We start from the raw sequence: 72,089 nt of genomic DNA on the forward strand, positions 1-72,089 counted from the left end.
TTTTGAATGAAGGAACAAAATCCTGTGCATAATCAACCTGAAGGATAATGATACTGTCCTGTTGTTTACAGACCTCCATGAATGAAATACAATGGAGACCCGAGATTTTGTAACACTCCACATGAAGTCCACCTTAGTTCTTTAAGTCATTACTAAGGCCATCATAAGCAAAGTTTAAGCAAAAAACTGCCATTTTTTAAAAAACTCTAAACCAAAAATGAAATAAAAAACTTGGACCCTGATAGAGCATAGAGTTGCTTTTTCTTTTAACAACTCATAGAATCACCACTTTGATTTCTTCCTCTCCCATATGCAGACAGTGGTGGCCGGGTCAGGGTGCCTGGGGCTCAGACTTTCTTTCCCAACACACCAGATTTCTGCTTCCCTGCCTCTGCTTGTCTGCCTTTAGCAGCTCCTCTGCCCAGTTCCAGCCCTACAACACCATTCTTTGACTCTGTCTCTGCTTCTGTCAATGGAGCTATCACACACCTCTCAGCTCCAACTCTGCATCCTTATCTTTGGCTCAGTATGCTGGTCATCTGGATCAATCTCTTTGTTCAAATTCAGTGCAGCATTCTTCACAGCACTTTGAGGAATCCCAATCACTGTGTTTAATTCCTCTGAAAGGAACTCCAAATCCAATCCACCTTTAGCATGTTCACCAAGTTCCACATATAAAGATACTTCAATTTGGCTCTCATTCATTCCTTCATGGACTTCATACCAACTGTTCAGTGTTTGGCTTTTGAGTTACAATTTCCAAAAAGAGTTGATAAGGAATCTGTATGAAAAGCTGTTGAAACACTCACGATTTTGAAGAACAGTGAAGGAAATAACTATACCCTGTTTGAGCAATTGAACTCACCTGGTTACTACTGACATTGCCAATGGCCAGTCGGTAAAAAAAAAACTTTTGCTATGAGATAAATAACATATTACCTTTCAGAGATGTGTTAGTGTTAGTGTATTAAACTGAGAGTTACGTTTTCAAGCTAACTGGTGGCACTGAAGAGGTGTAATCATTATGAGGGGACAAACTCCTTTAACACAAGAATCCCTTTTGTGCAGAATGAAGGTAAACTTCAAACCAAGAACACACACACAAAAAGATCAGCACCTTGATCACTGATATCACAGCAAACCTGCAGGTACTGAGGAAGACCTAGAAATCTCTCTCTGCTGTTGTAGGCACACGTGCTTGTAAAAAATCATGGCTACGGCAAACTCCAGAGCATTGGTTCCAACACTAGGGATTTTGCAAGGAGTGGAGAAAATTGCTCTCTTACTTTGTTTTTAAATTTTGAAAAAATTAAGTTAAATACAACAGCAAAATTAAGTATGATTAAAAGAAACTGAACCCCACTGTCCTGTTGATGACACAACAAGTCTAAAAATATGAATTATACACAGTTTATTGAAAGGAAGAACCAAAGAGTCGAGCTTCTTCTCCATCTGTTCACCCAGCTGTTCCCGTATATGAAGAACCCAACTCTTCATCCACTTTACACCCACTACTTCTAATAATACAAGTGTGGATGCACATTTCAACACAATGCTCCTCCCACTTGTTCAGGTTCAGCCAATTACAGATCTGTTTGTTGACATGCAAACCTGAAGCAAGGGAAGAGCAACCAAATAAAAAACCAAACCAACAAAAACTCAAATTTCTGATCAGCATATTACAAATAAAACAGAATATGGAAGGGGATTACGCTCATGGAAGAAATAGATGTGGGTCAGTTCTTGTCATGTCTGGTGCCAATTGTGTTCCTCCTACTTTATCAACACTCTTCATCTGCCAGTGATGTTTAATCATGTGATCACAACATGTGATGTGGGATTTAGGTGAGTACATGTTTGTGTGCGTCTTGTTTTGTTTGCACACTCTCAGTGACTGTTGTCCCAGCCACATATTGACTGAATAGCTTTTATCACAGGAAAAGCTGTATATGTAAAAGAACATAAATTCAAGATCTCACGGTTATTACAATAATACTAATTACTTTGATAATCTACCACAGTACCAAATCCAATCTGAAATACCAACCTGCATGCAGAATAGAAGGGCTTGCATTTATACACCTTTGATACTGGTGCTTACTTTTCTTTTTTAAATATTAATTCATTTTTATCACCAACAGTATTTTTATTTAGAAAATACAGTTTCAATATTACCTTATAAATCCAGGTATTTCTGAAATGTAGTAACTTCTTAAAGTTTGGGCAATTCTGTTTGTGTGTCCTGTGTTTATCTGGCACAGAGATAGAGCACTATATCACTCACTGATTTTATCCTCAAATCAAATAATCCACATTGCATATTGAAATCCTAATTTTGTCATAATTACTAGTTCCAGCAAAAATGCAATTATGAAATTAGGACGCAACTACAATCCTGTGCTTTGTATATCAGGATCCCAAATGTATTTTCGCAGAATTAAATGAAATTGCCGTTTAAAAAAATCATGAGAGAGTAAGCTCTTGTAACAATGAAGATCAATTGATCAGCAGAAAGAGAAACTTGAGGGGTAAAAAATGCACGAGTCCTTAGAATAGCTTAGTAAAGTTTTTTAGTGCAATGAGAGATGTTCACCCTGCAGGCATGGAACCAGGCCATTGTGCATTTCCATTAGATACATACATGCTCAGTGTGCACGCCACTGATGTTGGCCTATTTATGAAAGCCTGTTGAAAGAGGTTTCAGAGTTAATTGAAAAGAGATGTTTCTGAAGTAAAGTAGCTTCAAAAACTACCCTAGAAATGTGTTTTAATGGACTGTAAACCAGTTTCTTTAGTGTGCCGCTTATATAAATAGAAGGGAGTTGAACACATGAGCTAGGAGCATTAAAGCTGCTTTCCAGTATATCACTTGAGAGATGCATGCGTTGCACAACTTGTAGGTCTGTTCTTTCTTGAAAACATGATGAATCAGTATGTGAAATCCTTGTAGTATCACAAACATGCAAAGTTTATAATTATGTAGATTGTATGAAATGGCATTTGTCTAGATGTTCACTTTTGTCAACAGTGAACTTAACATAATGTTTTTTTTTTCTGTTATTTGGCCCCTTTTTCTTGCCCAGGCTAATTTTACTATGAATTCTCAAGAAAAATTACAAAAAAATTTTTTGGCACATACTAGATTTTCATTTACTGTTTATAATGCTTTTCTTTTGTTTCAATTAAATTAGAAAGATGAATGAAGAAAGGTGTCTTATTTTGGTCTATATCACATTATGTGATTAATACAATTCCTAAATTTCTATGAGAAGAAGTTGGGAGACTGGGACAAAAATAATTTGTACATTCTGTGCCCTTTTTGTATATTGCCCCATTGTAATAAACATACACGTGTTATTTTTTAACTTCCCTTGTTCATTAATATATAAAGGGAACTTTCCCGTAAATGTACAGTTGTATGTCTTTGTGTTTAAAGTAACATTTGGGTTTCTGATGTTATGATATTGCAGCAGTTCAATTCAGCTATATTACACACAGAGGATTTTATAGGAAGACTCAGGAACACATTTCAATGTGAGCACAATACAAGGAGCTTCACAAGCTACATTTCAATCTGGGTATGTACAGTATATTCCATTTTAAGGTATGCTTTTTTACAATTTTGTCAAATTATACTGACTGTCAGTCTCTTCATCCGTGTAGATGGTATCTGGTGCTTTTTTCATTTCAGATATCTGTATAATCATGTTCACTGTCATTTCAACACATGGAGGCTGCAAGCCAAGTTTTCAAGTTTGAAATAAAGGTCGTCAAGAATCTAGTCTACATAACAGTTCTCTTTGCAAGTAAAATAAAGAATAGCTTTGCGCCTTTCAACAACAGCAACACCAATAATAATAATTGGTGTCCTTCTGATTTTGTACAGTAAAGAAACACTACAGTATTAACTTTTGGGTCAATGATAATTAAGAACCTGTAACATTAAAGTCAAAGACGCAGAGTACTTTACACCGTGCAACTGCACACACTCCGCGCAGAAGGCATACTGACAATTACAGGAAAGACATGACCAATTTATTTAACAACAGTGTAGTGGGTAAACATTTACAGAATGTGTCCTTTGAAATGTTGCTCATCTGGAATGCGGTAATGAATTAATACACGCATTGAGAGAGGGCAGAGAGGAAATTGTCTGAAACAGTGGTATCCTGTAAGGATACTGCTAATTAGGAACCATTTCCTGCTGTTTGACCACTTCCAAATATTTTACTACCAGGAGGTCTAGTTCCCAGCCTATTTTGCTTAATCAGGACCTCTTGGACCCAAACTCTAGTGCACTGACAAAGTCTCCAGCTTGTATTTGGATGACAAAATGCATTGTTTTTGGTATTTTTTTCTATTTAATGTATACTATATTTTATTTAGTTCATTGCTATTTTTTTAAAACAGACTTAAATGTACTTGTGAAGTAAAAAAGCATGTATGTTTATACTGTTTTTAATTAACTTCTGTTTTAATTCATTAAAAATTATTAACTTTGTTATGCCCTTGCAAAATATGATAAAAATAACTGTTATGCAAGTATTTTATGTATATTTAACACTTACAGTATACTAGTACATTCAGCTTAATGGACTTAAGTCTTAATTACATCTGTCACATAAGGAAACTGAAAACCATCCAACTCTTGTGTTCCCATGATCTTCTTTGAAGGCAAAAATGCTTTATTGAGATTTTCTGGGTGTGATTTTGAATTGTGGATTTCCTAATCACCTAATAAGACCAACATAAAAAAAATATTGCAATTCAAGATATGTTAGGACTTGTTTGTGATCTTTGGAAATAGAAAAAAAAATATCAGGCACAGTTTTCAATAACACAGTACTCAAGGTAAAATTAAATGATGTTGTGGCCACAAAAAATGTGTTATAAAAACAAAAAGCTTTGGAATACTTTAAAGCAGCACCTTTAAAATTGTTCCTTTCTTTTTCTCACTATATTTTTCTGCATTTGTCTATATTTCTTAATAAGTGGTCTTGCTGCCTTTAGTTATGCCACAGAGTTTTTGTTGCCTTTTCTTATTTAAAAGCTTAATTAAAGCTCTGCAGAACTTGCAAGTGTAGATGAAACATTTTTCAGCTCTGTCTCTATGAACATTATTCCGATTCATGGGAGCAAAGGGAAATAAAGTGTTCAATCTGATGGAGAATGTGAACAGCAACAAAATGTATTGTTTCACCCATGAAACACAGATGGATTACACTCTTATAGCTACTTTACCTTTTATTATTGGCTATTTTACTTTTGTCTTACAGCGTCAGGTAATCATTAATCACATGCAATATAGCTTTTGCTGTACACACTGGACTACTTCATGCTTAGCAATAAAACCATGACCTGACAGCACAAGTGGAAAGTGATTTGAGGAATGAAATTAGGAGGAAATGTTATACATAAAGAGTGGCAAGTGTCTGAGATAAGCCACTTTACAATATTGTTGTGGATGAGATTTTCAGAATAGACAAGTTGTACCCTGTGTCCTCTACTAGTTTTTTAAACTTTCAGTATCTAAGGTACATATGTTCCAAGAAAAACTAGTTTTGTAAACTCATGGTGCTGTCTCAATTTCCACATGAAGCCAAAACTACTTAAACCAACTACTAACTGGATGCTGAATTAGTTAAACATTACATATTATTCACTTCCATGATACTTTTCTTTATACTTAAACCTAGTGCTTTTGTTTTGTAGATTGCAAATGTAGTTCTACATTCACATTGTCCAGGATGTTTCTCAAGCTTTGAGAAAGGAAAAAAAATAATTTCTTACACCTTTTATGACATTAGAGATATATACTGTACTCTGATTACAGAAAACAGCAATAGGTGGTTCAGCAGGAAACGATTATAAAGGCTGATGACGTAGAATTTAAAAAGGTCTCAGACTCAGATAATATGTGTTAGAGGAAAGTGCTCCCACTTGCACAGCAAATCAGAAAATACATGTAATTAAACTTTGTTTACTCCTTTCACAGTACAGGATCATTGGTCCTAATTAAAGATGATTCATTGCATGAATTAAAGTTAAGATATTTTAATACACACAAGAGTGAAAAATATTGGCCACTTTATCCTTTAATTTAATCTGTTTTGGGAATTCTAACCGGTCATTAATTTGTGCTGTGTATTCCTAACTACAGTAATTTGAGGCTTTTCAAGGTTATACTGTTGGTGATGGACCTGTCATTTCTTCCAAAGAAAAAATGTATACTAATTATTCAAAATTTAAAATTAAAAAAATGCAGATGCTCTGCCAATACTAATTTATTTTTCACTTTGAATCTTTGAAAAACTGTATCTTCTATTAAGTGTAAAGCCTTAATGAATTCTGGTCGGTTTTGCCCTAGAACTGGCTTCTGAGAAGAATTTGAAGCATTTTATGATATATTACAAGCGACTTCATAGTCATGTGTTCTGACCCTGGAAAACTTACTCACTCAAGGAAAAATATGACCCATGAATTCAATGAGATCTTCTGAGCTGGATATGCTTTAGTTGCTAATCCTCTGAGTAGTGGATTTGAAAAAGGGATATGTGTTTTCTGCTCTTGAGAAAGAAAAGATTAAAAAGCTGTATAAAATGTATGTAAAATGTATACAAATGTGCTGTTTATCTGTTACTACTACACCCAAAAGTACACTGTAAGCTAAAAATGTCAACTGGATGTAAATTAAATGTGAAGGATCCAAGCAGACGATCCACAAACGATATGATTGCTTGTGACTGTTTTGTAGTTGGCTGTGATGCATATAGTATGTGAAGTTCCCATCTGCACTGGTGTCTGCCCACCAGTCACCCTGCCACGTCGGCGAAAGTAGCCTCAGCGCCAACCTGAATATGAACAGAGGTCCAGATGCCTTCCTTTTGCCCAGATTTCTTTTGACAATGTTCACATTCAGTTAAGGCCTACAGTGCTTGTAGTTGTCACTTAACATAAACAATATGAACCCATCTCTCCAAAGAGAAAAATAAATGCCATAGGATAAAAAAAAAATCCTTTGTCCCCCCTGTTTGGAAGTATTGTTGCTGAATGGCAGCCTGGAGGAAACTAGGCCTCATTACCTCCATGCTATAAAAGAAAAGCTGGAAAAAGCCTCTTGCAAATATGAAACCAAGACGTAATTGGATATAAATGTATAAGAAATAATGATGATTAGCGGTAATATAGTAGAGGCAGTAGGTATTGCTATCCTGGGCCTAATCCTGAGGCTAAACTTCAGTGTAAGGTTTCAAACCTCAATTTTTAAATAAAATGTTGTATTGTAACTATAATATTTGTGTCTCCTAGTTGAATTTTCCTTGATAATAAAAACTGTCAGAAAGGTTGAAATGAAATGAAAGTGAAAATGTACAAACCTGACATTCACAATATGCAAATTCTGATCCATTAATTAAATTTGCTTTCATCATAAGCACTTTGAGTTCATAAGCAACCACAAACTCCCTATTTTCTGTCATATATATCACAATTCTTTTTATTTCAGGCTAAGGCTGGGACAAACCTGTGTTTTGTTTTAAATTACTCAACCCAGATTTGAGGAAAATCAGGTAAGACAAATATAGATGAGTTTTCAATGAGACGTAAAGTAGCAGATTAGGCTGCGAATTCTGGCTCTTTAGACCTCAGTGGTCACTAAGAAAGTACTTGGGTAAAAATGACATCTACTGTATTGTTTCATAGAATGATAAAAGTCCATAAATGTTTTAAGGGTAGTGTAATCTCCAGTTTTGTTTCATTTACCACAGTTTGACTCCATTCAAAGTATTTCTTCTGAACAAAAGATTTAAATTAATCTAAATTATTAATTATAAATAAATGCTAATAGGAAATTCTCTTCTTGAATATAGTATGTGTGTAGCGCAAGCATTTCTGTGAAGATAAATTGAATCCTGTATATTTGTCTTTAGAAATGACCTTTCAAGTGTTTCAAACCACAAAAAATTAGGGGAATCTGCACCTGATTATTCACTTAAATAAGTGTCTTAATATAGGGTTTTGTGTTTTTAGTATTTTTCATTTTTTGTTACATTTCTGCTGTTTAAAAGAAAGGTTTGTTTATTACAGTTCCCAGCATTGTGTAACTGGTTTCCTTTGATACATTCTAGACGTACTTATCTAGCTCTAATCCGAAAGGCTTTTAGTAATTAGATTTTTAGTTAGATTAAATACATAAAGGGCTTTAGTCCTTAATAAAATATGTCTAAGCTTCACATAAAATTATTTAGATGTTTCAGTTAATATTCCACCTTGTGAGCAGCTGGGGTTTACACAGGAAATCCTTATCTTCCAGTGGCGCTTTTAATAAGAACTTTTTCTATTTCCTGACAATTTCCTATGGAATGAGGTTTAAATAACATTTGAAGTCCCTGTTGTTTTTTTTTATCTGCGCTTTGGGTCATAAGACGGTTGTTCACAGTAGTCACTCAGTTGTTCAGTCTACTTTTATCTTTTGGTTAAGTCAGGAAGAAGGTACCAATTCAGTTATGCAAATATGGTTTAATGTATGGGAACATTTTTTAAATAAGCATTCTAATCTTATGCTTTTGCCCTTTCTTGTAACAGCATTAACAATGAATATATTGGTCACTGAAGATGTGAGTGAAACTATATGTCTTGTGGCTCTGATATAAAGTGTGATTTATTTTTAACTTACCCTAAAGTTTCAACACAAAGGCAGTTGTGAGCTTTCAGTCATTTAAGAAAATATCTTAGTATCATGGCTTTAGAATCTGTATTCATTCACCTGTTACTTTTGTGTCAAAAATGTATTTTCCTGCTTTGTCCATGGACAGGACTTAAAAACATTTTCATTCTGGCTGTGCATGTAAACTTCCTTTTTTTTGGGTGTTACCTCTTACCAACAGAGGGTCCTGGTACTGTATGTTTGATTTGTTTTGCATTTAGGCATACTGTAAAAGTGGCACACTAACTTCTGCCTTTTGTGCAGCTGCATACTGAAATAAGGTTATTTTAAACAAACATCTCATATGATCTGATGATCTCATATGGTTTTCAACTGAGTGTAATGAAAACACTAGAAACAATAAAGCGACACACTGGTTCTTTATGCTTAGAGTTTCCTTATGGACTCTGCACAAAATCTGGATTTTTTAAAAACAAAATGATAAAAAGGCAGTGAACATATTGGAAATGTGGATTAAGAGGAGCTGTTGTATCCTCATGCAGCCCTCATGGCTATAGATGGCTCCAAGCCTTTTATTTTCCACTTTCACTCGCTTTAAGCAGGATTGCATATTTTTATTTGCAATAAAATGCACAATGAGACACTGCTACTGGAGTCTCCCCACCTTAAACTCTCTTTGTAGTGAGAAGCAGGTGAAAGAGCAAGAAAATATTACTAAAGGCTGCCAGTTGGTATACAAAGACATTCCACTGCACTCCACACACAACTCCATTTCCTCTACACCAATGGCAGGGGACATCAACAAAACCTTTTCCAATTATTGGTTCATTCACCAGGTTTGAAACCTGCTTACTTCATTTTTTTTTCCTTTAATGTCCGGAAAGAAACAGATTTTATAATGTTCCTTTTATTCTGGAGGTTGTCAAATACATAGTTGCTTTAAAGCACATTCCATTTTTTAAAATGTGAATAAAGTTCTAGAATATATTTATACATCACCAAAGAAGTTAAAATGTTTGATATACACAAAAATCAAGACAGTTGTTTGTGAACTTTTTACTGCAAATGTATTTGATTTTAAGACAAACAAAAAGAAAAAATGTGGTGAGTTAAAGGTTTGACATTGAATTCTTCTAGGCATAATAATACTTATGACTAAAACGTCTTGCTGTGAAGGACATTTGGTGGACCATTTCACCATACTGTTACTTGTCTAAATATAATGGTAAAATAATATTAATAGACTTGCTTTTTTGCTCTTTTTCTCTGTGATACAAAATAAACAAATTACATATAGTACATCCAATGATAAACATGCTCCTATACTTTATAAATTAATACATACTGTATATTATAAACATTTTTACTGGATTTTTAAAATATATTTTCAAATAATAAAGTATCCACCAAAGAGCACTCAGAATATTTATGTTTAATTCTTAAACATTCAATTTTATGGCATTATTAATGGATGAATTCAGTGGTTTAGGAAATAAGGTACTGTATATTTAATGCAATTAAGCAAAACTTAATTACTTTAAATACACTTTATATACACCTTACAAAAGAGAAATGTATTTTTTTTCCATATGTCACTAGAAACAAAAGCAGGCTAGTGCAGAATTCAGAAATATTATACTTTGGACATGTGAACCTCAAAGTATTATTAATAAAACAAAATAAAAAGGGCATATCATCAACATTGATTTATATCATAAGAAGAGAAAGAAAATACTAAACATGTGAGATCTACATTAATTTAACCATAACATATTTAACCGTAAATAAACCATAAATGAAATAAATGAAAATAAACAATTTAATGTCTTCTGTTTTTAATACTGGCATCTTACATGCTTACTTTACAGTCATAAAATAAGAGGTATTTGAAATAAAAGTTAGATAGTTTTTAAATAGTTAAAACCCCACAATTTAAGTCATGTAAGTAAATTTTACCAAGTCTTCTAACCCTGTTATTAAAATCTAATGATTCAAAGAGAAGCATGGATTTGACATTTTGAACTATAAATAAAATTGTTCTTCTTTTAGAACAGAGAGTACATGTGCCTTTGAAAGTAAATTATAACTTCATGTCCTAATTTGCTGATGATAAGTCTCACAGGCAGTTTTGGTTAAAAAAAAATCTCAAGCTCACAAACCTGCATCTACAAGTACAAAGGAATGTAAAAACTAGCCTTAGGGGGAAATAGATGCAACTGTCACTTACTTAAAAAGAGAAAAGAAGAGTTGCGCCATCAAATGGCAGATCCAGATTGAGTGGCATGTCGCTGACCTTAATGCACAAATCGTTCTAAATTTACCCTTGAGAATAATAAAAAAACATATTTAAGAAGACTTAGACATATCTTTATGGAGTAATTAGAAAGGTAAACACGAGACGTTGTTTTGTTCTTAGTTTTTGTTACAAAGACAGTACTTTTGCATTTGAATGTTGGAATAATGAGGTTTGTACTGTAATTTACTAATGTGTTTCCTGTCTTTCACAGAGCTACAAGGTGCTGTACAGCACACATAACATATACATATACATACACATACACATATACAGTACATATGCATATACATATAACCCCTGTGAACTCAATACTTGGTGGAAGCACTTTTGGCAGCATTTTCAGTGGTAAAAGTTTCTTGGGTAAATCTTTACCAACTTCACAAATTTGTTCAGGTTTTCTCAAGTTGCTTGGGGATTGCATATACAGTAGACAACAGTTTTCAAAATTTTCCGTACACTTTCAAAAGGATTCAAGTCAGGATTTTGACTGGGACCTTCAAAGATGATCAGTTTCTTATTCTCAAGCCACTTTGGTATGTCCTTGTGCTTTGGAGCATTCTCCTGCTGGAAGATGAATTTGTTTTTCCTAGTGTTAGGTCCGAAGCAGGTTTTCCATTTAGATCTTCCAGTACATTGCTCTTTCTATGTTCCTATCATTCTTGATAAACTTCCCAGTTCCTGCTGAAGAGAAGCTGAACTATAACATAATGCTGCTGCCACCATGCTAGGCAGTAGGAGTGGTGTCGACCGAGAGTTGGATTTGCGTTAGATGCAAAGGGTTCACATTTACACCAAAAAGTTCCAATTTTGTCTCATCTCATGTGTTTCATCATGCACAACATGACTTTGGGGCTTTTTTGAAAACCCCTTATGAGATTTGAGATGTTTTTTTCATTTTCGTACAAGCTTTTTTTTGTAGAGTTAACAATATATTTTTGACCTCTAGACATTTCCACCCACTTTAGCCACTGGACTCTGTAACTCTTTCAAAGTTACAGTTGAACTCTCAGTGGCTTCCTTCTATTCCTCCTTGCCCATCTGCTCAGTTTAGAGAGACAGCCTAATCTTGTCACGATCGTAATCCCTCCTCTTAAGGGCGCTCTGGCAATCCTGCCCCTCCTTATTTAAACCAGGCGCTCTCGTTATTCTGGGCTAAGTGTGGGAGATAGATGCCCGGTAGCCCGCCTACCAGCGGGTCCAGGAGAGACCCGACTGCATAGGCTTCACCACGGTGTCCTGACCAGCTGAGTCCGGGGCTCGGAGCGCCTGGCCTGATCATCCTGTTTTTATTCCCCATCCCTGTACCGGATCCCGTTCTGGTTTTTAACTTTGTTTTGTTTTGTCTTTGATGGATCACCCGGTTTTGGACCTTGCCCCGGATTTCCCCCCTGGACTCCTTGGACTTGTCTGCCTATGCCACGCCCCCTGAGCACCAGTTCACTGTCGTCACGCCCCCTTGTTTGTCAACCTGCCCTTATCCTCGTCGTCTCCTCCCCGTTGTCCTACTCCACTTTTTTCTGGATTATACTGTCTGCACAGGGTCCTGAACTATGCTTCACGAGAGCCCGGACCGGCTCCCATTACAATTTAGATAGTGTCTTCCACTTCTTCCACTCTTAATGATTGACTTCACCATGCACAAAGAGATATCAAAGGTTTGTGAAATATGTATGTACCCTCATTCTAATCAGTGCTTTTATCAGTGCCTTTAACTTATCCCTGGGTTGTTTTGAAAGCTCCATTATGGCTGTAGTCAGGTTGTAAATTTCAAACAAAGATTCAGTCATGAAGCCAAAATGAACTTTCAAAACAACTCAGAGATAAAGTAGTAGAAAGTCACTGATCAAGAAAATGGTATTTCGAAGAGAATGTTACTTACAATTTTAATTGAAGCTGTATATCTCTGCACATGGTGAAGTTTATCATTAAGAACTGGAAGGTGTGTATGACCTAGCACTGCCTAGATCAGGCTGTCCCTCAAAACTGTGCAACTGGGCAAGGAGAAAATTAGTTAAGGGTGCCCCTGTGAGGAAAACAACAATATGTATAAGCTAGCATATCAAACATTTTTCTAATGTTAGGAAAAGACCATACATAAATTAAATTTATATATCCCATAATTTCTCATTTTCACTCTTCTTAAACACACATGTATAGATTAGTGATGATTATTACATGATTATTTAGTTGCTGCCTTTATCTACATTTACTTGCTGCACATTGCAAAACAACAATGAACTACAGTATAACAAAGTAGCAGTGTTATATATTTTTATAATGTATTGTGTATTTTTTAGAAGCAATAGTAGTCTGAAATCAATTGATAAATGATGCAATGTAAAGGAGTGTAAACAGGTAGAATTTTGTTCAATATTTTTAAATCATTAAAGTTGCAGAGTACTTGTGGAAGTGGAAATATTTAGCCTTTAGAGAATAAGCAGAAGTGTGGTCACATCAGTGAAACAAGGCAGGGAGAAATTTAATCTAGTAACAGAATTTTGAATGACTCCAACAGAGAGGGTTTCTGATACAAGGAAGCCAACAGGTAGAGAATCACTGTATTGCAGTCAAGAAAAACTAAGGGCTTGGACTGGGATCTGGGAGCAATACTTCGTAAAATAAGATGGATACTGAAAATAAGTAGAAAAATAATTACAAATGACAATGTTAGGAAAGGAGCTTGATGTGAATAGGAAAGGAATAGGAAAGGAAGGAATCAAGGCTATCAAAGCTGAGTATGGAGAGAGGGTATTAGAATCAGTAGAAGTAGAGTTAAAGATCAGAATAAAAAGATTTGTATGTGATATAGAGTAGTTCAGATTTTGGAAGATCGAGAGAGTTTGAGGGGATGCGATTATGTCTACAAGGAGATGGATAATAGGTTAACTTGATATTCAAAAATAAATTTCTGGATTATAAAATGAGAAGGACATAAAGATCTGAACATCAGCAGCACATAGGCATAAGATGTACTGTAAGAATGCAATACTAGTGGATTCTAGTATTGTACCTTGTGGAACGCCTGCTACAAGGAAGAGTGAAGTGAATAGGACCAAACAATAGTAGCTGCAAGAAGTGATTAGAGATCTCTTTGATATGAATGATAGTCAAAAGCTGCTGAAGGAGAAGGATGCAGAACAGAGAATCAGCTCAGGCAACAAGTGTAGAGCAGAATAATTTCCGAAGAGTGTGCATGAGTGTGCATGATGGAAATTAGACATTCCAAATGCACAGCAAAAAGTCAGATGCAAATGTTATTGAAGGGTTAAGTGCAGATGGAGATATATGTATGTTTTCATTGTTTTCATCTTTATTCTTTACAATCCAAGGGTTGGTTCAAGGCCTTCTCAAGATTCTTCTAATATTCTTCTGTCTGTGGCTTTTCTCATCCTACAAACCTCATCATATTATCTTTAAGGGTTTCTCCTTTCTGTTGTATTTTGTTTCTAGGGGTTCATTTTTATCTTTGGTCTGTCAATGTTCTGTTCTTCTTCCTTTCTCAAGACAATTTCCAATTTTGTCTTTTGAGCATGATGATAATATCAAAATGCTCTTGTCTTTTTTTCTACAAACCATACTTTTCATTTTGTTTCTCTTCATATTATTCCAAACCTATATGCTTTCATATGTTTCTTTGGGTTGCCTAGCAATACAGGCAACCTCTTTTGCTTTAATCTCTAGACTAGAAAACGGCACAACATTATTTTATAGAATTATCAAAAGCTTTTACCTGGATTTAAAATACAAAAAATGATTTTGCAAAATTGAAATACAGATTGATGTTGATTAATGCAGAGTAATATGACAGGTTCTTAGAACTAACAAATATTTAATTGTAACAGGAAATATATATTTTCATATATTTAGAGGGAGAGGAAAACTAAAAGAGGGGGTTAAAACTTAAGATAACTAAATCAGGGCATGTATGTCTCCTATGCTTCCAAGTTTCACACTTAATTAATTAACCACAGATATTTATAAGAATTGCACCTAAAAGACTGTAATTTTTCAGCATCTACATGTCAGGTAGCGTACTGTATGTAATTGAAAAAAACAAGTTCTGTTTTTCTCATTTAGACATCGAGAGTGAGTTTGAATTCAATGGGACTTGAATTCAATTCAGTGGACTTGAGTATTTGGGAAACTGGTTAACAGTTTGGGATACAATATGACAGAACAGCCTAAACATCAACATGCTTCAGCACCAGATAAGACCCACCTGTTTCCATTTATATCCACTTAAGGTTGCCCCGGCATTCCCAAATGTACATGTGAGTAAGATGAGAGCTATTTGCTTAACTTAAAATAACATTTTTGCATCTAATGCTCACTCAGAGAGTTGCTTTTACTTCTTCAAGTGTATCTCAACTTCAAAGTCTAGATACATATGTTGCATTGAGCAGCCAGTGTGACCCCTGAAAGGATTACGTTCATTTCTTAGCTGCCTGCTATGGGTTTTAATGTGAACATTTTAAAAACGTCACTTTTAAAATAATTTTTAAATCTTATTAAAAAAATTAGTTAATCACATCCATCACAAAAACTCTTGGCTTTGCACAGAGAGAAAAAGCAAATGATATTTTGTTCTGGGATTTGCTTCTATATTTTTGTAATCACAGTTATGTGTTATTATAATTATTCTACACTGGAGCAAGTTAAATACATGTAAAGGACATTTGATAATGCACAGTACTTGAGCTTTATTTATAAGCTTAATTACACAGTCTTATCTCTTTCACAGCTTACTGCAAAGCATTAACTGTAGCAAAACTTAAACGTTCTAAGAGCACTACATTTAACACACAGGCCTACTTCTAAGTTTGCATGAGTGTAGTGTTTGTAGTGTTAATCTCTACAAGATTATGACATGATCAAGAAATTCATTTGTATTTTCAAATACAATAAACAAAGCTTAAACTTTTCTTTTACCAACTATCTTCATGTTCTATGTAAATGTAATATTAAATATGTATTTTATCTTTAATGTATAATATTATCTTCTTTGTTTTAAAATTACTACATTTCTCAAATTTTAACATACAAAAGGGCCTATCTGTGTGATTTGCCTAAATGCTATATTGTCACATCAAAGTTTAAGTCCAAGAAAAATTAACTTTGCTGCCTTTGTTTTAATTAATTTAATGGACTTTATACAGTAGCTGCATATTACTCTTTTATGAAATTTTCATTTATTGAAGGAATTTAAACATCTTAGTCTTGAGAAGATTGCTGTGTCTTTACAAAAGGAGTGTTCCTAAAAGGCAGATTTAGAGAACATAATGAACTCTTGTTCAGTGGACCAGAATGTATTCAATTTGGTCACTGATGCTTACAAACATGCTTTTAAAGCAGAAAGCTGTTCCACATAAACTAAAGGGAAACTCATGAGGTTAGAGCCTGAGATACTGTAAAGTGACAGTGAGAGTCAGAGGAATCTGGATCATTATCACATGATCCTAAACAAAGAGATTCTTTATAATAGGCTTAAGTCGTAACTATTTGCCTATGGGTCAAAAAACAACATGTGACCAAGGGCTTTCATTTGGGAACCTGAAACAAATAATGGAAGATCTAGTAATTATACCTTATACAACCATTTTGTAACTATTCAGTTTTTTTTCTCAGCTTGTACATGGTAATAGGCAACACATACAGGATGCCAACATTAAATCAAAAGTTATATCACTGACAGCAATACTTTGGATTGGATGTCATGTTATGTTAACATTAATTCAATCAGCTTTATTGTCTCTACTAATGTCTTTCTCCTTCAGGTGTTTCGAATTGTTACTTGTTTGTCTGCCTCCACCCTCCCACTTCTAAATTGTCGATTGTTAAACAACATGATTCAGCACTATGACTCCAGTGAGGGCAGAACCACAGCTTTTTTCTTTCCTCACGAGCACAGGGACAGCAGGCGAGTGCCTGGGGTCTCTGTTGTGCTGTGAGCCAAGAGTGCCAAGGATTCCCTGGCCAAGCCCTACCAGCACAATTGCTGCTTCACGAAACCCAGTCACATCAGGCTAACGGCAAATCCCAGTTTCAGCTGGTGATGTCCGGACTGTAGAGCTCAGCCCATGTTCAAAATGAACACCTTTCCTGGTGGAGTCACTCTGCACTCTTGAGCTGTCAGTTTGAAGCTGAAATAATAAATCTCATTCATCCGTGTTTTATGACAGTCCTGCTTTTCTTGAGGTTATTTCTGGAATAATTGTCAGAGACACGCAACTGATAATCAGTCTTGGAGTTGAGAACAAGTCAAGTAAATAAGAATTCAAAAAGGATTACAAGTGAGAAGTGGCCATTGGGCCCATCTAGTTTGCTTGATTAAAATGTAATGACAGCCAATATGAAGATCAGAATATTTCAAATATATATGAAATGACTAAAGAAATGCTGAATATTTATCTTTCAAAAAAATATATATATATACAACTTACTGAATTTTGTTTTGTCAACTGGCTTCTTTTTTTTATTTTTTACTTATTCCTCCAAGAAATGAATCACCATAAACATACTTCAAGCTTTCTTTTTTCTTCCATCGGTGTTTCCACAACATCAACATTTATTTTTTGTCATAAGACAACAGCAAGTTGACAGTTTGTTAGAAAGCATAACATGCCTCATTGCCTGGAATGACATCACTGGTAACATGCAGATGTAATAGACATTGGCAGCACAAGAACAACAAAAATAATACCATTTTATTTATGCACACTTTTCAAGAAACTCAGATAAGTTGGCCTTCCATTGAGTTCTTTTTGTAGACACTATCCTGTGTGTGTCCTGTTTTGCCTTTGTCAGCTGAGTTAGGGTCCAGCTTACTGCAACCATTTATTGGACTAAGCAGTTATTGAAAATGGATGGAAATGCACTCACATGTAGTGAATTAAGTAAATACTGTACTCTTTTAGTGGTAAATGAACAAAATAAGAAATATGCCAAGACCCATTTATATTCTACTAGATATTATACTGTATAAATACAGATATGCTAGCTATATCTAAATTACATATTTAATATTCAATAGTTAAATAACATGTAGTGTTCATATTATTGAGTAATTCGAAATACTTAAATATCAAGACATATTCTTATATTTCTTGTTTTATATTTGGCAATAAAATGTTGTTTTAATCCTCCAAATATTCCATTTTAAATAAAGATCTTTAATGGCCGTTTTTAAAATGGCTTCCAGGAAAGTACATAAATGGGAAATAAATGAAAAAAAAAGGTTATGCCTATTATGTTATTGTTTCTGATTTGCAGCTCAACCAGATCATTGGAAGTTTTTCATTTTTTCATTGGAATAGTTCTCTTTGTTACTATTGAATTTCTACACGTAATAATGCCTGTCTCACATCTAAAGCATTTCATTCCACTATGTTAGTATAAAGTTCAATATAGTATTATAATATTTCACGTTACTCACATAAACACAAACACTATGCTTTATTAAAAATACAGCTGCACAGGATAAGCCTTTAATTAAACCTCTAGCAGTATAAAATATGCTATTGGTAATTTAAAGATTATTACATATGCAAAAATTTCTTAATAGCTGTTACTACATGGCAATGGCTCTGTTTGCTAATATTTTAAATTTGACGTGAAATTGGCACAGGCTGCATTAAACACGCACAAGTCTTGGAAGCAGTGTTCATGAAAGCTATAGCAAAAGCTTCTGGCTAATTACATTAACATGGCCAAAATTAATTACCAAGCACAGAAAATGGCAAATTTCCATATTTGTCATCATAACAGGTAAATTATAACTTTATACACAGACATTGACAGAATTCATAGCTCATAAGGTTAAAGTGCAGGGAGAAATAAACGAAAACACACAATGGAATCAGGAGACCTTAAAAATGCAAAACAAGCAAAAAAAAAAGAAAAAATGGAAAAAACCCTTTCAGCTGCAAGTCGCCAGACTTCATGTTAAGCTTGACTGACTAATTATTGCTTATAATTTGCGTTAGGATTAATTAACTAATTAGAGAGGAATGTCTGAAGGCAAAGTTATGGCTCTGCTTGTCAAGCTGAAGACTTTAATTATTCTGATATTTTTAATTATAATCAGCTACTGAATGAGTAGCACCCTGTCAGACACTGCAGCTGTAGCAAGAAGAGGCACAGGAATGAAGCAAATGTGGGTTGTGCTGCAACACTCCACCCACAATGCACTGCAGATCATCAGCAGAAATATCACTTGATATAGACAGTATGGCAGCTTTCTTAATCAACATGAATGGGGAATTCATGCATTCAGTCAGCAATGGGGAAAAAGTTTTCAAAAATGGAAGCTTTTCCACTTAAATTGTCTATCAACCTGTAAATGTAAGTACAGATAATGGACAGTGAACCATCGTTTGGTAACCCGCTAAAGAAAAATCTGTGGTGATTCTTTGGCTAAGGACACTGTTGTAAACAATTTGGCCAACTGAATTTTCCTATAATGGAGAATTTTGTATCATTTCAAAATACCATAATTATGGGATTGAACAGAGAGTCATTATAATTCCAGTTCAAATGTTTAATCCATGTTGACAATTAGAATTTTTTTTTCAGTCTTGATTTAAAGATTAGTCCTTTTGGTAATATACTGGGGATCACTCAGTGTATGTGTCTCATATTTTAAGATCTCTTTGTCAGTGATTATTGTGTTCTGATTGACATGAAACTCCTGTTTAAGGGACTTTTTCCATAATAATAGGTTTTTCACATATAGGAGTAATCAATGCATTCTATGTAGTAATTACTGAAAAGAACCAAATGTGTTTTATAGATCTGTGCACACTGCAATTTAAGATGGTTTCACAAATTGACAGTATAGATGATATTTTTTTGTTTTCCTACTATCCTTTCTACTATTACAGAGCCTCTGCATATCAAACTGAGTATCTCTGAAAGTAAGATTATATATATCGCATATACAACACAGCGCAAAACAAAGCAAATCTGACAGAAGGATACATGGCTCTGGTAAATTGGTCTTGTATGTCATGCATAACCTATGCTGACACTTATATTGGAGGCTGATAAAAACAGTGGAGACTGATAGTGATACTACAAGCACAGAGGGATTATGAAAAAACCCGGACAATTCCCAGAAAATTGGTCTTCTAAATTAGTGCAGCACAGACATTTATTACTTCCATGTTGAGAGCTACTGAACTACTGAAAACTGGAGCTACTTTTAAGAAGAACAACTTTAGATAGATTTTATACAATGTGGAAATATTTTATCAATATTTTTTTAAAAGTCGATTCAAGAATTCCTGTGCTGCCTTGTTTCTTTATGCAAAGTACGAATGAAGTAGAATGATTCCTTGATAATGAATTTGTTAAAATTGTAGTCATTGAAAAGATAAGTCTATTACGTTTCAGAGAGCTCAATCTGGGCCACAGATACATCCAATCCAATCACAGCAACCACATAGCTGAATCTATATCATTTAATAGATGATATTAAATTGTTGTATTCATAATGTGTGCCTCCAGCTACAGGTACATAAAGGTGTTGAAAATATTTTTTTTGTTTTGTAAATAATGGGGAAAAAAAACTGTAGCGCTGAAAGAAACCTGAAAGCCTTGGTGAGATGTATTGAGGAAAAAGGGCTTGGGAACGAGAAACTTTAAGCATTGAAGAGAACTGGTAAAGCAACAAGAGAGGCGTTTGACTATTTCCATCACAAGGGGCCAACTTAGTAAATAGGCAAAACTAATGAGTACACTTTTAGATCTTAGGAGAGTGTGGACAGCCTGAGGATAAACATGCCGTGCTGCACCTGATGGAAACTAGAAGACATCAAAGCTGGAAGGATTAGTGCTCTCACAGTGTTAAGAAATGGCCAGAAGGAGATTCACCAACTTATTATCCACATCCCAGTTAATCCTGTTATCTGCAAAATATAGCTGTGTTTAGGAGCTGCCACCACCTCAAACATACTTGCATCTAATTCCACATTTACATGGCCCAAGCACAGCTAATTTAGATCTTCTTAATCTATGAGTATTTATGAATAAAATTATATAAAAAAAACTTGTTTGATTTGCATATGACTCGGTGCTGCCAAACTTTCAACACCTCCCAAAAAGTTCCAGAATGACACCGCTGCTGTTTGTCATGCCCATTGGGGGGAATTCTGGCATATTAAAAATGTCTTTTCGAAATATCGGGGGGAAAACGAAACATTCTGAAAAAAAAGTAAATCTGTAGCTTTCAGATATGTGTCAGCTGTCTCTTGCCATCTGTGAGAGGAACAACAAAACAAACAGACGAGTTGGGATTCAGGTGTGGCAGGAATGGTCATAAGGTGAAAAACAAGCAGAAGAATTTATTTCAACAAACATTGGTTCTCTACACTGTCACTTTTAACTGTAAAACCTATATGATGCTTTAACATCATGGACTGAACTCTTTATACTTACAATATGATTTTGTACTGGCCAGTAATCCTCAATTGCACTGAACTTTAAGTTTTTTTCACTTTCTCACATTGTGGAACTGTAGTGAGAGTGATTTCTGAGTTTTCAAAAGTAATGTAGGAAGTTCACCAGCCAAGAAGGACAAGTTTAGGTCTAGGCATTTCAGAATTTCATCAGGCTAAGAACAACCTAGAAGGAAGAATATACATCAGAGGTCTGAAAGTTTAATGTTGAGAAGTTCCATGCTCATTCTTGTGTTTAATAAAATCTGTTACTTAAAAATGAATGTAAAATTCATTGCACTTTATTTTAAAGGTAGGGGTTTCATTAAAAGAGTCTATGTGCCATTCTAAACCACTGTTTTCCAATAAAAGGTATAGTAGTAAATGTAGCTTTATGGCATTGTAGGATTTATCCCTAAATGGGTGTTAATTGTGAAGTACAATAAAAAGCTTAAAAATGATTAACTCAAATGGAAAATTTATAGTCCAAATGAACTGAGAAGAGAATGATGGAGATTAGCTGTCAAAAAGGAACAAGTTTACGGAATAAGACTTTTTGCATTTTGCATTTAAGCATTTTGCAAATATGTAGTAGTCAATGTGAATGCACTACACATCACATCATCAGTCCAATAGTTTTACACTGAAAACACAACCTGATGTTATGTTTTTCCTTGATATTATTTAAGAAAGACAGAAAAGATTATATTGAAAGGGTAGGCATACATTTCGCTGCGCATGTACAGTATGCAAAGACAGATAGTGATAAAAGCAAAGATGTGCCAGGAGGCAAGAGCTAAGTCAAAGTGCTGAATTGCCAGCTGAGGGAGGTCTTGAATGATTTGTTTCAATAGACACAAGAGATCAGTCTCGGAAGGAGAGAGTGCCTTCTCATTGTGCGGTGAACTGTAGTAAAATTGTTCAGCGTAAAAAAAAGAAGATGGTAAGAATGTGAGATGAAGAGTCACTCTATGGGATGTCTTTGTTCTGCTTAGTTTTTGAAGATCCCATTTTTCCTTTAACTGTTTTTAATCTGACCCTCATTATTAACATACTTACCTATGTTTTGTGATAAAACCTAGTTTAAATGAATATGCACTGAAACATTGTTAAAACTCCCAATTATGTACCAGTTTCTATATATGATTTTACAATATACTCTATCCCATTTATTATGTTCAGGTAACACTAAACTGGTAAAACAACAAGAGAGGCATTTGACATATGAAGTATATGAAAATGCAGCCATAAAAAAAAATGTAGTTTCTTTTTAATGAGATAGCTGTTTGACTTTTAATAAGACCTTTGAATACTTTATGGAGGTGCTTATTGAGAATGTGCTGCCCTAGCATTTGAGTGTAACTCATACATCTGGTTAGCAAAATAATGACAATTAAAATGTTGCTGGATATTAAAGATCAGTGGAGTTCTGTGTGTAAACTGCTGTAAAACGTGTAAAATGTTGTAAACTGTGTGTAAAATGTCTTTCCTTACAAAAATAACCTATAGCTGTCCATTTCTTTCAACAAGTTCTTTGTTGAAGCCAATTTTGCAAAGGTATTCCTTCTTTCATAAAAAAAAAGCAATATTATGTGTTCACATCTATTGATGCGACTTCTTATGGATCTAAAATCATGTGTCCATGGTCTTAATCATGCATGATTTCACAGAACTAACACCACCTCCTAGAAATACCTTTAGGCTTTCTGAATACAAATCAACAGCTCTATACACACAGAGAGAACCCAGCCTTTCCTAAAGCACAAATAAAAGATATTTTATGAGTCAAAGTCAAACATTCAAAAAATTCTGTCACGACCCTAAATTTTACTTTAAAGGCTGTTGCCATACATCCGGCTAAGTACAAATAAAAAATAAAACTTTTCTTCTTTCAGACTAAAAGGTCAACAATTCGTTGCTATCAGATTTCACTGTTATTTTTTTCTATTGCTGTGTGATGATAATGTTGTTTTCAACAACATTGGTGCAGGTACAAAGGACTGAAAAAAAAGAGCACAGGAAGGTGTACTATACTTCCAAAATCATGGTTTCTACCTCACAATACTTTAAAAAATAAGTTTCTTACTTAAAAAAAAATAAATAAAATGCTGTTTGAATTTTTCTGATGTTTATATCTGGAAACCAATGCAGTTTGTATAAGACAAACTTTGACAGTCCATTTTTTTTTAATCTAGACTAGGGCAGAAATGTGTGCAGTGATTTCTTGGTGCTACATTCTTGCAGAATATAACATAACATAATAACATTAGTTTAATAGCCCTATACAATTTCTTGCATTAGGAATTTGTCTTTTCACATACCCCAGCTTGCTCTCCATGAGATACACAGACAGGGAGAGAAGCTTGGGGTCAGAGCACAGGGTCAGCCATCATACAGTGCCCCTAGAGCAGTTGGAGTTAAGGGACATGCTCAGGGGCCCAACAGAGTAGGATTCCTCTGCCAGCTGCAGGATTTGAACCAGCAACCTTCAAGCCACAGATCCTTAGCCACAGAGCCACTGCTCGGTCCCTGTCACCTCTGCTCTGTGCAACAGCAAGTAAAAATGAGTACCCATGCAGTGGACTCATTTTCAGCATGAAATTCAACAAGATACTGTCCTTTCAGAAAATCCAAAAGTAAGTCCAAGTAAGAAGCAAAACAAGTTACAGTGATACAGTCATTTGCACCATCTTGCCCCTACAGTTGCCAAGATTTCATTGGTCCAAGGACTGCATTGTTTCTGCTTGCATCTCAGGGAATCATCAGTAACAAAATGGCTCAGTAATTTTATACACACAGCTGGCTCTGTGGGATGGACATCTTGTTTCTTGTCTGGAATATACTTGCAGTAAATTTCCCTTGTGTCCACAGGTCCTCATTTCATTGCTTATCTTGAATAAGATTTTCTTCCACTCCTGGATTCAGGGATGAAGAGGTTCATGGACTTTTGTCTAAACCTAGTAAGAACACATTTAAAAAAAAAACTTAAAAACTACACATTGCCACAATACATTTGAATATATGCTGTTATATTCAGTACGTGATTGATTGGATAATGGCATGTTTTCCATTTCCACTAGGAATTAACGATTCATCCACTTCGCCTCTTATTGTCAGTGCACAGTCAGATTACTCATCAACAAACACCTGATCTCCTTGTAACTCTGAATAGTTTTACTTTGATGTAGACTAACAAAAGTCTGGAACATGTGGTCTTTGATATGAGAGGTATCCATGATCCCTTTTTGTCTTTAAAATTGAGTGTTTGTGCTAGCTTGTACTCTGTGATATCTGTTTACACTGTAGTGTCTGCTTTCCACCTGGAACAGAGACGATACTCTCACCAATTCTATTTATTATGTGCAGGTAAATCTACTCTTGTTCAACGTTTTCTTAAAACTAGAGGAAATCGTGTCACTAAAACAGCCCTAATATATAAAATAATATATAGAAAATCTATAAAATAATTGCCTTTTGTAACTATATCCACATAGCCCACTCTCGTATTTACATCTAAATAATTAGTGTAACAATATTAAATTAATTATTGACTTTGACCATTTTATCTTCTATTTAACATAGAAGAAACCATACAGTATGTAAAAAGATGAGCAGGTGTCATCCAAATTCCAAAGTATTTGAAATAAATTATTCTGCAGTACTAGAACTATTTTCTAGTTATTCCTTACCATCCATCCATTTTCTAACTCCAGCAACAAATCAAAAATAAAGTCAAAGAGTAAAAAGGAAGAAGCTAATAGAAAGTTAATTTATAACAAATTAATGTAACCAGAGACACAGGATTTGATTTCAGAGGGCAAAGAAAGGGCGTGTGATAAAAAATTAAGACATTTTCATGAGCAAAGCAATAATTGTGAAAAAAGCTGCAATGTTGCCTTGTCTAGTGACAACTGAAACTGCCAATCGGACATTAAGTTGATATATTTTGTTTCATGTACTGTATGTTATCTTCTTCCTGACACAGTGACAAAACAACTTTCAGTAGTTCGGCTGGATCCCATTGAATGTGATAGAGATAATGTCTAATAATATCTTAAGTAAGTAGATCTCCTAGCTGAACGAATGGCAAATCTGCCTAAACTTCTCTTCATTTTTGCAAGGAGTGAGAGAGAGAATTTGCTGCAGGGATGTTGATGGGGAGATGGGGGTAGGGGGTGATACTGGAGATATATACGCAAAAGGAAGTCCTGTGTATGAGATTTATATCCATAAATGAGCAGAAGTACACGTAATTAGGATCTGACCTTCCTCCTGAACTTCTGTTGTAAACTCAATTTAGGATCATTGGTTGCGGAAGGAGAAAAAATGGTTAATTCCAAGATTTATGAACATCTAAACAAATTCATACTTAATAAATGCCGAAATTAGATCGTCACTAATCTTGGATAAGAAGCACCAAATTGCCACCAGAGACACAGGTGAGAGTTTCTCATCTTCACATTCTTGGTATTTCTTCATCATTGGAGACAGAAGTCTTCGTTAATGGAGTTTTCCGAGATTGAAAATCATAAAGATGCAACTTTAAAAATGGATTGTATAGATGTTTTCCTACAGATTGAGCTTACAGTGAGGTTTCTTCAGTGAGTGACTCGCATTACTTTTTACGACTCCTTTTAGCACAAAGATATGCTTAATGAATTTCACAGTTTTAAGGGGAAAACGCAGAATATTATCCATTCAAATACTAAGCCCTGAGCCTGTAATTTGCCTGCCACTTAAAATCATTAACATCTCTTAATGCTTTGCATTTATATGTGCATGATTTTTCATGTTTGTGAGAGTAATAATTTTAGGAATGTTTCATTTACTGTTAAATTATTTATCTTCCAATTAACACGAAAGTAAATTAACTCCTTATCTACCAAAAATGTATTAAAATGCAGAACTTTTAATATTCGGGGAAAAAATGATATACAATTTATACAGTGGAAATCAGATTGATTTTTCTATCACAATAATTATGAAAATAGTGTATGATTTATTTAAACTGTTATTAGACTTTAAAAATCTTTTAAAAAATATGATATCCCATTACATTTACTTTACATCAGCTTGTTTGATTGCAATTAAAATTTGACCAAAATACTGAAATTTAACTTTGAGATGAAAACTCAAAACTTAGTTTCAATGAGATGGAAGAACTAAAGTCACAGTACCATAAATACAAATTCAACACTTAGAGAAAAAAGTTTAAACGATACATGTACCATTAATCTAAGACTTTGTTACAATGGAGTAATAGTTGCAAAATACAACATTGCATGCAAATTGGATACTTTATAAGCAGCAAACAAATAAAAAGCAAGGGAGGCCATAAATAATAAAGCCAAAGGGAAACTTCCATGTAGGGCTACTGCAGGACAGAGGAACCACAAGCACCATTGTTGTTAATAGAGAAGGAAACCAATGAAGAGGACAATAACTCTCCTGGGACAGTTAGAAAAAACTTGTCACTAAAGATCCTGATAGAAAGACTGCTTCAAACCAACATCAAGACTTCAAAATGCAAGTTACAATGAATGACGTTCACACAAAATCACAAAAATGATGCCAGTTTGCTTTTAGTCCTGGTGAACATCATCAGATTTTACCAAGTCGGAGTATATATCTGAGCCATCGCTCACCTCCACCTTGGAGATGATTTCCCTGGTTTATTTCTTGATTTTAATGGCTTGAATGAAATACTGCCTTAGGAAAAATGCCACAGCATGGTACTGAGAACATTAATACCATTATGCATACCTTTTTTCATTGTACATTGCATTTATTTGATTAACTCTTCAGATTGAAACGAATTATATTTCACCCTAAAAAAAACAACAAATGCATTCATAGTTTGGGTGGGCTCACCTGTTTGCTAAGCAAGACCACATTACTCATTGCAAGGAACAACAGAATGATTAAAGTCAAGTAATTTAAGATTTACATTGTAATATTCCTTAAATTATTTTATAGGTTTTGTAAGTTTCTTTTGCTGGGTCATTGTACGGTACTGTACATACCTGTATGGTGGGTCTTGATATTATAAAATATCAAGAAACGGACTGTAAGTACCAGAGAGTCAAGGAGGCAGACAAGGAATGAACAGAAGCATAATAAGATAAGCCTTTTTATTACTATCCTTATCTTTTGCACAAAGAAATGTTAAAAATACAACAGTAATACTGCATTTAATTGAAGCTACTGTCTAAATCAACACCAGGCTTCCTCCTCTATTTTTAATAATAAGAATAAGAATACTTGACATTGATTTAAAACCTTTCATCCAAAAGGATCCCAACGAGTTTGAGATTTAGGAATGTTTCCACTTCATCCAAAAGGTTCAGCACCTACTTGGATGATGTGCAGTAACTAGCATGTGCCAGCAACCCCACCAGTGGAGTCAGGTGGAGAACTGGGAAGTTGTTGAATGAAATGTAAGAAAGCAAAAGATTTTGGCTTAACTCCAGCACTTTCCCCAGTGGGTTTTATCTAAATCAAGGTAAAATGTATAGCATCTACAACCAAACGTAAAACACAGAGATAGCTAGTATGTCTCCAATTTGTGGGGTTCTAAAACGTATAGATGCCTGAGCCATCGCTCATTGCACAGTAGTGTAATGATACACAAAAGAAATGTACTCAAATACAGATATCAAACAGACCCAAAGACAACGTGAATGTGGATTAAAGAATCAAGATATATTTTCAATGCAATAGGTGACACCGACAAAATTTAAAAAAAGTGTAGAGAAACAGAGAAGAAAGGAATAAAAGATGGCCTAAACAAAATCATAGCCTTTTTTTTTCTTGAAGTCAAACCACTGTAAAACATGTTTTTCTGGTTGAAAATCAGTGCTTTTGAGTTAGCTTGCAGGGTAAATGCCCCTTTACTGGAAGATTGTTTATGTTGCAACCATGCATAAAAGGTCACTAAAATTAAATGAAGAAATGATAATCCAATAAATTGTATTTTTATTTAATTTCACATTACGGAAATTTTACAACATAGAAGATGGGCGGTGCCACCACTGATTCATAAAACAAGTGTTCCACATAAAACCAAAGGACCTGAGCATCCTAAGAAAATAGTGGCTCAGAGTTGGCTCTGACCTTTCTTGTACAGGGCATCAGTGTTAACAGTCCACTCCAGTTTATAATCCAGGTATATCCTTAGGTAATTGTAGGACTGCACCACCTCTATGTCCTCACCCTGAATTGAAACAGGGGTCAACATAGACTTTTCCCTCTGAAACTCCATGACAATTTCTTTAGTCTTGCTAATGCTGAGCTGGAGATGGTTAAGAATGGTGGTTGGTTTCACAAAGCTGGTAATCAGGCTCCTATATTCCTCCTCCCTCCCCTCGCTTATACACCCCAAAATTTCAGAGTTACCCGAAAAACTTCTGCAGATGACATGCTTCAGAGTTGTACTTGAAGTCAGAGGTGTAGAAGGTAAACAGAAATGGAGCGAGGACAGTCCCCTGTGGAGCCCCAGTACTGCTAACATCCTGTTCGGACACACAGCTCTGTAGCCATACATACTGTGGCCTGCAGGTCAGATAATCTTTAATCCAGGACACCATGGCGATCGTCCACCTGCGCTGCTCTTAGCTTATCTCTCAGTAATTGGGGATGGATGGTGTTAAAGGCACAGGAGAAATCAAAGAACATAACTTTCACAGTACTCACCGTCTTCTCCAGGTGAGAGTTAGCTCTGTGTAGCAGGTAGCAGGTAGCAGGTAGTCTGCGTCCTCCACACCCAAATGTGACCGATAGGCGACCTGCAAGGGGTCCAGTGCTGTACTCATCAGGGTTCTAAGGTGGTCCAGTTCAAGCCTTTCCAGAATTTTCATCAGGTGTGATGTCAGTGCCACTGGTCTATAGTCATTCAAGACTTTAGCGTGCCCCTTATGATAAAGTTCCACAATAAATGGTGTTAAGTAGTAGGTTTTTAATGTCTGGGAAGGCGGTGGCTCATAGTCATCAGCTGCCCTGGGAGACTGTGAGCCTCCCTTTTAATTTCCAAAAAACTTCCAAAGACGTACAAGCTCAAGCGCTTGGGTTCCTGCTGAAAACCCTCCACGGCTGTCTGCAGCACACAGCCACTTCATAACCCTGATTTCTGCATTCAGCCTGTACTCCTCCACTGTCTGCAGTGCCTTGCTGCTTCTTAACAGCCAGTAGGCATTTAAAGTAATACAAGTGTTTGGACTGTGAAATGGTAAATGAACAAGAAACAGGGCATAAAGCTATCAGGTGAATACTCAAATTGAGGGGGATGAAATTAGTGGAGTACCACAGGGATGCGTACTAGGTCCACTGTAATCTAGATTCTATTATCATTGATAAACTAATCATGTTAGTAGAGGCTACTAAAATAGGAATGTTAGAAAACACTAAAGAAGGAAGTTGCCAAGGAATTTTAAAAAAGGCAGATATAATTAAAGATCAGGAAAACAAGATCTGTCAGTTGACATTTGAAATTGATGCCCTGGCTTTTTTCAAGAAACGGAAAGTCCAAGTTCTGGTACATTCGCTTAAACTTTACATGGATCAGAAGGCTGGACAGAGAAAACCAACTTTTAAGATTTGGAATATGTCATTAGAGGGATGTTTTGGAGCAGACAATTATCAATTAAAATACAACACATTTCCAACTGCAGTCTAGTGTGGTTTATGTTCAATTCTTCCTTTGCACTGGATTTATCCTGTAATCAACATATTTTGGCATTTTGTAATTCATCTCAAATAACAAACATACTGTACAAACATTTTATGAAATACAAAAAATTGTAATATTTTTCCTTGTTATATGATTTCCTTGTTATATGTTATATTTTTCCTTGAAATATGTTCCCTGTTAACTCAAAAAACAAAACTCATATCATCTGAGAAACCTTCCTGCTCGCTATTTAATATGTACAGTATATAACATGAATGTGATCAATGAGCTATTGATACAAGACTTGGATATCTTGCAGGTGTCTCCAATATATATTGTATATAGAATATACAGGTACTACTTTATGAAAATGAAAAAAGGCTTTGGTATAATCTTTTTTTAATTTATCTTATACTAACTATTAAAAACAGACCTGAACAACATTTTTGTAATTATATTTTTAAAAATGTACACAAAATAACATTTGTACTTTTCAGAATATAAAATCAAATAACTTATCTGTGTATAATGGAATAGTTTTAGGCTTACATCTGCAAAATGTACAGCATATTCTATTTCAGGTTGAAGCAAAACAGCAGTCTCTTTGTTACATTATTATTTCTACCATATTAAAAACTAACGAGTCTCTGGAAAAACCCATACTGAGATAATTTAAAGTGCATCATGCCTTCTGTTTACCATGTAGCTGTCCAATAAGATCACAGGTGGTGTTGTTTATGACTTTGGCCATTACATAACATGATTATTTTGGGTCAGGTCATTTCTCTTAAGCCGCTTCCTCCTTGTTAAATCGATCCTTTCTTCACCAGTGCCTTGGGGTGCTTTTTGTCAATTATAGCTCTGAATCTGGGTGTGCTTTTCCTTTCCCCAAGAATTCTTTCCTGAATCTCATCCATATGGGTTCTCTTCTCATCTCTGTTTCATCCTTTTACAATGCCTTTGTTAAGACCTTAATCTAGGATAAAAACAAACATATTATTTACGTATGTCTTCAAGTAACTGTTAACATTTAACTATTTTTTTTTTGCTCATTTAATACTTTAAAGGAAGGATTTGAATTGTACTGGGTTAAAGAACTAGAAGAAACAATCTGTGAGTTTACTGACTCATATTCACATAACTGCTGTTATGCTATTCAAATGTTAACTTACATACTGTATGTCACATTTATGATATTTACATGAAAGTTGAAACATAATAGGAAGACATTTTAGTGACAATATTTAAATGTTGAAAATGGCAAACTTTGAAATTGGTAAACTTTGTTATTAATTGGCAACTGCGTTTTTGTTTTTGTTTGTGAAGCTAATGTATATGACTGAAATGATCAAATGTGTTTATGTAAAAAGCAACTTTTATGTAAAAATATTAAGCTTCTAGTATGGCATATTTAATTTTTTAGATAATATTCTGAACCAAGTAAAATTTACAATGAAAAAGGCAAATCAGCATTTTTGTTTTGTTTTTAAATGCTTTTCTTTGTGCTGTCAGGTATTATAACTGAGCTATAGTAGAACGATAAAATCTGGCATGTTTCTATAAACCCAGTATCACGATTAAGAAGCGTGACATGCTAATGCTATAAGGATTTATCATGTTTACTTTAATGAAATGGAATGCAGAATTTGTATGCCAAGCATAATTGTAATATAAAATGCATGTCTCTGACTTGATAGCAGTTTACAGTTGCATAACAGCAAAATGCCATGCAAAACCATCTTTGACTGCAAGCTGATTGAAGCTGTCAGAAGATATAATTGCAGGTTTAGATGCAGGTTGTCAGAACCTTTATATTTAGTTGACACCTACAGACCTACAGTATAAAGAAACAGATAGCAGAACAGGCACAGCTGCAGGTTTAAAGTCTTTTGCTAGGAAAAAAAATGTATGAAATAACATATTCCTGTATGTACAGCTCTTATGTCTTTTCCTGAGCAACCTCAGCTACACTACAAAGAGATAAAGAGCTACTACCATCTTCTTAAAGGTATATATGTTATCTCTTTCATAACCACCTTTCTGTTCCAGAGGTGGTAGCAGCTATTTCTTTGTGTTGGACACGTACATTGTCAAAAACATTTAGATCCTACATGTGAATTTGGAGGCTTGCGTAGTATTACATTTCCTTCATGTTAATTAAGTGACATTAATATGCATTAAGCATAGTAAATTGTTATCAATATCAATTGAAGATGTAAGACAAGGATAGTAAATTAGTTTCAAAGTCAACTGCAGACAAGTCAGAGTTGACATTCATTTATTTTCAGCTGCTCATACATGGGAGTCATTGTGGAGCAGTGGTTAGCATTGCTGACTCACAGCACTGGGGCCCTGGATTCAGTTGTATCTGTGCTATCTGTGTGTATGTTCTCCCTGTGTTCACGTGTGTTTTCACTGGGTGCTGCAGTTTTATCCTACAGTCCAAAGACATACTGGTAAAGTTGATTGGCTTCTGAGAAAAGTTGTGTTTGTGTCTGCATTTCCATCATGACCTTTTGCTTGCGATACTGTATTCCATTTGGCACAGGCCACCATTTGGGATTTTGCCATCTGGGTTGGTGGCTTACCTCCCCTCTCCTCTACCCTGCCATAACTTCCTTTCAGCCCCATCTCTCCTTCTTTCTGATAGAGATGCCCAAAGTTTCATGATCAGACCCATGAATTATCTCTCCCCCAGGGCAAAAGCTCCCAGGTTTCTGTTTTAACCCCTCACTACTCTCACACAAATATTTCAACACAAAAAGCTTTATGTTGTACTTCAATCCTTCTGACTGATTAATAACCTCATCCCTATTCCTGACATCTGTGTTACCACTGACCATGCTATTACTCTCACAACTCTCTCTGTTAGAGGTGTTTGTATTGAAAAGGCTATTCTTCCCAACGTCTTCAAAAACCTGCTGCTTGATCCTGGATTCTGCCATTTGTGTTACTGTTCATCCTACTATAGCTCATTCTGTTTCACTGTATGTCCTACATTTGGGTGTATGTATGTTACCCCTAACGTCATTAAGTCTTTTCTAAAGCACATTGCTGATTTCTTTTTAAAAAATACAGACTTAACTTCATGTAGCACCTTTTAGACAATTCTCTCACTGTAGGTTTCCTTTCTCCTCCCTGCAATATCTTCACTTTAACTTCTTGCTTTTCTTTATATGTTCCACTCTCCTTGTAGGGAACTGTAAGCCCAGTTCCCTCTACTTTGTGAATGATTCAGCCATATTTCAAACTTCTCTTAATTGTTCTTTTTTGTGAAATATAATTTTTCCACTAAGAAGGTGCTCCTTTCTCAGCTCAGTGACCTTAATTTGGCACCGCACATTGTTCTGCAGGCCCAGTTTCTTCTCCTGTTTGCTCAATTGCCTAATTTTTTCCCTCACACCACCAGGTCTGACTCGGTTCTGTATGCAGGCTAAGTTATAGCTTTGGTAGCTGTTTCTTCACTGCTTGGTTGAGATTGCTTTCTTTCATATAGTGTTTTTTCAGTCCTCTAGCTTTTTAAGGAGAACCCAGTTAAATTGGGGAAGTGATTTGCTCTTTTGCTAAGTCATCTTTGTTATTTTTCTCTTTCTATTTATTCATCTGAACTGTTTTGAAATTGAACTCATCTGAAATTGTAGTCTATTGTTGCCCTTGCAAGGATCTAGCTGGAGATGGAAATCACTTCTGCTCCATTCTTGCAACCTAGTGGATGTTTAGATTATTAATAAAGGTCATTCCTCAGGGTCGCAGGGTGGCAGCTGGTCATTTCTGCCACTGACCTCTTTTTTATTTATTTTTAGTTGTAATTCATGTTGGTTTTCTGGATTGTCATTTGCAGGAGTTAGGAATGGTAAGGGCATAAAAGAAACTGGACTTAATGCCCTCTCTGAGCAAAGAATTGACTTCCACAATTAAAAGGCTAAAATGGATGATGTTTTGGAGTGCCTTTTGAATGAGCAAACTCCTTTTTCAAGTGTGCAGATAGCATTAGGTGAAGTCTCAAATTGTTGCAATGGCAGAGCACATGCCCAGACAAAGTATTCAACATCTCATTTCTAAACTGGACCATGTCTCAGGTGAGTAACAGATAGATCTTAAACCCACTTATAGCTAATCTGGAAAACCTGAAGTGCAAAGTAATTAGGTTTTCTTACTGGATCATTTATTTGAGATTGCCAGAAACATTTGAATATAACAATTCACAGAACCAGAAATCATTCTGATTCTCCATCACACAGTTAACCATCTCTTTTTGAAGAAGCCAGGCAGTTTTGTCCTTCTTTATAAGGAGAGGGAGCCACGCAGGATCACATTTCTGCCAACTTGCATAGAATAAATACTAGGAAACCATGTTCTCTTTTTCTTTTCTTTTCACTTTTTAAGAGGACTGTGTTTAGGATTCATTTTTTTAATTGCATGTGGGGCATGGACTTTTAGATTACAATCACAAGATCTCTCCAAGATCTGTCTCCATAATAAAAAAATAATGTTTCTACTTACTTATAGACAGTAGACTGCAAAAACATCTAAATGTAAATGGAAAATAAAGCTAACATATGTTGAATGTTCCACTCATCAGAATGGAAGTTTTTAAAGAGGCCTAGCTTTTCAGAATTGCATTGTTTTTCACACATTTTGGGCATCTGTTGTCTTTTTGATTGAAGCCTTTATAGTTTAGTGTAAAAAAAAAGTCTGGTCTTGAAATATAGACATCTAAATCTGATTTACACTTGGGTACCTCTTAGGTATTATATAATGTATTTTAGTATTATAATTATACAATTAATTATAATTAATTAATTTTCCTTATGCAGACATGGGATACTCACTATTTGTTAAACTCCTTGGGACTGGTACAAAACTGAGGCCTTTGCTGAGAAGAGATTGCTCATCCTGTGAAAGGGAAAAGTCTCTGTCCTATTTATCAGTTCTTTACAGGCAACTCACCTTTCTTTTTCAAATTAGAGTAACAAATGAATTCACACTCTTAGTGGTACTCTTAATGAGGATAGCTGCTGTTTGTTCCATCATGTGGAATGTAAGCTGTCAGGTTCTTCTTTCCTTGTATGCTTACTTTTATATTCCTCAATGTGCACCTGGATAATTGTCTGTATATCCAGTGCATAATCTGTTTGATATCATGATTTGTACAAAGGGATTGGCATCTTCTATTCATGTCTTTCTATTATAAAGTTCATATGAGCCCTCAGCAGCAGTTATGTTAAATGTAACAGACCAAGCAATTTCTGGGCACAATATTTGATATAATATACATTTTACCTCCTGACTATTTAATGATCCTATTAATTTCTTCTTCAGAGTTCATCTGACCAATATTAGACAGTGAAGATCTATTAAAAAAAGATTCTACCTTTTCTGTTGACTTACAGTATATTGTAGCATGTTTAGGGAGTGTCTGGAAACAGGTCTTTTCCTGTTTGTCCACTGCTCTACAGGGGGTTAGAAAACTAACAAAAAGGTACGTCCTCCTCCTTTAAGTCATACAATTGAGTTATCACTTGGTCACCAATCTTCAACCAATTCAAAAACACAGGAGCTCACTTTCCACGTCAAATAACATTATTGCCTTTCTCATTTTGAGACCTCCACTTTTCTGAAACTCCATCCTCTATCAAAAGACTCACTCTCATGTTAGAAGTTCTCACTTGTTGTACTTCCAATCTTAAATCTGGTTTGTACTCTCCCTGTGTCAAAGGAACACAAATGTTTCATTTCTCGATTGTCTTGTTTGACTATCTGTGTTGCTCTGAATGCACTGCTTCCCCTCCCACTTGATCTTTTGTCTCCCCTCAACTTTGTGTCCAACACCAGGCTACCTTTCCACCCAAAGAAAACCTACAGGGACATGTTGCTACTAGACAAGTGTTTTCTTCCTGTCTCAGAACAGTAGTTCTTTAGGCACTGCCTTTGGATAAGAGTCGCTTCATCATCGACAAGGCATGGAATTCCTGATCAGATCCTGGATCTCTGAAGCCCTCCAGAGGCACATAAGGCATGGAAATGCCTTTACTAAGCTCTCCACCCTATTGTAAAGTTTTATGTCACACTCACTCAATTCAATTGTAATTTACCCTTGGTCTTAGCTTATTTTCAGGACAAAAGCATGCTCTCTGTATTACCTGTTATATTGATCAGTGTTACTGGAAAATTGTTATTGGACAATCTGTTATAAGAAATAAGGAATCTAATGATATTAAATGTGACAACCCTGTTGTATTCTTTTCTGGTCATAAATTGCGTCAATATGAAGTAAATCCATATTTTCCATAACGTCAAGACCCATCTTGGATAATATTTTTACATTTTTACCTGACTGTGACAACTAAAAATATTGCATCATCCTAGGAATTGATTTATCGACTATGTAATTGATTAATAACGGAAATCAGAAAATGTAACTATAAAAGGTCACAAAGTTCTTGTAAATGTCTCTTAATAGAATTCTAACATCTGGTGACTTTTCTATGAACAGAATGACTTTATACTAAAATACAGGAAACTTCTGAGGGCGACACAGATCAACTTGTCAAATCTGTAACCGATATCAATGAAACTAGCCAACAGTTTCTGAAGGTACTGGTTAGCTGTCTTCTAAATGCCATGTTAAATTGTAAGCTGAATATTCCCCATTGAAATAAAACAGCATGAGAAAAAGGAACTATGAAAAGTTTCGGTTTTATTCAACCTTTCATTATAGCCAAAGTTCCCAAAGAGTTTTTCAACAACGCCTCAACAAAATCAGCATTTATATTTTGAAGAACTGAAACCTTGGGGTAAAATTTGGCAGACATGTACTTCCTTATATCATGGAGCAGCAGAACCATAGGGACAGCTCAAAAGGTTTGGAAAAACAGGAATTCTATAAAAGTTATGAGAGAGTTCTTCAGGCAGCCTATATTCACATACAAACAACATCATAGAATCTTTAGACCCCAATGTGTAGACAAGACCTTAGATTAACCTCTCATCCAACAGACAATATCTGTCAGTTCTGCAACATATTTTGCAGTTTTGGCAGTGATGGTGTATTGTCTCAAACCTGACTTGAAATGCTGCACGCTATGGATTGGTTTTGGCTTACATTTGACATTGTGGCAGAGTTAATAAGGAGGATCATGTCATCTGTTTAGCTATGGTTTTATTTCTTGAATGAAAGCAAATTGCCATTAAGGTAGCCAGAATAAAAGTATGTGGTTTGGTTCGCTGGAAACCACAAAAGGAACATGAGTTAAAATGGAAACTGGATGAAGAAAGTTAGTTTTTTTTCCTTGTTACAAATATTCAGGGTTTTTCATTTTTTACCATTTTTTTAAAAAGGAATGTCTCTGGTTGGGCTTCTGTTTCAATCTTCTCCCTGTATAATTTATCAGAGAATCTACAGGGCTTATGTTTATGACTTAGTCAAGGGCGTCTGAATTTGGGAGATCCCTGAGGTAAGGGGTGTGGTGGCCTCTCCCCTTGTGTTTACCCATCGCTATTTCAGTCTTCAAGCTTGTTGTCTTAAACACACATGACTTGAATTGTAAGCCACACGAACAAACTGTCAAACTACAGCACACGTTAGATTTACTCATCCACCCTTAGGCCAGGGGTCCTGGTGTGTTCAAATGTTAAATTGCTCACTTATCATACATAATTGTAATTAATTATGCTTCAGACTGATGTGATACATAAAGGTATGGAGATTGATTAATGAGAGATGGAGAAAACAAAGAAGCCCACGATGCATTTGATTTGATCGAAGTAACTCAAACATTATGGTTACATTAAATCTAGGGGTTCTAATTGCTTTGCAATTAATGCGTTAATTAGAAAATAGCTGTGATTGACATTTCAGGCAACATGATTTAGTAAGTCAAGAGATGATGTCTTGGTGGCTTATTGTTTAAATCATTCTCAATGGATTGGCCTGCTTAAACTTTTGAGATTAAAGACTTAAAGACTAGTAAGTCATATAAGTCTGAACTATGCACTTATTTTTTATATGACCTTACAACTGTATAATGATTTGTATGCAAAGTTGATGAGATACAGAGACATACCCCAGGGCATGTTCAAAAATAGTTTTATAGTAATATAAATTTTGAGACACTAAGCCAAATTTCCTAAGAAATCGCCTTTGCACCAAGAATTTGGAAAGGATAATATCCTGAGAATAGGGTATGCATAGCAACAAGCACATAGTGTATTTCCAGTGCCATGAGACACAGCTGACAGTTGTCACATTGTCACATTTAAAAGCTAAAATATGCTGGAAACTCTTTGATCCTGAGATTGTCTGCAGCACCTTGAATTCCCCGACATCATGATTACGAATTGTTATCCAGACCCAGCACCACTGAGCTTCAAAGATCAAACAAGATTGAATTTCCTCAGCATTACATGGCCTTGGGTACCTACAATACAGGAGCTCCTTCTTTTAATTTTGAAGATTATATGGATGATTTCTGAGCAAAGACATAAAAGAAGGATTAATTGGCTCATTAAGGGACAACAGTAATATCTTAATTTATTCTTAAGTGGCAGATCTGAATTCATGGAGCAAGTGAGGGGATATTCAAGTGAGTTCAGAATAAAATACCTTCGTTTGATTGTCAAGTGCATTAGAGAAAATCTATTGAAACATCATATACAACAATTATCATGCTCTTAATTGTTTGCTAATAATGCCTAGTGGAATGAGGTGAATATTTTTTAAAGAGCAAGGAAGAGGACTGATTTCACAGAATTGTAAACTCTTCCATTGATTAGAACTAGCCATAGCAATTTTAACAGCCATGTGAATTGTGTTACTCAAAATGTAGTAAGAGTAAGTGAAAAGCATATTGGTATTGTGTTGTATACAAAGGAATTAAATAATATTTAACAAATTGCTGTTACCTGTAGTTGATAATTTAATTAAAAATGTTTAGTAACATATTTATTGTGATTTTTTTGCATAAAGTAAACTGTATTTTTTGTATTTTTATCTTGTTAAAGAATAATATTTTACCAGTTTTTGACAGTAAAATGGCGAATACTGTAAGTGTGCCAATTCTTGATTTAAATGATCTGAAAATAATTAAATAGAATCATGTTTTTGACACATTTATTTAAAATAATGATTTTAAGGAACAAAGTCCATGTTGTAAAACATTTTAAAAATGATATATTTACATACAACGGTAGAAACCTTTCCAAATTTTAGTGTGCTGAAAAACAGTAAACCAGAAATATTATTACTGCATACTGTCTATTACACAGGGCATACAACAAAGTGGAGAGAGAAATGCATTGGACTGACCCTATGGTCTGTCAGTTCGTGGTATTCATCTATATCGTAAGGGATAATGACACTTCCAACTAGTAAAATGGAATTGATTCGATATATTGTGATATATACATAAAACAGCTAAACAACTTGATTGCCTAATTTTCTGTCAGGAAAAAAAAACATGTACTTTGGCACAATTGAGTAAGTACACTTCAAAGCAAGAAAATATAAGTGTTAAGTGAATTTTATACAGGACACTGTGTTAGAAAAAGTTTTCTCGGGTTGAGTCAAAGGAAATGAATGTTTCATTTCCTTTAAATACCTACTGCAAATCAAACTGGAAGAAACAGTTTATCAAGTACCATATTAACACCTCTGCATTCCATTTGTTGTGTCTCTATCAGTGTAAATAATTAAAGCTGCACAAAAGGTATAATGTCATGCTGCACACACCACCGTCACTGATCCATTAGGAAGTGTTAAAATTTGTTATTGATATCTGTATTTACTTCTGGGTTAAAGCAACTATACATTATAGAGGACATTAGGGATCGATAGGTTTATAAGGGACCAGTCAACCAAGAAATTATACCATGAGATAAGAAATCCTTTGCTTGTGCATTGAGATCTCACTTGAGAATAAGTTTCTTCAGAAGAAGATGATTACAAGACGAGCATGGCTAGTCCAGTCATCTTATCTAATCCCACTAGAACACATGCAGCACAGGGCTGAAAGCAAGACTTAAGGCAAAGTCACCAGCAGTAAGCAAGTATGAATTGAAAACCAAGGGTGAGGAACCAGCTCTGCCTCATTACAGATGAAATCCATTATCTTGGCAGTCATAAAGCCGAAGTGGATGCCACAGAAATATGTAATATTATTCCTACATTAGAAAGTGGCCACTTTCTTATAATTGCTTGCGAGTGTCATGGCAGTCGTGACAGTCTCCCTCATACACACAATTTACAGACAACAGCTGGAGCACGTATGTTCAAATCCCATGAGAGTAACGTGCAAACTCCAAACAGAAATAGGATGAAATGGAAGCCACAACCCACAATGTGTCAGACTATAGTGCTATCAATCATGCCATGCCAAGAATAGCCAGCCATCCATTTTCTAACATCTTTACTCAATACAGAGTCACGGGGGAGCCAGAGCCTGTGCTGGCAAGCAACCGGCACATAGCAGGACACACCCTGGATGGGGGTCCAGTCCATCCCAGGGCACACACAAACAGACACGCACACACACATACCAGGTCTAGTTTTTCCAGAAGCTAATTAACTTACCCGTGGGACTGTGGGAGGAAACCAAAGCACCCAGAGAAAACCATGCAAACACAGGGAGAACATACAAATCCACGCAGATAGCAACCCAGGTTCATAACTTCTCTGCACTGCGAGGCAGCAATGCTAACCACTATGTCACTGTGCTGCCCAGAAATTATATCTTGTGTTATCAATAAATAACTAATGCAGTGTTTAATAAACATTATAAACATATTTTTGTGATGCACCTTTTGCTTTTCACTAAAAAAAGCCAATTGGACAATACAAATGTTGAAGACACTGCAGAGCTCTTGGAATTTCATTTGTTGTATAATGCAAATGAGGAAATGTCTGAAAGTCTATTAGAAACATATCAGGAAGTATCACCACTAACATACCAGCTGCCTCAGTACATTTAAAACCATTTTGTCCTTTTTTTCACAATGCTGAAGCTGTCTTCCAGATGTTCTTTGTTTGATATCTTCTAACATAGGCCCGGACCAAGCAAAGGCATTGATCTACTTTCAGAAATGGCAAACCTATTGGATTTACTCTGCGTGAAAAATTATATATTTTTTGCAAATAAAAGCACAACATTGGATATGAATTGTGGTTGGTGCCAAGCTCTCTGGTTCTAGTAAGCAATAGAATGAGTCTTCCCATCACAAAAACCTTGTTTGAATCACCTTCTTTTTAATTGACTGTAACTGATAAATATTTATTATACATCATTCTTTTTTAACATTGTATTATTTCATTTTTTCACTGTATAATTTTCATTGATTTAGAAAATAAATTTAATAAACAATCAGAAATATTGCTAAACAGAAGCTTTCTGTTTAGAGCAATGAAAGGTGCATGCAATGTCCCTACTTATGTTGCCAAATAAAACATCATAACAAAGTTGCAGTTTACTACAGAAATATTGTACCAATGCAAATTTGTAGACTCAAGGGATGTTTTTGAAACATTTCTTATAATGTTGTCACAACAAAAAACAACATTAATACTATTCTACTGTAATGCTCACTTGTCAGCTTGGGATTTTCTAACATTCTTTTTAATGTGTATAAAATATTCCCAAGCAATGTATTCTAACTATTTGTAAAGTGGCTTTGCCATTCTATCTGAAAGCATAACCAAATTGTAGTCTTCCAGTAATGTTATAAAAACCTCACTAAAATATTTTTCTAACATAACGAAACCTCATTCTTCAAGCAATATCTGGAAACGGTGTTTAGTATTTGCTGCACCTCCTTAGCAAATTGTTACACCCACAATTGATTTTGGAAGGGACTAATCAAAGTTGGGTCATTTTAACCATTACTAGTAAGTCCTTTGTGGGTACATTAACCTAAGTTGCAGACTTTTCCATAAAAAAATAGTTCCCTATTTTATCCATCAGTGTTTACACTTGTACTGTACATTCCTGCTAATGTCTTTGTAATCCCAATTAATAATGTTTTAATGAGGCTGTCAATCTTTTTAATTACGTTGTAAAGTCCTTTTCACCACCATATGACTTTTCTAAAATAACATTCTTTTACTTTCTTGCAAGTTACAATTTTTCAGCCTTTAATACGGTAATAGCTCAACTACGTTATGTCCATGTATATTGTAGGAGATGCCTGATATGCTACATAACACATAGAATCTCTGGACACTTACTTTCATAATTTTCTTTCTTTCTAATGCATTTGTACTGACCTTTTGTTGAGTTTATAAATGCATTCATTGCATTTTTGCTGTGTATTCAAACTCTTGTGCAGATTTTAAATCACAAAAAGTCCTAAAAATATATGTATGGCAAATTAAAAGACAATGACTCGGCAGTCTTTATCCCTTTCTGTAACTTTGTAATCGTTACACAGGGGTAAATAATCATTAATGATATGACACATATAATGATACATGTTTCTAGTTTATTAGTTTAAACAATATCGTGTGATGGGAAAAAAGTTATGCCAAGCATTGCCAAAGCTTGTTTAATATGTGAATTAGAACAAAATGGCTGACAACAAATAACAGCTTGGTGAAATCTTTGTTTTGAATGTGGTGATTTTTATATATTTTGAAACATGCCAGGAAATGTTACCAGTCTTGTGGAGGAATTGCTTGCTGACTTAGTCAATGAAGCATGAAGCATTAAATATAGATAACTCCTTGGTCAACATGTATAGCAAATTACTGGAGCACAAAAGAGTAAGGCTGTATAATGTTAGCATTTTGATAATCACTACAAAGCAACGTAAGCAATCAATGAAAAATGAAAAAGTGTAATCTACCAGAAGTATTTTTGTTTGACAAAAGAAACCATTTAAAAATCATTTTGTAAAAATTATTTCCAAGTATGTTTGAAGGTATACAATTGATGTAGACCAGAATGGCAAAATCATTAACAAGATGGTATCAGACAAACGCTTAAAAATGAATCTGAAGCTATAAAATGAGCTGTTCCTCTTGATACGCTAGAACTTGAGTCATGCATTGGTTGGACTTCCTCGGTAATTATTTCCTCGGTAATTGTGACCTGATAGGGAGGCTGTTTAGCTATTTGGATCAAAGCAAATTATTAGTAGTGGGACTGAAATGCAGAAAGCAGCATGGATTAGCAGAAACATTTTCCAAATTCCTCAGAATTTGTTTAAACTGAAAAAAGACACCCATTAAATCCTGTTTAATCTCTGAGATTGTCTGATTTTATTAGTCATTCATTGTGGTATTAACTTCAAAACTTAGTAATGTTGGTGTCTTCTATATTTTTGTGATAGCAAGAGGATCACTGCAGTATGTTCATGTGGTATTACTACATTTGTTGAGAACATAACAAAGCAGAATATGTGTCTGAGTTTGCATGAATTCATAAAGAAATGAGGCTTTATCCTTATTACGTGTAAAAAAGGAAGATGGAGCTTCTGTGTGTCAAGGGGATGAAATATTTTGGTTTTGTATGGAGAGTATTGCCAATCGTATCCACGTATCTTGTTTTTTTAACAATACTGTATATGCTGGCTGTGGCAGCAATTCAGAAGTTATGTAGTAAATTGTATTTCGTGAAATTCAGCATAACTGATATTCTTTTTTCAGTTACAACAATGGGATCCGGTATTCAAAACAGTTAAATGCTTAAATTACTATTGATCTCTACAGGGATTTAAACACCTAAGTGTTCTGAATAAAGGGCATATGGTCACTGATCAGACGATTTTATACATTCTATTAGTGAAGAGCATGATGAGGGATGTTTGAATGCAAATTAAATACAGTATGGTACAATAATATTCAGAAGTTTTTATTAAAAACTGAAATTACTTTAAAGCAACTATATAAATAGTGAAATAATGCAAAAAATAGAAATATAAAGGAAACATAGTTTAGAAAAAATTAATAATAGTGAAATAAGCATTGATAATTTTTCAAAATAAGCAATGGTTTCAACAAACTAAACATAAAATATTTTTAAAATAGACCACGAATTAAGCTTGTTGAATCTATGTGGTTTGCGATTCCGCTATCTTTTGTAAACTATGTGGTGGGAAAGAATACGTTTAGATTTAGTACACACATACGCTGTACAATCAAGACATATGTGTAACGAACAGTTCTTTCCGGACCCTATGCGGACGACACAGTCCGACGGAGTGGGGAAACACTAGGGAAACGTCATGCAGGAAAACGGGGCTGAAGACAGGGGGGCGTGTCCAAGGTGCGCTGGTGCACGGGGGAGGTGTGGCCGAGGCAAACAATCCGAGAGAGTAGTCCTTAGGGAATATCCAAAACACAAGGGTAAGTCCAAAACCAGAAGATCCATCAGAAGAAATAATTAAAACCACGAAGGCCGGGTCGGAACCGGCGGACGGGGAACAGGAACGGGAACAGAGGTTAAAACCTTAACGGGACCAGGCGCTTCCAGGTCCCGGACTCGCACGATATGGAAATCAGATGCAGAGCCCGGATGAGCGTCAGCGCCTGGCTTTTAAGGTGGGCTGGGAATGGGAAACAGGTGCAGAGAATAAAGTCTTGAGTGAAAGGGCTGGAGCACCCTTTAGGAGGGGGGACTATAATCGTGACAGTACGCCCCTCCTTTTCAGGGCGGCTCCGAAGCCCTAAGAAAAAAAAAAGGGGAGAAAAAAAAAACCCGATGGAATCCAGGCTGCCAGGGTGCCGTCCGCGGGGTCCAGGTGTTGGCTCTGCATTCTGTAACGAACAGTTCTTTCCGGACCCTATGCGGACGACACAGTCCGACGGAGTGGGGAAACACTAGGGAAACGTCATGCAGGAAAACGGGGCTGAAGACAGGGGGGCGTGTCCAAGGTGCGCTGGTGCACGGGGGAGGTGTGGCCGAGGCGAACAATCCGAGAGAGTAGTCCTTAGGGAATATCCAAAACACAAGGGTAAGTCCAAAACCAGAAGATCCATCAGAAGAAATAATTAAAACCACGAAGGCCGGGTCGGAACCGGCGGACGGGGAACAGGAACGGGAACAGAGGTTAAAACCTTAACGGGACCAGGCGCTTCCAGGTCCCGGACTCGCACGATATGGAAATCAGATGCAGAGCCCGGATGAGCGTCAGCGCCTGGCTTTTAAGGTGGGCTGGGAATGGGAAACAGGTGCAGAGAATAAAGTCTTGAGTGAAAGGGCTGGAGCACCCTTTAGGAGGGGGGACTATAATCGTGACAATATGGTTACCAAAAATGGACTCATCTCACCATTGCACTTAAATAGACTAATGGTGTTATCAGTGTCATTTCACAGACCACATTCTGTCTGGAAGCCTAACTGATCCAATCATCTACTAAACATGACAGATCCCTGTCCTTCAAGAACAAGTGGCAGACCTTCAAGGAAACAGAAGAAAAAAAGATTCCGATGAGATGTTTGTTTGTACTCACATTCTATCAGCACGTTTGACTACAATTAAATAAATACACTTGTATTTACTAAATGAGTATATGAATGAATATACTGCAATTCTTGTGTGCAGTATATGTTAAATCCCATGGCTCTTATATAGATCTGTGTAAATGTGATCAAAAATGGCACAGTCATCAGATTGGTGTGGCCTCAATACAAAGTTATTTCTTATTTATCATGTAAACCCCATAGCTGTTTTACATTTGTTTATTTTCCTAGTATTACTAGACAGATGTTAAGCAATACCAAATGTAGAGACAGCATCTTTTATGTACTGTTTGGTCCAATTATGTGCCTCATATTTATTGGCTTACTTCTCAATAATGAACAACTAGTTACATACAGTAAAAAGGGAACAGTATGAAACTCTTTGGAATATATAAAAGAAAAAAAACCCGAAAGTGAATGTGGTTTTAAATTGCAGATAACAGTCAGCTTTTTTCCATTTATCAGTTAATTGTCTTTCCACAAGCCTGAAAAGGCACATCACTGATGTTCTTACCTCAATTACAGTTTAATAAGGATTGCTCATGCACAGAAAATGATAAAATCAGGTTTAGAGGACAAACAAATCACACTAATCCCATTTTTGAAAGCATTGGTCTTTCCTGGGTATATTTCAAAATTTTAGTCTCAAAATATTCCTCCCTATCAATGTGCAATAGAAATTAAATGTAGTTAAAGTTTCCTTATTCAAATCTAAACTGAGATTATACATATAATTAAAACCCATTAAAACCCTTAAAGCCTATTAAAACAGATGTGTGCATATGTTTAAAATAAAAAAATGTTCAGATTTAGTTTGAATTGCAACGTAACCCTGCCTTGTAGTGCTGAAGCCTGGGGTGAATTCCTGACCTGGGGTACTATAATAGTGGAGTTTGTACAGTATGTTCTCCTTGTGTTCACATGGGTTTCCTCCAGGTGCTCTGGTTTCCTCCCATAATCCAAAGACATGGTGGTAGGTGAGTTGAATTCTGGGAAAAGGCTTTCCTGCGCCCCAGTATTGGACACAAATGGATGGATGGATGTAATGTAACCCCTTAGACTTAGTGAATATGAAATTGAATATGAGGGAGACCCAGGTAGAATAAATCAAAATAGAAATGGTGTTGCCTTGTTTGAGAGCTCAATGAGAGCAGTTTCCTCAGGAATGTAGAACATAGTGCTTGGTTAAACAGTGGGAGAATTGTTATAGATTTACCTATGGACCTTTTGAGCCTGTAAATGTGTAATTCATACATACTGTAAGTAAATCAAAACAACCTTTCAGTTTTGTTACAGTGAGTGATATCCCTTATTAAATATTTCTTAGTCAGGAAAGTGGAGTAGTATGAACACATTTCTCTAGTTTTTGAAGCAAAGAAGGATAAAACAAACCATCTGTCTCTTTTGTAAGTATTTATCAGAGAAGCCAAGGTCACTGGTCACATTTTCAATGACTGTGAAAGATGCAGGCTGTGTCTGCAGTTCCACTCTGAACATCTAAGAAAAAAGATCATGGTAACACATCATGTTTGCAGTGTTGTTAAGTCAGTGATTTTGGTGTAAAAGTAGTGGAGAGTGAAATATACCTTATAAAGTTTGGATTTGGAAGGGCAGGGTAAGTGCCAGGCTAAGTGAAAGTGAACCCTCTAGGAGAATGTGAATATCCTTCACCACAGGAAGTAATTACTTGGCATGCTGTGTAAATGTGGCACAAAGCTTGTTTTTGTGCTTTCGTGGGTCACGTATTAGACCATGTAACCCCACAACAGTGATTGTACAGTTACAGAGAGAGAAACACTGCTCCCTTCAGCAATTAATCTGACACTAACATAAGTAACACTGAGACTATTTCTGATTTACTTCTGCTATTTGCCTCTAGTATGGTTTCCTCAGATGAAAGGAATTGGCTTATTTACTGTCTTTTGTTGTTCATTATTGGTATGTGTTAAGAAGGTGATTCAGTGTACTGTATTTTCTGTATAGAGCCACCGAATGTTGTTACTGATTTTCTCTCATTCAAAAATTGTTTGCAAGATTGCTTTTTCCAAGCAAGAGTCAGCAAAGACAATATTTATAATATTTATTTAATAATACATATTTTTTATTATTTATTAATTTCTTAATAATTTCATGTGAAGTCTATGATGACAAAGAGAAAAAGAAAAGGCTGAGTTATTTTTTTCGTAATTGACAGTAGGCTCACTATATAAAAGTATTTGTATGCTAAGTGGCTAAAAATGACAGCGCTGAGCACCAACAATGTGTTATAATGCTCTGTGGGCAGATCTGAAAAATGTTTTTTTTCCTAAATTATGTAATAACCAACAAAGGACATAGCAACTTTTGATTTGGGATGATATATATGTGCCACAGTACATCTATAGTATAAAAGTAACTGTCTTCCAACACAATTCTTTTTTTATCAATACTGATTTGGGGGGCATGTAGGTTTTTTGACCACCTTGGCTATCCTTGTTTGCCCATGATTTTCAAAGTGAAAGGTCGACTGGGAATATTTGTAAAACGTGTAGTGCAGATACACCAGGGCTCTAATGGGTACTTTTGCTAGAATAAAGCTGTATTAAACCATGATATTAAAACTGTTAAAGGCTGGAAAATACATAAATATCAGCTGTGAATACAGAAAATTAAAATATCTAAGTAAAACATATTTATAAAATATTGATAAGATTACAAATATGCGTTTCTTAAAACAACAAAAACTAAATGTCCACATTATTATACTCAAGTAAGTAAGAAAAAGTAAGAATTTTGGTAAGGAAAAAATAACAGAATATTTCCATACACTATAGTCTATAACAGATGCCAGTGAGAATTAGCATTACTTCAGTTATTTATGATACAGACCCGCAGTGCATGTACATGCACATACAATACTATTTGGACATAAATCATAGACTAAAGTTAATAAGCGGTTGCTTTGTTACAAAATTATATTAAAGCATTTTTAAGTGATAAACTCATCTGTTACGATGTTGCTGAATTCTTTTCTACCTGATTTATTGATTAAACGAGTTCTAGTATTTCAACACTATCAAAAGGTGAACACCTTGCCAGCCAGCTGCACACCCACCTCTCATATCCTCTTGTCAATTTTTAGAGAAACTCTTGATTTAACATGTAAGCAATCTGAATAAAGAGCTAACATTTTGGGCATTACAAAGGCACTTCTAACTATGTAGAAATACTATACAAAACATCATTGTGGAGGAGATATTGTATGAATATAGTACTGTTTGAATGAGCAATAAATAACCCAGAGGTTAAAAAAGGCACTGTTTACACATTGATGACTAAAATATAGTGCAGGGAAACTGTAGCAATAGATAATATAAATACATTTGAACTAGTAAAACCATTAGCTTTGATTATGGCCTGTTTAAAGGATTAGAACTCTTTGAAGAATAATTGAAAAAAAATAACCTAAACAAAAACAAAATTCTTTTAATATCATTAGGGCCCCATAAACAGTTAATTGGCTAATCACCACATAACTAATTGCAAGTCACATTCCTTCATATCTGCTTTTTAAAAGGAGAGGAAGAAAATGACTGAACTTTGCCGCAAAATAAGTCAAGGGAAAAATGAAGTACTAATTAAGAAAGCCAGGATTTTATGCAAATGCCTTTTTGCTGAAGATATTCTAATGAATGTGCCCCGAGTCAATCTGCGCGCGTTTGCCGAGTTGACAGCTGGCTCGGAGGAAGGTCAGACGGAATCAGGCGCACAGAGCGTAATCCTTCAGATTGGCAGCTCTGCCCCCTGGTCACTGTTTGATTATCTCCCAAATTGCTGTATTTCACAGAGATAATGATTTTTTTTTGGTCATGGACTTGAAGACAACTGCTGTGTCCCGAGGGTTATCAGGCAAGGAGACACTGGTGCGGTTTCCTCTTAAAAAAAGTTAGTTTTCGACTGTAAAAAAAGCACAAACATGTATATACATATATTTAGATCCATGCATATGTCTATAAATATATGTGTATGTACAGTATATGCGTGAATGTGAGTAAAATACGTTATTTATTATAAATTGTAAATTGCAGTTATGTTTTTGTTTTTTTTTAATAATTATTTTTTAAAAGCCACTGACTAAAGGTGTTTTTATAACATAAAAGTATGTGGTGTATTGTACTTTATGATATCATGTCTCATAAAAAAAAACGTTTTGTATGTGCATAAATTAGACAGTATTCATTGCATTGTTATATTGAATTTGCATGTTTTTTTTTCTTCAAAGGCTTCTTGAAGTATTCTTAAATTCTTTTGCTTGAGCTATCATGAAGGCGCTGTACCAGCACTACACAACTGAGTAAAATGATATTTACAGTCTTCATTTCTGCTTCTTGGTATGCTGCATATGTTCTGCTTCAAAACCTGACTTCAAATCAGTGATGCCTTTCTTTAATTGTAGATAGCAGGGTGGTATGCTCCAGTGATTGAGCTATAGAACAGGAAATGTAATACAGCACTTAATAAAGAACAGATCCCGACAGCATCTACTTCTTCATGAAAGCACTCTGCATAATTCTAATGTTCTGCCAGCAAAGAGATTCTCCAGCATTCTGTCCTTAGGGTTCACAGTTCAAAGGCCAGCCCTGACCCATACATACAATTAGGTAATTGGATCATTTCAGGTACTTAGCAAAATAATTCAGTACTTTCTGTTATTCTAGGGGAAAAAAACCCCAATAGTTCTGCAGCAGGGGCATAATTAGCGTAGAAGTATAGGTGGGATAATACCTCACAGTTTAATAACAGTGTAACACCATATAACACATATAAATCTGCAAGCAATTACAGCACAAAAAAATGAAGCGGTTTCTTGTTGGAGAATAGTGAACAAACCATATGCTTACTGATCATTTGATTGCTTTAGTGTTTTGTTTTTGAAATGTATATTTCAGGTAATAAAATTAAGACTGAAATACAGTATTAGTGAATTCTGTTCCATTTTTACAGAATGATGTTATAAGAGTTCAACCATTCTCAACCGGTTCTATCACCAAGTGTAGACAACAAAATTTTGGCAATCAGTAAATGATCAAATTTACCACCCTTTTAACACTTCATCATTCACCATTTTAAACTAGGCTGAAATTAAAATTTACAGTTAGCATAACACCAAATCAGAAATCAGAAGACTAAAACTGTTTTCCCTCCTTGGCTTGAACCACTTCAGCTGGAACTCCTCTGTGATAAACTAATGGGTTTTACCAGCTGTTGTGATGAGGGTGATAGTGTGAACAATGGGCTAGAATTATCATGAATATCATATTTATACCCTAGTGAGCTTGGATTATGTGATCTCCAATATACTGTTCTGTACAGTATGTGTGATTTATAGTTTCTAACATTTGGTAGTTGCAGTTTGTAATACTTGAATCCATTCAGTCAGAAAATGTGTCGACATTTAATCAACAACATTAGATTGTACATATTATACAGAAGATACACAGAGGAGTTTAATACAAATTGGTTTCGACAAACTGTGTATTCAGGTTTAACTTTTTTTTTTGTTTAGAGTATAAAAAGGCAGTGACACTAATGATTATGATTCAAGTCTCTAAGCCGCAAACCAATACTTAGTACTCAATAACAAAACTTTGCATTGCACTGCAAAACTAGGCTCTGCATGTAGAATATTTTACTACCACAGAGACCTTTACAAGAGCAGTGCTGTGACATCTTGTCATGAAAAGCTGATTGTGCTCTGTAACCGACTCTGCAACCCATGTCAGAATAGGTAGATTCCAATCTTATCTGACATAAGCCAAATCTGCACACTAGGCTTTGTTAAATATAATGTGGTACAGTTAAAGATATACTGTAAATTTACACTGAAATGAAAAGGCGTACCCCAAACTTTTCTTCCTAGCTGATATAATTGGAAATCTGGATTAATAATTTATATAACATTGGTATAATCTTCACCCCAATCCCTTCAGGCCATTACCAAAGGTAAAACATGCAGTAGGGACAGATTGTATTTTCCCTGCTAATGACAGACCAGGCATCACATAGTTCATCAATTTAGTACAAAGCACAAACATTGCTAACCAAATCTCTCAACATTCCAGATATTATTATCTCTATTTTAATAAACCCTTACTATTTGTTTCCATGAAGGATTTTGTAGCTGCATTTCAAAAGCTTTCTTGTCAGTGGTTTGTTCAATTCATGGTCCTGTTTTTTTCAACTGTATCTGGAGAACTAAAAATGCAGATGTGTATGGTGTTCTTGTTGATGCACTTAAATTCCATGTTTGTGTCTGTGAAAGTTACAAATCCATTTAAAAGGTTCATCATTTTTTATGAAGACTGGTGGCTGGAAACATTAAATATTCACCTAGCAGTTACTCTCTAGTAAGTATTATAATCAGTAGAATAAATTTAGTGAAATTAATTTGACAAAATCTAATCTAGAAGGCAGTAATTTATAAGACAGGCATTTACTTATGTCTGTCTTCTTCCTTCCAAAATAACAATAATAGCCAAAATTATGTATATATTCCTTTGAGGATTTCTCAAAAGCATATTTAGCAGTATTTTAAATGAATACCTTCTTTGAAACACTATGGAACTCACTGCAGAAAATTACTCTTTTTCTCAGGAGAACCTAGTAAAAAGATAAACATGAGGAGATGTACAGTATGTGTCAAATGGTAAATTGATCCATCAACCATCCTGATTTTAGCATTCATTGCAATTCTGTCAGGAATTCTATCAATTCTTCAATTCTAATAAAAAGTGAAATATTTAAGAAGATAAATAATTTAAAAGTTTCCAATTATTTCAAATTAGCAATCAGTATTCATAAACACTTCAGTTTGAAACAGTCAGTTCTAATCCAGCTGGTGTTGACACTGTAATACAAAAGCAACCGGAGGAAATTGAACAGACTCTCTGGGCCTGGTCAGCACCACAAAAAGTTAGTCCTCAACCTCGCAGGTGGGACGTACTCTAATATCCAGGTAGCAGGGCACATCCTGCACTCCAAATAGCAGTTGTCTTAACTTAAAGAGCCCCTTTGCTGTTAAAATATTCAGTGTTTAGAAAGACCAAAGAATTTGAAATGTGCTTCAGTTGATTATTTACACCATGAAAGGCAACTCTAAAGACATTGGCAAAAGAAAAGTGTAATGTCTATGCTAATCGAAAGTGACTAAATATCTTTGGAAAACACATATCCCATACGCCTTCCACACATTATTTCTGGTAGATGTTGCAGAAACCTGAAGCTTATCTTGGGATCAAATGGCGCTACACCCTACACCCAGGGAAAGATGTGAATCCATCACAGGGGACACCCATTCACAAGCACAACGTAGAGGCTCCAGTTAACATCTTAGGAAGGTGGGGAGAAACCCACACAACCACAGAAAGACCATATGAACTCCACACGGAAGGAATTCCAGTCTGTAATTGAATCCAGGACAGGAGTGGTACCCACCACACTAGTCTGCCTCATGCTAATAGGACTTTTGGGGAAAAAAACTCTAATGCAGTTACAGTAGTTTAAAATGATTGAAAAAGTAGGTATCAAGTGTAACAATTCAGATGACTCACTACAAAGACTTAAAATGTTATTTAATTTTTACTAATTTTTTTCACTCATTTTTTACTATGTTGGTATTCTTTCTATTTTATTAATTTGCACTTTTTGTAACCCTAATGTGAAGCTTTGCAATACATGGATCAGGATATTTTAAAGCTAAAAAAGGGACTGCGTTTTTTTGCATTGTAATAACTGATAGTAAATCTCAGTATTCTTTTCAAGTATTTTATTAATTTTCTTGTGTTGACCAAATGATACAATTTTTTGTAACTCTTACAGTAGCTCTTAAAGTACTGTAACAAGTTCTTCATTTTACCAGTCAACTCCAAAAAACAGCGGAAAAAAATAGATAACATGAAAATTTCCTATATGAGAATGAGGATCTTTTAAAAGTCACAGAATGTCACGCACGCTGTTTGCTGCAAGTGACCTGCCCCACGGTGCACACTAAGCTAGTTGCTGGGCAAATATTGGAATAGTGCTGGCTGAGTGCCAACAGTGATGCTAGTAATATAGCTGCAATGTGTTGGTTCTCATTCTATACCTCTCTTATTTACAGTAAACCTTACGGAACTCCAGGATATTCGAAATACAGCAGCAGAGTTCCCACTGTGTCTTGCTCTCGTAAACATATGGGCTGTTTTGAAACCCTGCACTCGTTCCAATTGAATTTCATATAAACATGAAGCTCTTGCCCTTGACAGTAAAGATCATGAATGGAAGCTCATGGGATAGATGAGACCCCTCGATGTACTCACCCTTGTTTCAAGACTTTGCACTGTGGGCGACTGGTCTTTCACCTGCTATACTGTACACCTGAGGAATTTTACTCCCTACGACATCAGGAATTCTGAGTCTCAGGTTACAAATCTCACCTCAAAACTTGTGTAAACTGGCATTCCTGTCTTTTTTCTAATATACAGTATGTTGTCTATTGCATTTAAAATAAAAAAACTTTTTGATTTTTGTTCCGATTTTCTGAGTGCAAAACTTTGAGATATTATCGTATCAAACATGCTATAGAAAATACATTGTAATTTTTTAATTATTATTGCATTCATTTATCCATTACAAAATGGATCAAATGAGTACTGTTCATGACCTGAAATACATATTGTATGCTTCTCTTATATGAAAGTGTAATTGTTAGTTAAACTTTCCTAGTAAACATAAAGCTTTATAGAATATAAAAGTCCCTGATGCTGTAAATCTTACATACAATGTTTGGTATGCCTGGGAACTGGAAAAATCATGGGTGAATTCACAGGAACTGACTTGAAAGTAATTTGGTCCAATCGCCTGCAGATGTCATGTAACAAGCTGAGTCTTGACATGAAATTGATCAAATTCATATGGTTAATTAATGTTCAGAAAAAAGATATTAACATTTCAACTAAAGTCGTAATGGAGCACTCCTGGAGGATTAACAATAGATATATGAATTAAAGTAAGACAAGAATAAATGTTAGAATGTCTTTAAACAAGCATAGACTTTTATTTAAGGATCTCTACCTTAGACGTGTAACAAGTGCATTAAAGTAAGACAAGATTAAATGTTCTTATTTATTTAAACAAGCACAAATTTTTATTGAATTTTTATCGTCCATTAGTGAAGGTGTATTTGCATTTTGTAAGTGTGTTAACTGCCAAAAATTAGTCGTGCATTATGAACTGTGTATGATTCAGAAAATAAATCTAGATCTAAATATCTGAAATGCATGAAACATAGAAAGTGAATAAATAAATAAAATGTTAACATCTTAAAAAACGCACATGAAAAGAAATTAACACATTGGTGTGAACCCCAATATTTTAGTGAATAGCAAAAGTATTTGCTTTTACAAATGTCACAATACAGAAAAAATGTTTTCATTGAAAACTCCTGGGGAAAGAAATTGGAAGCCACACTTTTCAAAATTCAAACATGAACAAAATATATACAGTACGCTGGAACAGATCCAAGACAGGAGTTTTTAAGGCTGGAAGTGTATTTGAAATTTTTATTGTTTGCCTGATAAATTGCCATTTCAAGGTTGTTATTTAGAATCCTCTTCCATCACACATCAATATGTGACTAGAGTTCTTATGTGTTGAGATCCATAAGATACCTACCTCACCCACTTCATCACTCAGACAGATTTGTGGAGGGCTGGCATGTGTGGGGTAAAGTTCCCTCTCTCCATTTTTTCCTTAATCCTTAGCTCTGCATCTTTAATTTCAGCCCCTGGGGGATAAATACTTTCCATTTACTTTTCCTTTCTTCTACAAAATTCACTTTATACAAATTATATCCATGTAACTGTACATTACACCAATATCGCAAGAGGTTTTGTGGTGTTGATTTCACAGGTAGTAAACTTGGCTCTGTACTCTGGCTCTAGCCACTGTAAAAAACAAATGATGATTGAGATTCAGGGTCTACAGATGCGTCAATAGCTTTGTAAAAACATGGTCCTGAAATAATTAATTAATTATCCAAATTATCCAAAAAATCCAAAATTATCTTACAAAATTAAGATTTTAAAGAACTGAAAATACATTTGTCTATTTTCTTTCTTTGTATCAACATACACTTATTGTGTAGAGAGAATTTATACACAGTACAGTGCACCATTTTTCAAATGTGGTATTGTACACTGCTGTAATGCTGTTATTTATTTTTCAGGGATTAGGAAAAGATTTCCTTCTTTATCAGTGAAATAAAATACATTTCTGAATAGTTATCAGATCCAAGAATTCCTCTATATTGCTATGTGTTGAATTTTCATTTAAATGTTTGTATCCACAAATATTTAAAAATAGTATATATAATCATAGCTTTTGTGTATTTTATTTGAAAGTAAATACAAAATAGTAAGAATTATCTGTTTCCACATATTTCTGCATTTTTACAGGTACGTGTTTGAAGATTAAATTTATTTGCATGATAAATATCTCAGAGCGAAAATTAACTAGAAGGAAGTAAAGGTATTCATTAAATTGCTCTTTGATTTTTTTAAAAAAACAGTGCTGATATACTTTCCAAGATATTTTTATTTTTATTTAAAACTGTGCTATTAATGCATATTACAGATATGAATGCAACACATCTGTAATGAAATGGATGGCATTGTTTTTGAATGAACCTCAGCCTAAACACACAATACAAATCTGAATTTACAACTGATGTTCTTCGTGCTTATTTTTCATGAGACAAAGCTTTTTACCCAGTGATTTACATAAGAATTTAAATAAAATGGAGGGACATTTAATTGTTAACAGCTTGCCAGCTGATTTCAGAAGGAGAGTGTTGAGTCTGGTATCATCACAGGAAATTTTCTGAATAGTTCCTAAATACACAGCTAAGCAACATTAAAGTGTGAGTAGGTTTAATAATGTTAATAGGTAGACTCTATCAAATTGTTTGGGAATTGTCACTTCAACTTAATCAAACTATTTCCTCTGTTTTTTTGTGGGAGGCATATTTAAGTTATAATTACATACAATGATTTCTATTGACATCCTGCTCAGATTCTTCTGAGCACGGTTACCGGCTCTGTAATTAAATCAGTCAATCACACAATCAAACTGTACTCCAAGATCAGAGTGATGTTTTTTACATTCTGTCAGATTTTTACTTTTCTACACTTTATAGCCACATTCCTTTGACTCAACTTACTGCCCAGACAGTATGTAAAAACTAGGATTCTGTAAAGCAACACAAGTTTGTGAAGTCAATATAATTTGTAAATGCAAACGGTTCATGAAATGAGTTTCCAAACACCTATAATATTTGTCTTTTTTCTTCCACACAGTCCTATTTATTGATTCCTGAACACTATCAAACTGATACATATTGATTCCTCAGTACTGAGCACTTGAAACATACCTTATAACACAACATATTCAACAAAAGCATCACTTTTGTGGGGTTTTGCAGTGGAAGGGATATTTTCACACATCTCATAGCAAACCCCTTTTTTCAATTCTATTTTCAAACATGTCTTACAATCTTGGTCCGTATTAATCTGGGCCCTTCAAGGTCATACATATAATCTAATCTCCAGAAACATTTTTGATCCAAGGCTAAAACATGCAAGTAATTTGACTCAAATTGCATCAGTTATTGTCTTAAGCACTTGTTATTAGGATTAATTTTAAAGAAGTGTAACAATTATGCTGCTGAGGTATTAAAAATATGTGTGCTATGATAGCTCTGATAGCTAGTGCAGTGTTTTAGAATAGACATTAAGTCTGTTGTTATACTTTGCCAGATATATTAAGCAAAATGTTTTTAAATGTGCAGGTTCTTTTTCTCCAAATTAATCATTTTAATGATTACTGGGCTCTACACCTCAATATTTGTGAAATGAGTTGCAGTTTAAATCTGTGAAAGAAAAGAAAGACTTCAGGCTTGACACGGTGAACCATCCCTAGTTAACACAGCTCCTGCCTGATAGCGACAGAGTGCCCCACCCACTGAGAAGGCAATGTAATCATTCCTTATCTATTTCATCTAATGCATGATTTATCTTCATCTTCTCAAGTATGGTATATCCAACCATAATATCATTAAAACTTTAATTTATTATTTCACTGCCAAAGGTTGTAAGGTATACCTCGCAGCTGTATCCTGATGGCTCCAAACAAATTACTATTCTAAAGGAAAAGAATGGGTTGTATTTTAGTCATGGTGGAGCTGCCAGAATTTCAGTTTTTGTATATGCTGACAAGTGAAATTGCTTGCTAAATAAATATCCAATTTAACTGAAGATGACTCTTATGTCGGCTTTTATAAATCCTGCAAGGAAGTATTTTAATTGATCGTCCTTTCTAGTACAATAAACCCTTGTTGCTTGTTGATGTTGTTAATTATGTGAAATATAAATGCCATTAATTAAAAAAAAAGTTAAGATTAAAAACAATAAAGAGTCACTACTGGTATCACTGTTTGCAGGACCTTATACTCATTGGCTGTATGAGTTATGGTTAATGTGATGGTCTAGATTACGTATCATTTTTTAGAATGATATGTCTGTTTTCAATTATACCAATGCATAATTAAGACACCCAACTTCTGGAATTCCCATCATATGTATTAAATCTTCCTCATTTTACAGAGATTATTTTGTGCAGATAAATGTCCTGTGTTTCAATTCCAAAGTTAATCCCAAATACATTTCTAAAGGTTTTGATATATACATTAAACAAGATTTTAGGCTGATTATAAGATCGGCTGACTTTCAGTCAAGTCTGAGCTTATAAAGAATCTTAACAGTTAATATATTGGAGTACACAAATGCTTTCTTATAATTTTGTTACATTGAATGAAATACCTTCTCTAGTGCCTCCTAATTTTATATCATATAATCTTCTGTAGTGAAGGGCATACAGTACAGGTATGTCCAACAGTGACACAGAATCTTTTTCACTGCATTAAGTTTTCATTCTTCTTGGATATTTTTAGTCAGTTTCTATGTTTTCATGGTCTACCTTTTAAGAGGTCATTTTTGACCGTTGGGCAGCATGTCTCAAACAATCCCTATTTTTAATAAAACAATTATATTTTCTTTTTGATTTAATGATGGTCTTCCCGACTCTGCTTGTGTAATAAAACAATCTTTCCTGTACTAAAATTTTGACCTAACCCAAAAAGCACTTCTTGTTGCCTGAAAATGGATGGGAACAGCTTCAGTGTCTGAAGGCTTTTCCATTTCTTAACTGCATATTCCTATTTACCCTTTGGGTTGCTCCACTCCAAAGGCCTAAAAGGAATGGGTACCTTTTGCAACCCCCTAATGGTGTTTTTACATTTAGAAGGAGGCTAAATTCTGGGGAGGGGCTCTCTGCTGTCCAACACATAAATACAGTATCTTGCCACTAAGTATACCCTTTGTGCTTCTTTCTCGCTTCCCTCCCTCCATCTCCATCTTCACCCTCACAATAGCTCCCTTGCTTATTCCTCGTGAAGGGAGTGGGTCTTGTCAGCCTTAAACGCAGCCTTCTAGTTGGGCAGGTTGTTCCTCTAACTTTGCATGAAACACCACAAACAAAAACCCCTTCCAAAAAAATAAATACTTTGTCTGGGCATTACAGATACCTTGGAGTTGGGTCACCTCCCTGAATGGAATTTGCATGCTCTCCTGCTGTTTACCCCCACTCCTAAAGTGAAGAGACATGTAAGGATGGGTTTAATTGGATGTTCTAAATTTTCCCTATCTCTGTTGCCCTGCAATGGACTGGCACCTACTGTATTTTTTCTGTGGCTCAGGCATAGTCCGCGACCTGCCTCAATATGACCCTCAACAGGATAAGTGGTGTCCCAACAATGGATGGATTAAAAACTTACTATTGAAAACTTCAATGGTATTTCTTGTCATACTAATTTAGCATGTTGAATTTAATACCCCTGCACATGTACACATAACCATTGAAGCAGCAGTCTCTCAGTGTCCCCTAAGCATTGTGGCAATTGTTTTGTTACATTATTTAGCTACATTAAAAACAATAATGTATTTATACATTATTGTTTTGTTACATTTTTTTGCTTTCATTTATAGAAAGGGAAGGCAATTTGATTGTTGCGTTCCAGTGCTTTTGTGTAGCTAGGGTGGTGTCTTTAAATTGGTCTGCTGCATGTTGCTTCTATTTTGTCAACAAAGCTGGAAAAGTTTACATTTAACTGCACTTTCTTCCCTGCCAGCTCACCCGAGTCCACTTTCTCTAAAACAACACTTCATGTGTCCCATATAAAAATATTCCTGGTGCTACCCCAGCAACCTGTCAATTTCTATGACTGTACAGTAATTCACTTATTTGGTTCTGGTGCTTTTTAGTTACTTTTAATGTTTTTTTTACCAATTTAAATATTAATTGTCTAAGTGTGCTTTGACTAACACAGAAAGTCAAACTCAATTAAGAGCTAGAGTATAATGTACAGTATTTTAAAACAAGATTTGAAAGTGCTGAATTAATTTAAAGGTCTGATATAGTATGGAAGATCATTCCATAGTTCTGGAGTAACTGAACAGAAACCAGAGTCTCTTGGTGTTCAGAATCTTGCATTGGGAACTGATAGATGGTCAAAGTTCAAAGAGCACGAATGACATGTTGGTGCACAGGACGTTATCAGCTCACTGATGTAGGCAGGAGCCAAACCATTGAAGAGCTTCAAGAAGAGCAACAGTATTTTGAATTGTGTTCTGAAATCCACAAGGAGTCAGTGCAAGAAAGCTAAATATACTGTACGCAATGTATTTTAGTATGGGTTAGGATTTGTGCAGCTGAATTCTGAACCTGCTGTAACTTGTTAGGAGCATGTTTAGATACATAAGCAAGCACTGCCATTAAAATAATCAACCCTGAAAAAGTCAAAGACACAACATTACAGATATACCCTTTACAGCTTTGCAAATATGGACTTCAAATGCAAGGTTTGGGTCAAAAATGGTTCCATGTTTCTTGAACAGAGTACATGGATTGATACTGTATCAGCACCATGAAATGTTAAAGTTGATTAATTTTGTTACATTAACAAGGACAGCCAATTAACACTTGAGGTTTGTCAGAGTTCAGAAGTAAAAAAGATTTGTTTAATCTGTTTTGAATTACAAGTACAAGGCAGATAATGATTGAATGATGTCTGGTTTTATCCAAACATACTTTTGATTGTCATCATAATAGAAATAAAAGCTCTTGCCATTCCTTTGTAGAATTTGATCCAATGAGAACTATTCTATGCTTTATAGACACTATGAAGAATTGTACCAAGAAGAGATCCTTACAGAATGGTAGATGTGACCAACTTTAAAAGAAGACATTAGCAACCAATTTGAATGATCAACAGTATCAACACAATGAAAAAGTGCCAGTAGTCATTAGCAGGATCATTAATTATCCTAACAAGAGCTGTTTCTTTACTATGGATTGATCGGAATGCAAACTAAAAAAGACAGAAACACTATTAGTGTTTTCAGGTTTAAAATCTACAAGATTTCATTTTTTTACAGAAATCAAGACTGAAACCATTCAATTAATTAAACTGGCTTCCAAAGTCTCTTTTAAACTGCAGCTTTGGCAGTCCCATTAGCACCAAAGCCCTGAGGTCTCTGAACTGGGGCAAGACCCCCCACAGTAGGGTTTCTGAACCTTGGGTCTGGAGAGTGCCAGCCCAGTGGGCTTTATAGGCCAACCCTAAATCTCTCATTACTGAAGACTTAAAACAATTTAATTTTAACTAAGTAACAAGGTAATTTGTCAAAGTAAGGCATTTGACGATTTATGAGTAGTCAAAATGGGAGCACCCTCAAAGGCTGTTGTACTCTTAATTGTGTGAATTGTTTGCTTAAGTCATCAGTAACCAACCATCCATCAGATACCAATTATTGAAAACCATTGGCCTATAAAACAAACTGGATTGGGGCTCTCCAGGATAATTAGGGACTATAATGTTGGTCATCTTTCCATTCACACATCTATTACTTTTCAGTGCATTTTTCATATTGTGGGTTGCAGGATAATATTTGTCAATTGGACAATTTAAACATTTGGTCTGTCCCACCTCATGAACATTTTTGGTATCAGTGCACAGGGTGCATAACAAAAACAAACAAAAGAAGGAAAAGGTATACCTTATTGAACCAAAATAAAAATGTGTTACTGCAGTAAATATTAGTGAAATGTGTAGAGGAGTATAATAAGAATCAGAAGCAGAATAATATCTCACCTAAAGTTGATCATATACCCTTTTTCTTTAACATTTTTTTCTCATATTCTGATTTTAAAAAGCATAACAATTGTGATTGTGATTGAATCTGTGGTGCATCAAAGTAACTTTATTGGCAAAGGACAATCTTTATGCCTAAACTGAATTGCCCAGTTTTCACGATTGTAATCCCTCCTCTTAAGGGCGCTCTGGCTCTTTCATATTTAGCTGATTACTTGCACCTGCCCCCAGTACTGCCCCTCCTTATTTAAGCCTAGTGTTCTCACTATTCTGAGTTTACCATTGGGAGATGGACGCCCAGAAGCCCTCCTACCAGCGGGTCCAGGAGAGACCCGACGGCATAGGCTTCACCACGGCGTCCTGACCATCTGGGGCTTTGGAGCACCTGGCCTCGTCATCCTGTTTTTATGCCCCATCCCTGTACCGGATCCCATTCTGGTTTTTAACCTTGTCTTGTTTTCGTCTCGGATGGATCACCCGGTTTTGGACTTCGCCCCGGATTTCCCCCCTGGACTCCCTTGGACTTGTCTGCCTTGGCCACGCCCCCCGACCACCAGTTCACTGTCGTCACGCCCTGCTGTTTGTCAACCTGCCCAAATTCTCGTCGTCTCTTCCCTGTTGTCCTACTCCACTTATTTCCGGATTATATGTTTGCATAGGGTCCTGAACCACGCTTTACAGGAGGTTGGACTGGCTCCCGTTACACCAGTCACAACACCACACGAAATCCACAAAAATCCATGCAAAATCTTGTTGTAAGGATATGGGTATGAAACACTGTCAGATTATCAATGAAAAATCTTTCCTGTAAATTTAGTGGCCGATACAACCAAGGTGGAAGGGAACAAGAGAAGTTAATTCTATAATGAGAGTGTCTTTGGACTATACCAGTGTGTCTTTGGACTATGGAAGGGAACCAGAGCACCTGGAGGAAATCCACACAAGCACAGGGAGAACATAATGAACTTCATGCAAACAGCAACCAGGGAACTTAACTCAGGGCACCAGCACTGCAGTGCACCAGTGTTAACCACTGAACCACCATACTGGGAACAAGCCCTACTTACTATTAAAGGGGAACTACAACGCTACTTTTATATTTTGGGGTTAGGAAGAATCAGCATCGATGAGTGCATTTCCAACCACAATGAAAGTAAAATTTACACAGTAACATGTAAAACCTACATCACAAAATAAAGGAAATTTCCTGGTATGTGCAGCACCATATTGTCGTTATTGTCTGTAATTCACAACGAGACAAGAAAACATCTAGTGACATTATATTGTAAACTAGTAGGCTTGTGAACACATTCTTTTAATCCAATAGTAATATTGCTCCTGACTTCGAGATGGTTTTGCCAATAAATATTACTTACTTGTTAACTCTGCATGCAGATCATGTTGGAACATTTATGCAGTGAAATATCTGATGCACAGATGTACTTATTCACTCGTACAATGCATTAGAGTGACAAGTGATCAGGAAGGGCTGGCTTAAATCACAATTCTTACAAACTCTTGTTTTCACCCACGGCAAGACCAGCAGTTTGCAACAACTTGGCGACCACACAGTACTTTCACAACATTCGCGATTTTGTGCTTGTTACGGAGTATCAGGAAGAACCCTGCACAGGTTGGTTCTGTAGATGAGAGTGAACAAATCTGAAGGGGCTAGATGGAGTCAAAGTCGGTGAGGCAAGCAGTGTCAGGATCCAGAGCAGTAGAAGGGGTTATTCACTGAGGGTCTCAGGAATAAGAAGAGCTCAGGAAAACAGGAGGCTGTTTAATACCAAGCAGTGAAGTGCATGTTGAAGAGGGTTTAAATAGATAGTCATGAGCGGAATGTTGATTCGTAATTAACGAGGTCCGGCTGTGCCCGTAACAGTGCTTAATTAAAAATTAGTAAAATTTTGCAATAATATCAATTCATTTATTTTGTTAGTGACATTTAATAACCTGTCAGAGAAATTGGGACTGCAGTTCCCCTTTAAGTGTGTCCTGCTTGCATACAGTATGTGTGACCTTATGTGTTAGGTTTCTTTGGCTTCCCTGCAAGTGTTTGAATCTAGTATTTCAGTAAATACATGGATTTTCTAAAAGGGAGAAACTTATTAAAACTGTGTTGACTTACTGTGAAATGTCTAAACTTTAAAACATATTCAATAGCTAAAAAGCAGAGACAGGTTATTTTGTAAACTAGGCTGTACACACTAATCCAGCCATTCAATTTTCTCTTACATTGCCTTTTAAAGATTCCCAGTACTGTGGTCTAGAAATAAATATGAAGCTTAAGATTTATTATAGATCTATTTTTTTATTTTTTTTTTATATCTGTCTTGTAATAAGCTCAAGAGTCACACTGCATCATGTAAAAAATCCCTTAAGCTATGTTATTATCTATATTGTTTTTGGAACCTTAAATTCATTTTTAATTTGGAAGAGGAATCTACTGTGGATGATCTACAGAACTGAAAATAATAAACAGAATAAAGAAATTGATTTTTTTAGACATTGAACCTTTAGACACATACTTATTAAAACCTTTGCAGTATTAACCACTTAACAATGCGTCCTAAATTAAGCAGGAAATCACCAAAAAATCTTTTCACTTCTTTTACAAAACTGCTTTGATCTACAATACAGACAGAGAGTGGAAAATTGAACCACACTCTAATTGCTTTTCCTGCAACTGATAAACTGGTGTAACGAATTTGGAGTTTGAGTGATAAAATCACGGCTGAGCCCCTGGCGATTTCCCTTTTCATTCCTTAGATGACATGAATCTCCCATCATGCTTCAGGGTAAGGGGAAAGACTTAAAAACAGCTATGTCAGGTCCTAGTATTTGACAAAAATATGGAATTTATTTTTCCCCTCATGATAATTACAGGAAGGAAAACGGAGATTTATGGGATTAACTGTGATGTAAACCACAAAGCAGTAAATAGGTTAACCAAGACATGAAAAGCTGCATAGTGTAAATAAAAGGTCCCAAGCTGTTTTAATTAGCTATAATCTTGAACTTGATGTGGCACGACTGCTGAGCTTGCAGCATGAACCAAGGTGACCCCAAAAACAACAACTAAGGGACTGCTATATTTAGTAGCCATCTTTTGGTGATGAAGGGTTGTAAATTAATGTCTAGAAATGACAGTCGTTAATAAAATACATAGAAAATGACCAAGTGTACAATATTATTGTAATAAAGATACATCACATCATAACGAAGATGTAAATTTTAATATTTTAATAATATTCATGCTTAGATATATATAAATAAAAGAGGAAAGGCAGTCAAAGCATTTTGATCAAGATGTCACTGGCTGTTAAGTATTATGGGGAAAGAATTGGTGCCATAGATGTTTCAGGTGAAGAATGAGCTTCACTTTTCAATTCATATTTCCACTTATTTTCTGAATTTGTACTCTTTTGATTGTAAGAAAGAGGTCAGGGCAGGTGAGTGATACTGGATGTTGATCCTGCTCATGGCATGAAGAAACTTAGAGAAGAGCTCTTTTGCTGTCTAATCAACTGTTATGACCTCAGAATCCCGCCAGATGTGAGACCCTTAAATTGTGAGATGTTATCCAGATCACTGAATGAACTTTCAGCTGCAATGCCTTGCATAGTTATACAAACCTTTTTGCCTCGGTTTTCCATCCCTAGAGTTCAGGACTGTGAGGCTTGAAATCGGTTGAGCCAAAGTAGTCTCCAGTGAGGCAACAGAATCGATGAAGTGTGTTAGACTGATAGTGTGGTCAAACCCAACATCTCATAGGTTGGGGAGTCTGCAGTGAGGGAAGGATTAAGTTGGTGAAATACGACCACTAAAACTGATGAATTTGTTTTTTGGACAGTAAACACGGTAAGTGGGAGAGAGAAAAAAATTATATAATTACAAAATGTTCAGTGTTGGTTGGATTGCAGCTTTAGATTGTAGCCCTCTTCCTGCTTTCTGTAAAGTTTTAATTTTTAAGTCCGGGGGATATTAATAGGACTGCAAAATTGTGCAGGATCCTAGGAGTGGACAAGTTAGTTCTGGGAAGAACTATTTCTTTTACAGAAGTATTTATTAGATCATCTGTGTCAGTATGAAAGTGGATAGTGTATGTATGAACACATTACAACCAAGAAATGTCACAAACGTAAGGAGGCTATCGTTTTGGTTGCAATCAGCTTAATTGAAAATTAAAAATTGGTAACTTTAAAAATGAACGCTGAAAAAATAGAGTGCTTTGAAAAAGTATTCAGACCCTTCCCATGCAGTCCAATTTTGTGAAATCACAGAATGATGCATACATCATTTTCATTCAAAACTTCAGTGCTCAGAATGAAGATTTCTAAGGCTAAGTTAAATTACTGCTAGGATAAGCAGAAAAACTGACATTGAAAGAACTTTGTACTTGCTTTTGGTGCATTTTTTTTTCTTATGAGTAACTTATGAAATGATTATGGATGGCAGTTTCCAAGTCTTTCCACAAATTCTCAATATGATTCAAGTTAGGAATTTGACCGTTACATTCACTACACTACAGTGTAGGTTTGACCTTGCTCTTTTGATCATTGTCCAGTTGAAAGGTGAATTTGTTTCCCCCAGTTTTCGGTCTGAAGGAGGTTTTCCTCTAGGAAAGCCTAGATAAAGGTTTTCCTTAGCCATTATTTTATGTACAGTATGTTCTCTTCAGTTTTGACAAGTCCAGTCTCTGCTGATGACAATTAGAACTAGAAGATAATGCTTCCTCCACCATGCTTGGCAACAGGGATGAACTACAGTATGTTTAGTCTGTGTTCGATGTAGCACTTTGCATTTTTACCAAAATGGTTATAATTTGTAGTTCAGGTGGGTAGCTGTGTCAGCATGCTTAGTCTGCAAAGGAACAAGTAATAGGTTTATTCCATGCTGAAAAGAGAAGAAAGAAAACACAAAGTTTTGGCTGTGGAGTCTTCTTCCTGTGGAGCCTTCCACACCTCAAGAAGGCTCCACAGCCGAAACATGGTGTTTTCTTTCTTCTCTTTTCAGCATGGAATAAACCTATTACTTGTTCCTTTGCAGTTCTAATTTGTGTTGACTGACCCCAAACTCTTCTGCCATATGTTTTCAGAATCACTTAGTTACTTTGTTGCAACCCCCATGTGGGATTTAAGGTTAGAAATGACAGCCATGGTTTGTAGACTGTCTTAAGATACTTAAATTTAGGTGGGAAATGCAAAACCTTATCAAACATTATCTTATCTCTCTTAAACAAAGCATTTGAAAACTATGTACTAGAAAAAACATAAAAGTCTTGTTGCACCAGGTTGGCACTAATTTGCAGGTATACAGTACATGTCAATTATTTTGTTTTCCAGACTGTTGAAATCAGATTTTTCTGGGCACTTCTGAACTTCACACCACATTCATAGAATTTCATGAATTTAGGATAAATCATATATTTTATGTTACAATTTTTTTAATAAAAGTGTTGCTGAAGAGTTACTGCATTGTTGTACACATTAATGTTTTTACTGTAGCTACAGAGTTGTTTGCAGAAAATGTGTTATAATAATAATGACAAAATGGGCAAGACCTGTTCCAGAAAACGGTGTCCAAAAAACCCACAGAAACGTTATTAAATTGTTTTCTATAAACTCAAAATCCCTTGTGGAATAGATTATACCAAATTCCATATTGGTGGGATTTCGATGAGATGGGGTTGTCAATCCAAACAGAACGTTCTGAAAATTGCAGCAGCTTACCTGTAGTTAGAACAGCAGTCTTCTTCTTCACTATGTTAAGGCAAATACTTCTAAATTGAAGTGGTCTGTTGAGAACTTATTTGTCTTAGATACAATCAAAATTAGTTGCAGTCAAAATGAGTTAATTTCATGGTATTGTTTGATGTCCAAAAGTTTAGTGTATAACGCAATTATAATGACATTATACCTTACCTTATTTATTACTACAGTACATTATATTCATACCTGTTTTTTTTTCCAAATGTGAATAAGCTATGAAGTTTGAACTTGTCACAGATATTTAAAGGTACTAATTTACAAGTCTCTTCAGACAGTTAAAGCATGTCCTATTCAATATGTAGAGAATTAATGTTGAGTGAATATGTCCTTATGTTCTCCAAGTGCTCAAAGCGTAGGCTACCTTTCAGTGAACATGGCAAATTTAAAAACTGCAGTGAAGTTATGTGAAGTGTTAGTTTTGTGGAAGGATGTGTGTATAAAAAATAAATACCATATATACTGTATACATACTGTATACACAGAAAAAAGTACTGTGGAAGTGCTGAAGGGGGAGTTTCATACCAGACTTGAACGTTTTGTATGTTATCGTGCAGTGCAGTGCAGTGTGCAGTTTTAGCGGTTTAGGCTGTGGTTCATGGTGTGTCTGTTTTTTTTGGCAAAGTGTACCATTGTAAAAGCTGGTTGCTTTTTCTCAATGAGGATGTACTGGGAATTGCTGTGAACTTGGAAAGCAGCCACTGGCTACTCCCTCTGGTTGCCAGCTGACTTCTTCATGAAGATGAAAGCACTCAGAGGCAGGTGGGAATTTGTTTCCATATGTAAAAGTGTGTGTAATGATTTAGGTGGAAAGGGATATGCATATTGATAATAAAAATGGATTCAATATTTTGCAAATTTCTATTTAGTTGAAGGACTGCGGAAACAAAAGAAAGTATTATTCCCATAAATTGATTGATGGATGGAAATTATTCTAACAATTAATCTTGGTTGTTGGTCTAGTCAAGCTGGGCAGGGCTGTCTTGGGGTCCTGAGTTTGATTTCGGGGGTGCTACCAGCATGGAGATTGTACTGTATGTTCTCCCTGTGTTCATGTAGGTTTCCTCCAGATGCTTCGGCCACAGTCCACAGACATGCTGGAAGGTTAATTGGCTTCCTGGAAAACTAGCTCTTGGTGTGAGTGTGTGTGTTTGTGTTTGTGTCACACCAGTTTGTGTCTATCCTATTCAAACTGTGTCCTGCCCCGTGCTCATTTCTTCCCCGGGTAGACTCCAGCTGCCCCATGACCCAGTATTTGATAGAGCGGTTGGAAAAGTTCCATTAGTCATAGTTACATTTTCTAAGAAGTAATAACTTCAGACTTCCACATATGGCTAGCAAGAAGACTGTTTTAGAGAAATATCTAAGTTTCCTGAAAAACAGATGTTATTTAAATGTTGAATGCAGTTTGGAGCAATACCAACATGGTTAAAACTTAATTTTCCTTGTTTTCATTTTTCCTTTTGTCAATAATAAAAAAATATTCTTAAACCAATTGTCAGTTTTCATTAATATTGTATTTAGAAATAGTTATACTCCCAATTACTCAAAAAGAGTTCTGACTTTGATTAGTGCAGATGGAAGACCACACAGATATTTTATATGGAATTAAAACAGCTTTAAGTGATCGCCATTGAAATCTTCAATTCCCTAATATATATTTTCAGGAGATGCTTATGAATTACTGCCAGAACAAAGGTCTAAATTCTAACGCATCCACAGGGTATCTTTTCTCCTGCAACAGATATTATTGCAGTGTTCATAGAAATGTATAAAGGTTAAAGATCATAATGTTCTGAAGATGGCTATTTTTTCAGATGACTCTGAAGAATTTTAAGACCAGGAATCTGTCACTATAGTGCTAAAGAGAAATATAAATATAAAAAATATACAAGATATGAAAAACATATGAATCCCTGTTTAAAGAACTGATCGGTCCAATCAAGTCATTCAAAGCTCAGCTGGACTGCAAACCAGAATTTGCCGAGTTCAAGTCTAGAACATCAATTTGAGGAGACTATACTGTAAGTATCCTTGAACAGAGGCCATGCTAGCCTCCCACCAGAATATCTTCCCGAGAAAACAGGAGAAGGTCTGTATTGCCAGGAAGTCCCTGTGCAGTACTGCAAAAAAAAAGTGTATCGATATTCACAGAGAAGGGCAGGTACCCGAGTGATCACTGAGCTGAATTCATGTGATTTCTATCTGTGGATATCAGTGAAAGTGTTCCACCTGCACTAAGGAGGACTTGAAGCAAGAAGAATTGTATTGAATTTGGGGCAGCATGCTTCAATGCACATTGTGCAATTTGAATGTAAGTACTTAGTACTTGCAGGCTATGATTAAATGTAGGGGAGGCTGATACTGATATAAAGTCTGACTTTCTAGAGAAATTTGCATGCTAATTTTCAGTATTAAGTAACTCATTATAATACTTCAACTACTTGTAATTGATGGTTATAAAATCACTGTTGAAATAGCATATAAAGAAAAAGACAAAAAAAATGAAAGTTGAGTCAGCATTCAACTTGAGTTGAATTTATAATGTTAAACATTGATTATCCCAGTGTTATATTTATATAATTATATTTTTAAAAATATGCTGTTGCTGTGCCCCTCATAGAAAACAAAAATCTCAGTTTAATGTCTTTACCTACTGGTCTTTTGTTTTTCATATCTATTCAGCACAAATCCTAGAGGGCAGCAGTCTACAGGAAAGGAGTTACTGCAGCAGTTATTACTGACTTTTTGGTGTCATCAGCTGAATATGCAAAACTGCTAACAGGGAATTATGAACCTGTCACCATGAAAACCATGCTTTCCACTACTGCTAGTCAGGAGGGTTTGTGAGTACATGCAAAAAACAGGCTCTGTAACTCCTTCTTCGTATTCTTACTTTAAATTGAAAAAAAGAAGTTAGTTTCTCAGAAACAGTGCGTACACATTAGTAAGAATTTGAAATCTATCTGCCCTCTTACCTAATATTTCACTTCATGCTGATTTTGTATCTCAGGCATATATATACAACTCCTAATTCTGAAGATATCAAAAACATGTATTAGTAAAAAATTCCAACATTTCCATAAAAGAAAATAACATTTACATTTTGAAAGAGAATAGCAGGAAGCATCTCTTTAATACTGTTAAGAATGTTATTGTTTTATTGTTTATAGCAATGCTAAAAATAGTTACAAACGATGATATGTTGTATATATTTCTTATATTTGGATTTCTTATATTTATGAAATCTCATTTTAGTCAGATGCACGGTCTAATACTTTAGTTTATTGTATAGTATTTAGCATAGCTGTAAAGTAAAAATCACATTTACAGTATGCTACTGAACAAAGGCCTTGGCCATGCTAGACACATTTGGAAGTTAGAATATACAGTACTGTTTGTCTGTTATGAACATCAACAAATTATTCCAGATTTTTTGACCATTAGATCAACTTTGAATGATATTTGTAGAGCTTAGTTTTGTTTGGAAAATACCAAGCTTATCATTTAGTAATCATTATTAATACACATGGATCAGAGTTTTCACAAACTTGATCAGAACAATTCAAGGTCAAGTATACATGAGTAGTCTGTGTGGGTAGTGTTTGCATACTTCATCATGAACATCTGAAGTTCACACCTGAAGAAGGCTCCACGGCCGAAACTGTGTTTTCTTTCTTCTCTTTTCAGCATCGAATAAACTTATTACTTGTTCCTCATCACGAACATGATGTGTTCATATCTACTGTACACATATCAGGAAAATAAAATAGTTTTTACTACAAAATATACATTTATCAAGAGCCATTTTTAGCTTAAAGCAAAATTGCTAAAAGCTCAGGAAGATGCTGTTTCTGCAGAAATATAGCAAAACACTGAAGCAAAAAGCACAGAACAATACAAAATGTATAAGAGGTCTGCATAGCATTGTGTGATATAGTGATAGTAAGCTGACAAGGCCAAAAAATAGAAAACGAACTCTTTTTTTCTCACACATTTTTCCAAGACATATTTTGCAACAATACATAGGGTCAGTTGCTTAAAAAGTGGATGAGCACAGAAAGAATGCCAAAATTGAAAGCAGATCTCTAAGCCAAAGTGCTTTCTCAAAGAACGAGAATTCAGACTAGCATGACTGAAGGCATTAAAAGGATCAAATGATCTGCAGTGAAATTCAATATTCATAATGCACAATGAGACAGTAGTATTATGTTTTTTATGTATCATGGAATCACCTTTAGTAAATGGATAAATGCTGCTGCATTACTACTTCCAAACACCATACAGGTGAATTTAATGTTCCAATGTCAAAGGCTGAGGAAGACAAATTAATGAAGAAACATTTATACTAGCTTTACTGAGCAAATACTGGTGGATGTTAAAATTGCACAGTAAATAAAAACTAAAGATTTAATTGAGACTCAGCTAAAGACTTCTCAAAGTGCTTTTAAAATTTATTAAAAAATAAAATTTGAAATGGGTGCTTCCATAGTTCTATGAAAGTGGTGGCTTTCTTAAATGTATA

The sequence above is a fragment of the Atractosteus spatula genome, chromosome 2, assembly GCF_055471065.1.
Source record: "Atractosteus spatula isolate fAtrSpa1 chromosome 2, fAtrSpa1.hap1, whole genome shotgun sequence".
NCBI classification, from domain to species: Eukaryota; Metazoa; Chordata; class Actinopteri; order Semionotiformes; family Lepisosteidae; genus Atractosteus; species Atractosteus spatula.